Source organism: Impatiens glandulifera, chromosome 8, assembly GCF_907164915.1.
Source record: "Impatiens glandulifera chromosome 8, dImpGla2.1, whole genome shotgun sequence".
NCBI lineage: Eukaryota > Viridiplantae > Streptophyta > Magnoliopsida > Ericales > Balsaminaceae > Impatiens > Impatiens glandulifera.
Window position 1 is genome coordinate 7,934,117 of NC_061869.1, and position 72,089 is coordinate 8,006,205.

General features: G+C 27.4%; 3 protein-coding genes across 3 annotated transcripts; all 3 read right to left on the reverse strand.

The window, feature by feature from the left end:
* Positions 1-25,772: 25,772 nt before the first annotated feature.
* On the reverse strand, positions 25,773-29,235 carry LOC124911773 (protein PHR1-LIKE 2-like). The gene is made up of 6 exons (XM_047452287.1): positions 28,795-29,235; positions 28,191-28,267; positions 28,032-28,086; positions 27,051-27,111; positions 26,881-26,950; positions 25,773-26,244 (listed from the first exon to the last, which is right to left on the reverse strand). The coding sequence occupies exons 1-6, from the start codon at positions 28,991-28,993 to the stop codon at positions 25,876-25,878; spliced, it is 831 nt and encodes a 276-aa protein (XP_047308243.1). The 5' UTR covers positions 28,994-29,235; the 3' UTR covers positions 25,773-25,875.
* Positions 29,236-33,514: 4,279 nt separating this feature from the next.
* LOC124912088 (cyclin-dependent kinase inhibitor 5-like) lies at positions 33,515-35,429 on the reverse strand. The gene is made up of 3 exons (XM_047452647.1): positions 34,795-35,429; positions 33,939-34,127; positions 33,515-33,846 (listed from the first exon to the last, which is right to left on the reverse strand). Exons 1-3 carry the CDS (start codon positions 35,226-35,228, stop codon positions 33,777-33,779), a joined length of 693 nt encoding a protein of 230 aa, XP_047308603.1. The 5' UTR covers positions 35,229-35,429; the 3' UTR covers positions 33,515-33,776.
* Positions 35,430-37,123: 1,694 nt separating this feature from the next.
* LOC124911725 (WD repeat-containing protein 74) lies at positions 37,124-41,605 on the reverse strand. The gene is made up of 11 exons (XM_047452233.1): positions 41,304-41,605; positions 41,099-41,217; positions 40,852-41,003; positions 39,324-39,503; positions 39,179-39,242; positions 38,958-39,065; positions 38,596-38,749; positions 38,405-38,494; positions 38,246-38,301; positions 37,602-37,659; positions 37,124-37,459 (listed from the first exon to the last, which is right to left on the reverse strand). Exons 1-11 carry the CDS (start codon positions 41,383-41,385, stop codon positions 37,290-37,292), a joined length of 1,233 nt encoding a protein of 410 aa, XP_047308189.1. The 5' UTR covers positions 41,386-41,605; the 3' UTR covers positions 37,124-37,289.
* Between the last annotated feature and the right edge of the window lie 30,484 nt (positions 41,606-72,089).

Sequence of the window (72,089 nt, forward strand, 5' to 3'; positions counted from 1 at the left end):
TACACCTCTTATATCTCTTCAAACTCAACCACTAACCCCTCCAATTGATCATCATCTTGTGACTCACACTTTTTCATATCCTCGTTATCCCCTCGACAAACCACTCACTAACTCTAATTTTGTGACTCACACTTTTTCATATATATTTATCCCTCGACAAACCACTCACCAATCTTAGTCAACCTCTATTTTACTCCCACTTCAACAAATCAATCCAAATTGATCATAGACCTCTTATCCAATGTCAAATCAACCAATAACCACCACCCGACATTCATCTTGTGACCTCCCACTTTCAAATACTTGTCAAACCAACCATTAATTCTAACCTCACACTCGACAACTCACTCACCACCCGACCTTCATCTCGTGACCTCACACTTTTAAATGTTTGTCAAAGTAATCACTAATTCCGACTACACACTCGACAAACTACCCACCACCCGACCTTCATATCGTGACCTCACACTTTCAAATGCTCTTCATACCAACCACTAATTCCAACCTCACATTCAACAAACCACATGACCTTCATTTCGTGACATCACACTTTTAAATGCTCGTCATACCAATCACTAATTCCAACCTCATGCTCGACAAATCATCCATCAGACATTCATCTTGTATCCTCCCACTTTCAAATATTTTCCAAACCAACCATTAATTCTAACCTCGCACTCGACAACCCACTCACCACCCGACCTTCATCTCGTGACCTCACACTTTTAAATGCTTGTCAAAGTAATCACTAATTTTGACTTCACACTCGACAAACTACCCACCACTCGACCTTCATCTCGTGACCTTACACTTTTAAATGCTCTTCATACCAACCACTAATTCCAACCTCACATTCAACAAACCACCTGACCTTCATTTCGTGGCATCACATTTTTAAATGCTCGTCATACCAACCACTAATTCAAACCTCATGCTCGACAAATCATCCACCACCCGACATCCATCTTGTGACCTCAAACTTTCAAATGCTTGTCAAATAAACCACTATTTCCGACCTCACACTTTCAAATGTCTATCATTTGTTTAAAAGTTGCGCCACCATATATTATAGTCAAGATTACATTTTTAAAAATATAAATTTGTCTGTTTTGGGATTTAAACCTTGGTCTTAAACATAAAATGTGAACACTCAACCCGCTAGACCACTTATGATTATTGAAATTATTTTATTATTTTGTGTATGTATATATATTTTGTATTTAATATTTATTATCAATTAGTTAATTTTTATATTAATATAAAAATTATTTATACTCATAAAATAAATAATATATATATATATATATATATGATGAGAGAAATAATGTATGATAAAATATATTTAAATAAAATTAATAATAAAAAAATAATATAATACATATAAGGTGACAAATAAATATGAAATTATGAAGTTAGTTGCATTTAAAAAATATATATATATATATATATATATATATATATAAAATAATTATAAAGATAGATACATTTATAAAAAAAAAAATTGTTTATATCTTGAATTAAATATTAATATAGCTAATTTTTTAGATTGTATATGGTAAGAATATATATTATATAGTTATAGTTATAGTGATGAAAAATAAAATTTAATTAAAAAAGAGAGAGTGATGAAAAATAAAATTTAATTAAAAAAGAGAGAGTATGAGAGAGATAATACCTGATGACTTGATGACTGATGATGTATAGATTATATATTAATGTGGTGCTTGTTGACTTTAAGTATTATTATATATAAATCCCATAATACAACCCAAATATTTATTTACTCTCAAGTATATATCCAAATTAACCATTTTTCTCAATCCGACAATTCGAATACTTTTAAGTATGGTTATAATATATATAGATATAGATATGTCAAAATTATTAAGATTCAACAATTATAAACAAATATTATTCATTATTTCTTCGTTATCAAATTAGTCATAACATTATAATAATTTTTATTTTTATATATTTTACAAAAAATATGAATTCCTTATTGATTTATCATTAATTTCAATTTATTATTTTAAATTGATTTAATGATTTTAATTAAATATGAAAAATAATTAATTTTACTTTATTTATTTAATAGAAAATACTTAAATTCACAATAATAGATTAAAATAAACATAGTTCTTTTAATTTAATAATTTTTTCAACCGATAAATAATGGTAAAGTATATAATTTTATCAAACAATACATTATATAACCTTATCAAATCTTATGTGACACAAAATAAAATTATATGAAAAATCACAAACAAATAAAATAGTAAATAAACAATGTAATCAAAAATAAATATATTATATATACATAGTATGTCACTTATTATTTTCCAACTTATATATTATTAATATTTAATTGTAAGCTTTTATATAAAATGCCTAGTTATCTAATTAATCTTATTTTTTTTAAATAAATAAATTAAAAAATAGTACATGTATATTAAAAATAACTTTTTAAAATTTATTAATTAAAATATTTTTATCTTAATCATTAAAATTACATTTAAAATAATACTTAATATCTTTTTTTTATAATAAATAACATAATATTACAAAAATATTCTAAAATTAATATTTTACTTATTAAAAAATATATTATTATTCATACAAGTAAAAAGTGTAATAATATTTATTATTTTATTAGTAACTTTTTACCATATAAAGTAAAGATATATATTAAAAATAAATATTAATATGTATTCACCTAATTTCAATTAAGATTGTGTTAATTGTTGTTTATAATAAAAGAAAGATTAACATAATTTAAGTTCAAATTACATGAATATATAAATCATAACAAAATTATGTGAATATAAATATATAAAGGACTATAGTCTATAGTATTATTTTCTTAACAAAAACTAATTTTATAATCTAAATATTAAGTTTTTATGCTAATAATGATTTGTTTTTATTTTTCAATCAATAATATGTAATCGGCGTATAATTTAAAATTATAGAATTTTATTTTATAAGATATATGCCTTAAATAAAATTTTAGATGATAATATAAAAATAATATTTTCAATTATAAAAAAAATATGCCAGGTATTAATCATCTACTTTTTTTTAATATATATATATATATATTATTTTAATTTTTACTTAATTATTTTTATATTATATTTAAATAAAATTAAATATAAACAAAGTAAATTCAAAATATATACCTAATAGCATAATCAATCTTTTGTTAATACAAAATACATTCTAAATAAATTTTAAACACAAAATCATTAAGTATATCAAATGATATTCTTTAAACTAATAAAAATAGTAACATAATCAATAAACTTTAATCTTAAAGCACATATCAACAACGACGTAACATATATTCAAACTGCAATCAATTTAAAATTAATTACAAAATTTCTTATAGTACCTTCAATTAATAGCATAAAATATAAATAATATAAAATAAATAAATTGAACTTAAATTTTAAATTAACATGTTCCTACTATAATATATAACTTATGTGTATATGTTCATCCCAATTCAATGTAATCGAGTAGTAGTACATTTAAAAGAATGTAACTTAAACTTTATAATAATGCAACTAATTATCATGTACTAAAGCTATACTACTATTAATATATCTCAGTTATTGTGTAATTATTTCTCAATTGTTTTCCAGTTGAATGTTCAACAATAACATCTGAACTGATAGTATACAACCAGATTGAATCGAAATAGTAGTAGCAGTTAGCTGAAACGGGGCAGTGGGTAGGCAACTCAGAGGTATTTAGTGTCAAAAGAGTTTAGGTCAGACTTTAAAAATGACCCAGAATTCAGGTTAATTCAAGAAGAATCACAACAATTCCCAATCCTAAGTGGTAAGGAGTTAGGATTAATTTAGTTGATACCATTTAACCAAATTTAATTTTTTTACTTATTCAATAATCGAATTTTGAATTACAACTTAAAAAAAGAAAGGTCTAAACGATGATATATTTATAAAATGGCAACACGCATATAACATCTTCTCTTTTCCCGCCAATAGAATTATAAACCACAACATTGAATTATATTATTTCAGAAAAAAAAAATAGATTTATTAATGTGTTTTGTATTTGTTCTGTTATTCATTTTTTTCCAAAATAAAAAATTCAAATAAAGCCTAAATGCATTATCCTTCATATATATATATAAATGTGAATTTTACAAAGACAAGTCACCCAATGATTAAATATATAGAGTTTCTCTCAACTAACGTCGAAAATTACAACAGCTCCTAAATTTAATCCAAAATATATGGTGAATTATTTGACGAATTTTGTTACAGAAATTTACCTATTATTAGCTATGGTTGACCACGTGGGTACATTTATTTTGTTTATTTGTGACGAATTCATTAATATTTGTGATGGATAACATTTTCGTAGATCAAATCATCACAATATTCGTTGCAAATTTCTTCTTTAACTAACCTTCAATAATTATTCGTCGCTAATTCGACGTTTTTTTAGTGTCCATCTCCATTTTCAATGATAAATTTTGAACCATGACAAATTATTTCTTATGTGTCCAATTGTTATTTAAAGTTCCGAACTTCTTAAGTAATTTTTATTAAATGGGCTTGAACTTTAAATTATGTCATATAGAGTATGAATTAGTAAAAATTTAGTCATTTTATGTTTTTAAAATGGACAAATAGTTCGTTATTTTATTTTAATGTATCATTTTTTTATTTAATTAATTTATTACGTTTAAATAAGATGATATTTAAAAACGTTTTAAAAGTATTTTTTTTTAAATTGAATATTTTTTTGAATCATATAATACACTTGAGAAATATACTAATATAGAATGTTTGAAATTATACATCCTTATTACAATTCTTTAGTTTACAGTATATAAGGATAAGAAAAAAAGAAAGAAAAATAGTTTACAAATGTCTTTGGTAACATAATTGGTCGACTTAATTTTAATTTTTCTATTTATTTTATTTTAGGTTAAAAGTGATATATATTATAATAAAATAGAATAATAGTTCATAGTTAGAATACCAACAAAATGAATCAAAATTTTAAAACAAACAAGCCTACACACAGGGCGGAGCCACACATAGGCTAGGCTGGGCTCCAGCCCCACCTAAACTAAAATATTAAACTAAAACATTTTATATATGTGTTTGATATGGGACCTTGGCTCAGTTGGCTAAGTATTTAAACTATAAATGTGTATTATATTTTAAAATTAATTCTTAATTATTTTAATTTTATACTAACAATATTTATATAAATAAAGTATAAAAAATTATATATAAAATAATGTAAATCATATAATAATATTATTTATTTTAAAATTATATTTATATAATAATTATACATTATTTTTATTTATTTCAATATAATTAATAATATAAATTATTTATATGGGTAAAATATAAAAATTAAAATAATAATAGTGTTTTATATTTCTTAATTTTAAACTATTTCAAAATTTTATAAGAAAATATAAATTAATATTAATAAACAAGTTAAAATAGTTACATTGGTTTGGTTCGGTAATTAAATAAAGAATTTGATATACCTGCTCAAGAACTTAACAAATCTCCTAAAAGATGTTGATGTAAGTTCTCTTAAACTTGATATAGTATCACGTATTCCGATATAAAAATATCATTTTAATCAAAAGGATGAAATTAGACGAGCTTATATCAAGATGGGGTCATATCAACCTATTAAGGATGAGTACCCGTCGACCAAATTTGGAAATCAAAATCGACGGTTCCAAAGTCATTGGTTTAAGAAATTTACTTGGTTAGAATACTCTACTTTGAAAGATGCTACTTTTTGTTTCCCATGTTTCTTGTTTGAACATAAGCAACCCCAAAACCTACATTTACAATAAATGAATTCAAATATTGAAAGCGAGTTAATGATGGGGATAAATGCTCTTTTGTTATGCATATAGGATGTAATATTTCACCACATAATAGGACAGTTGAATATCTTGATAATCTAATGAATATCCTTGTCATATTGACAAAGTACTGAATGCACAGTCTTCAGATGAAAAACAAAATAACAAATTACGACTTACAGCAACTATTGAAAGCACTCGGTGACTCACTTTTCAAGCGTGTACATTGAGAGGGCATGACGAGTCTCCATTTTCTAATAATCGTGGAAATTTTATTGGAAAAAAACGGAGCATAAAAAGTTAAATCTGAGATGTAAGTTGGAATCAGCCCCAGGTAATTTTTTATCCTGGCTCCGCCCTTGCCTACACAGAACTGAATCGTATATGTGAAAAACAAAAAAGAACAATATTCATTTATAACAAATCTCTAAGGTATGTATGGTTGCACTGAAATTAAAATCCAATTTGAATTTTTAAATTTAGTAGACTCTTTAATATTAACCATTAAAATTGAAATTAGAATTTTAATAGAATTGAATATAGTTTAATTTTATAGTTTTTAATTTTTTTTTTTTTGCCGTAATCGTAATTCTAATTTTTTTTATATTTATTCATATAAATTAATTTATTATTTTATCATTTAAAATACTAATAAAGTTTTTAATTGATAATTTTTTATTTAATATATTAAAATATTGAACGATGTCTTTTTATTTTTATTTTATAAGTTAACATTTTGAATATATATATATTAATTTAATAAGTTAAACCGATATTTTATTTTTAATTTTAGAAAGTTAAAATATCGAATCGATATATTTTTTTTTAAATCTATAAAGTTAATATTTTGAACCGATAACCTTTATTTAATAAAAATCAAAACTTAAAAAAAAATTAACACTTCAATTATCTTAATTGGTTATGTCAAATCAATATTTTAATAAAATAGATAATATATATTAAAATATTTTTATTATATTTTTTTTTCAAACATAAAAATTGAGATTGAATTATAATTTTATAGTTTTCTCAAACATATGAATTATTTATAATTTAATGTTAATTCTCGTGAAAATGAAATTAAAATTTCAATTTAAATTTCAATTTCAAACGTACCCTAACTCTAATTCTTTAGGGTTTAAATCTCCTTTTAGAATTAATTTTGTCTCCCCTTATTTCCTGAATCTCTTTCGTTTGATCTTTATGGCTAACTTAAGTTTGATTATTTTAAATGAAGTATTCCAGGGTGGATGAAAAAAAAAATTATTTGATGAGAGAGGATTTAATTTATAATTTGTTAAAGGTTAAACTAACTTCAAATAAATGTGTGGTCATTTTCTTCACATTTGCAATCCAATTGGGTTACCTTGTTAAATTCTCTCTCAATCAATTTTATTTGAATTTTTTTTTTTTATTGATTTTAGATATTTAGGCTCGGTTATTATTCAGGTTTTTCAAATAATTCAACAAAATTAATTATCACATCACCCTCTCTCTTAGGGATGAGCAAACGGGTAAACTCAACTCGTATTATCCAACCCATATTCAACCCAAATTAAATTTACCTAACCCATATTATTTACTAATATGGGTTGGGTATGGGTTGGGTAACCCAAATTATTTTATTTTTATTTTTTCATTTAACATTTATTTGACTCATTTAACACAAAATCAATCAACTCATTAACCAAAATACTAAAATACCCTCTATTTTAAATTATTATTATTTATTTTATTTATATATGAATACCCTTTAGGTTTTTTTATCAAAAAAACATCATCATTTTCTCAAAATCACCACCCATAATCATTGTTTTCCCCCTTTAGGTCATTTAAATAACCTGAAACAAACAAAGCCTTAAAATGTACATTCTTGGTCTTGTCTATATGTGATGTTTCAAGACATTTAGAAAATATGATAACATTTGTTAATGTGTAGTACTCTCTCATTTTTATTGTCAATTTTAAAAACTATGTGGTAAAACTATCACCTTAAGAATAAAATTGAAATAATAGAAATCGCAGTGGAATACAGAACAATAACATAAAAGTAAGAAAGAACGAAATAACGATACAAGAATCTTACCTGGATTCGGAGAATCGATTCAATAGAGTTATAATAAAGATTACAAAATTTAATTTTCTCTATTTGTTCTAGGTTTTAGTCTCACACTCTCTTCTCGTTTATAATGTATATATATAAGCTTTTAAAATTCATAATTAAGGAAAGGTCATGTGATACCTTTGACATCTCTACCATGATATGATATCGTGACGATTTAGTTGACATTTTTATAATAATTCGATTTGAATGACATCTTCACCATTATGTGATTTCTATGTCTTTTAAATTCAAAAAATAATCGCACATATCTTTCTTCCCCTTTTTTTACCTAACATTGAGGTACACCAAATTGGGCCTCAAAACCCTAGGCACAATTCCATAATTCTCCATATTTCATCTATGTCTTTGTCAAACGAATGAGTCTCATCACCAAGAATACCCTAAAGCCGATCTTCCAACTTCTCTGATTACGTTCCAACCTTTGTGACATGAATCAAGTCGCAATATTTCCAAAACTTGATTCATGTCCCACCTTCGTGGCTATATCTACGAGATTTTCATATATGTGAACCTTCTCCACAACTACTACTCCACTCGCTATAACATCTCGAATGTAGTGAAGTCGAATGTCGATGTGTTTTGTGCGCTCGTGAAACATTGAGTTTTTGGACAAGTGTATGGTTCTTTGGTTATCACAAAGCAACTTAACTTTATCGGGCTTCACCCACGAGACCATTCAACAAAAGTGACTCCTTGATGCCCTCCTTCACAGCAATATAATCGGCCTTAGTTGTTGAAAGGGCAACTGCGGATTATAATTGAGCCTTCCAACTTATCGAGCATCCAAATAGGGTAAACACATATCCCATTAGATACCTTCTCTTGTTCAAGTCATCTGCAAAATCAGTATCAATATATCCTCTCAACTTATCATCACTGACACATGCCCATTAAAAACAAAGACCGACATCTAAGGATCCCTCAATGTAACGAAGAACCCACTTCAAAGTCTCCCAAAGTTCTTTCCCTGTGTTCTCCATAGAGTTACTAACAAGACTGATTGCATGAGCAAGATTGGGTCGCGTACATACCATGACATACATTAGACTCACGACGACACTCGCATATAGGGTGTTTGTCATTCTCACATTTTTCACCCCGATACTCAGTGATATCTTTGAGGAGAGCTTGAAATGAGTAACTAATGGCGTTTAAATCGCCTTAGCATTAGACATTCCGAACTTGGCAACCACTTTTCGAAGGTACGTAGTCGCTTTGATACACAAACATAGAGTCTTTCTTCCGTTTCCACTTAATCATTGTCCCCCAAATTTTCTTTGACGGTCCCATATCATCTCGAACTCACTCTTTAACAAACTCTTGACCTTGTGAACCTATTTTTTTGTTCCAGATGTGATCAACATATCATCCATGTATAACAAGAAAACCCCACAACCATCAACTCACTTGACAAAGGCACAATTATTAAAATTGTTCTTCAAGAAATCATTACGAACTATGAACTCATCAAAGCGCAAATACCATTGTCTTTGGGATTATTTCAAACCATAAAGCGAGCATTTATGGAGACATACATTGCCTTCATCAACTGGTTTCACGAACCCCTTAGATTGCATCATGAAGATCTTCTCCTCCAAGTTCCCATTAAAAAATGACATCTTCACGTCCATTTGCTCAAGCTCCAAGTCAAACTAATTCACTAGATCAAACAACACACGAATGGACGTGTGTTTCACTACCGACGAGTAGATATTGTTAAAGTCGACCCCTTCACATTGTGTGAAGTCCTTAGCTACCAATATCGCCTTAAACTTTGACTTGATACTATCCTTTACACCTTCTTTGCACTTGAACACCCACTTTGAACCAACCACCCACTAATTCTTGATCATCTTCCCGTCCTTGTAAAACACTTTCCAACCCCTTACTCCCTCAAGGTATCCAATGAACATACACTTTTTAACTCTCAGATCAAGCTTTCCATCTCATTGGTACATGTAAACCACACACCCAAATACCTTTAGGTTATCGAGTTTTAGAGGAGTGTCATTCTAAACTTCTTTTAGTCTCTTGCATTCCATTTTCATTTATGGACAACAATTGATAAGATAAGCCACGGTTTAACCGCCTCACCTCAAAACCAGTTCGGTAGACCGATCTCAAACAACATCACTAGACACGTTCAAGTAGTGTTCTGTTCATTCACTCTACCATGTTATTCTATTGCGGTGTCTGTCGGACAATTTTGTGACGAACCATCCATTCTTCCTTAATAAACTAATTGAACTTCTCGCCTAGGTACTCCAAACTGTTATATGTTCGAAGCTTTTTAACCATCTTCATCGTCCTTGAACTTAACAAATGTCTCATCTTTGTGCTTCAAGATGTAAATTTAATCCAAAATATAGGGTGAATTATTTGATGAATTTTGCAACAGATATTTACATATTATTAGTTATGATTGACCTCGTGGGTAAATTTATTCGTTTCTAGCGAAAAATTCATTACACTAGTAAAAAAGGATTTTTACCAACAGAATTTACCAAGAGTTTTAAAAAACTCTCAGTAATGGTATCAAGAGGAAGAAACATTTCGTTAATAAAATAGATTCCGAGAGTTGTGTAAAACTTTCAGTGATATGAGGGTTTACCGAAAGTTGTCTAATAAACCTTCGGTTTTGACCTTCTCAAAAAACAAAAAATAATTCTAAATGTTGGGAATGGGGTAATTGCGAAGGTTTATTAGAAAACATTCGGTTCAACTTTCCCCAAATTGTTAATTGTGAAGATTTTCTAATAAATCTTCGCAATTACCCCTTCCCAAAAAAATCAAAAATAATTTTAAGTATTGGGAAGGGGTATTGCAAATGTTTATTAGAAAACATTCGGTTTTAACTTCCCCCAAATTGGTAATTGCAAAGGTTTTTTAATAAACCTTCGGTTTTGACCCTTCCCAAAAAAATTAAAAATAATTCTAAGTGTTGGGAAGGGGTAATTGCGATAATTTATTAGAAAACCTTCAGGGTTAACTTTCCCCCAAATTGGTGATTTCGAAAGATTTATGAAAAACCTTCGGTTTTGACCCTTCCCAAAAAAATTAAAAATAATTCTAAGTGTTGGGAAGGGGTAATTGCGAAGATTTATTAGAAAACCTTTGGGTTTAACTTTCCCCCAAATTAATTCTGAAAGGTTTATGAAAACCTTCGGTAATGACCTATATAAATAAAATAAAAAACCTACTTTTCTTTTCTTCTTTTCGCCGCTTTCTTTCCCTTTCTCTCTCTCTCTCTCCCAGCTTCCTTCCGCCCACACCGTCGCTCGAAGATCTGCATCCGTCAAAACGCCACCACCGCTTGGAAGACTCCCGCCTCCGCCTATTTTAAGGTAAATTCTAAGTGTTGGTTAGATTTTATATATTTAGGGTTAATTAATCTTAGATTATTAGATATGTTATATATATTTAGGTTGATTTTTATTAGATTCATGTTAGATTAGGTATACATTTAGCTATGTTGTTTTATTTTGTTATGTTAGATTTTTCGTTTGGTTATATGGTTAGATTTAGGTTTATTATTGGTAAGCTTTAGGTTTTATTTAGGTTAGTTTAGATTATATTTTATTTGATATATGTATTATTAGGTTAGATTTTGTTAAAAATATGTATGATTTTGTTAAATTTTGTTTGATATATGTTTGGATTAGGTTATAATTTGTTTGATATATTATGTTATTGCGTTTGATTTAAGTTATATTACATTTGGATTAAGGTTATTTCGTTTGATTTATGTTTGATTAGTATGATTTATGTTAAATTTGGTTTGATATATATTATATTTTGATTAATGTTAGATTATGTTTATTAATGTTATATATATTGTGGTTAGATTCATAAATTTATTAATGAAATTTATTCAGGATGAAAAATTGGAAGCGTATATACCAGAAAAACTGTCCCAGTCATTCTAGAACTTGCTAGCACAATCAAATTATGACCCAGGGTCTGTTGCGGTGGACCTAATGACTACTGTTGATGTTAAACGTGAGGAGGATGCGAGACACATAGCGTTGACATTGGAGCAAATTAAATTGAGGGATGCGGAAAGAGCTCAATTGACTACTAAAATTAAAACGGATAGGGAGCAAATGGCGCAAAATTTGGAGAATCTTGAACAACAAGTTGCATCATTCATGAGCCAGAATCAACCACTCCCTCCTCCCCCCAACTACTAAGTAGATTAAAGTTTTTGAATAATTATTTGTAAACATTTTCGTTCGACTGATAACATGTTTTGGTGTGTTTTGACTTTGGTTTAGAATTATGAATTATAATTATCTTTTGGTTTAGAATTATGAATTATAATTATCTTTTGGTTTATGAATGTGGTTTATGAATGTATTGGTTTGTCTTTATTTGATAAATTCATTGCGAAGTGTTGGGAAGGGTAATTTCCCCAAAATTGTTAATTGCGAAGGATTTCTAATAAACATTCGGTTTTGACCCTTACCAAAAAAATTGGAAAATATTTTAAGTGTTGGGAAGGGGGTAATTGCGAAGGTTTATTGAAAAACATTCGCTTTTGACCCTTCCTAAAAAAAATGGAAAAAATTCTAAGTGTGGGGAAGGGGTAATTGCGAAGGTTTTCTAATAAACCTTTGGTTTTAAGCTTCCTAAAAAAATTGGAAAAAATTTTAAGTGCTGGGAATGGGGTGATTGCGAAGGTTTATTGGAAAACATTCGTTTTTGACCCTTCCTAAAAAAATATGAAAAAATTCTAAGTGTGGGGAAGGGGTAATTGTAAAGGTTTATTGGAAAACCTTCGATTTTGACCCTCCATAAAAAAATTGGAAAAATTCTAAGTGTTGGGAAGGGTAATTGCGAAGGTTTATTGGAAAACCTTCGCTTTTGACCCTTCCTAAAAAAATTAGAAAAAATTCTAAGTGTTGGGAAGAGGTAATTGCGAAAATTTATTGGAAAACCTTCGCTTTTGACCCTCCCTAAAAAATATTTGAAAAAATTCTAAGTGTTGGGAAGGGGTAATTGCGAAGGTTTATTGGAAAACATTCGCTTTTGACCCTCCCTAAAAAAATTGGAAAAAATTCTAATTGTTGGGAATGAGTAATTACGAAGGTTTATTGGAAAATCTTCGCTTTTGACCCTTCCTAAAAAAATTGGAAAAAATTTTAAGTGTTGGGAAGGAGTAATTGCGAAGGTTTATTAGAAAACCTTCGCTTTTGACCCTTCCCAAAAAACATTATGTTCAAGGTCAGGACCGAGAGATATTTGAAAATCTATCGGTTTTGAATGTAGGTACCGAAAGTTAATTAATCGTGCTCTCTTATTGGTGGTTAGACATTTGATTGCTGGAACAGAGTACTAAAATCATCGAGCAATCTCTGAAGATCTTCAGAAACCTCTTCATGGGCTTTTATGATAAGTGCAAAGAATTGGACTTCATTCTCTGTTTTTGTTTGTACCATGGAAGCCAGGCTGCCCTTCCTTAACAATTTCTCCAACTGGTGACCCTCTATAAGGTTAATTTGTGATTAAGGGTATCCCTTGCAAGGTAATGGTTATACCCTCCATTTCAAAAGAAAATGTAAGGTTTTCGAAATACCAAGATGAAGTGCCTAAAGTAATTAACCACTCTATACTCAACACCATATCATAACTTGTCATGGTAAGAACTTTCATATCCGCTAGGTAATCTTTACCTTCCATGGACCATTTCATGTTTTTGCAAACGCTGGAACAAAACAGGGTTGAACCGTCTACCACTTTTACCGACAACACTTGGGGTTTTCATGGCCTTGTGGCCTATATTCCTTAGTATCATGTTGTTAATGAAGTTGTGAGTGTTGTTTGTGTCGATAAGGATCACCACCGGAAGACTCTCAATCTTGTCCCGGATCTAGAGAGTTTGGAAATTCTTGGAACCGGTTAAAGCATGCAGAGAAATGGCAGGCTCCTCCACTGAACTGGGTTGCAACATTGAAGAATCGTCAACAACCGTTTCTTAAACCAATTGGACATCTGGTAAGGCTTCTTGATCATTAGCCGAGATCATGAACAATTTTGTTTTACACTTGTAGTTTAGTTCCCATTTCTAATCACATTTGTAACAAAGACCTTTCCTCTTTTTCTCGTCAAATACAATAGGATCTAATTGTTTCATCGAGCCCTGATTCGCGCAGGAAGAAGATGCATGAGGAATGCCCGAAAAAGAAGTTTGGTTGGTACTTGACCTGAATAGTTTGGACAGTAAAGGGACAGAGTTACTATACAAGTTCCCTCTACTCCACAGGGATCTGTATATTGATTCTTGGGCTTTGGCCATCAATATTGCCTCGTTCAAGGTTTCCGGATTTCTAAGTTTGACAGCATCTGCAATCTCCTCGTTCAAACCCGCCATGTAACATTCTGTCACGTACTCCTTGGAAAGGTTAAGCAATTTCTGGGAAATATTTATATATTGTTGATTGTAATACAAGACTGATTCCTCATTCTGTCATAGGTGCATAATCTGTCTCATGGGGGTGTCATACATAGAGGGACCAAAATGTGCTAGTAGGTCCCTTCTGAACACTTCTCACGTCAAGATTTCCCAATTATTGCATTGCTGCAAATAGGAATCGTACCACATTCTGGCGTTGCCCGTAAAGTGGATGGTAGCAATGTCTGTTTTGGTTTTAACCTTCGTCTTATCAACTCGAAAAAATTGTTCTGCAGATATGAGTCAACCTTCCACTTCGGTTCCATCAAATCGAGGAAAGTCGACTTTGGTGAGTCGGGTTGGGGGAATATTTCGAACGTTCTATCACGTAGATGGTTTTGACGGCCATTACCCTCGTGTCCCCTAGGACAGTTCTCTTGGCCAAGAATACGAACTTTTTTTTCAGTGGTCATCATATGAGTTTCAATAGTGTCAAATCTACGATCCATTCTGGTGTTCACATCGAGAAAGGAGGAAGTTAACGCTTCGATGGAAGCACGAAAAGCATCTATCTCTGACTGTTTTCGGGTTTCCACCATGATAGGATTGTATGGCTCTAATACCAAGATGTTACAGGTTAGGGTTTGACCAAGTACTGAATTATGTGATTTTATGATTTAGGGAAGTAGAAGTAAAGTTTTGAAGAAGAAGAAGAGATCTGAAAAAGAATGAGAAATTTGTCAATTGATTAACAGCCAAGAAGAAGGAAATGTACATAACAATCTTTTTGATTTTTCCATATCATTGATAAAGAGATTTGGGAATTTTATACCCAAACATTACAGTTACATAACTATCTTCAATAACTACCCACTACATAAACAGTTACTAACTTGCATAACTGTCTACTACCTATAACTAAACTTATCATAAACACAACACACACAAAACATAACTGTAATATAATTATACTGAAATGACTAGCATCTAATTTTAGCGACATGTAACACAGGTTAGCTACATCTTCAACTATAGTATCCGAAGTATCAATTCCCAACCTGCTGAAATCACTTTCCTCTGTTTCATTTGTCAATGCCTAGTCTAACAACAGCACATTGTGAACCTGTCCAACTATCAATGTCATTAAGGATAACCTGGTGAGAAATGAAAAAAAAACATTTATCAATCTAAAGTAAAATAGTGTAAAGAAAATCAATCTAAATAAAAATTATCACTTACATTGTTAGCAATACAGATTGTTTATATAAGCCATCATAGACATCAATGTAGCACTCATGCTTACATTAATTTTGATTTTAATTTCTCTTAGGAATTCTAAGATTTTCATTTTGTATTGAAACAATATTTGAATGTATTGAATATCGACTTTCATCTTAGATCACGCGGTTGTCTTACATATTGATCGAAGAATGGTTCTGGGTAGATTTTGAGGGATGGAATTAAGGCAAAAGACAGACAGGGAACAGAATTAGGGAAAAACGGCCAACAGGAAAACGGGATTAGGGCAAAAGACGATAGACAGAGAACATAATTAGGGACAAAAATGATCGACACGGAAACGAGATTAGGAGAAAATGCGGAGAGGAAACTGGATCAGGGATTAGGGCTAAAGACCGTGGACGCAGACAGGGTTACGGGATTAGGATTATGGAGAAAATGCGGAGAGGAAAACAGGTAGAAGACGGCGGACAGGGTCACGGGATTAGGGGGAAAACGGCTAATAGAAAACAGGATCAGGGCAGAAGACGGCAGACAAGGAAAACAGGATTAGGGCAAAAGACGGCGGACAAGGAAAACAGGATTAAGGCAAAAGACGGCGGACAAGGAAACGAGATTAGGAGAAAATGACGGCTGATAGAGAAAAGAAATTTGAGATAGGTTTCTCTTAGGACTCTTGTCTCAATTTATTGAGAAACTGTAAGGTATAAAATACACTACAGTCCCTAAATAACTTTTAAAATTTAGAATTATATCAATTATTTTTTATTTAGTTAAATTTAGTCTCAAACTTTTAATAAAAGAGTTGTGTGTTTTGAATGTAAAAGATGAAGCTGAAATTTATTTTTCTATATTAAAAATAAATAAATTAATTAATCATTTCAATCATCAAACCATTTTTTTTAGTTTAAGCCTAGTCTATTTTTATAGTCAAAGTTATCATTCAAGTGTGATATTTCTGTTCACATCTCTTCTGAATCATTTTTTTTATCAATTACATCTAAATATCTAAGAATGACCATTTGAAATAGAATGCGATAACGAATCGAATTGTTATGTTTGGGTCGGTTTTTCTCGGTTTGACCCGTAGTTGACCGGTAATAGGCAAGGATGATATTTGTGTCCCCAACTTTGAATCGTCCCGATTTCATCCCGATTATGCTCTGATTATGCCCCGAATACTAAAATCACAATTAAATATATAAAAGTATCAATATTTTTTTTAAGTTTAATTTTTTTTAATTTTTTAATATATTACCATATATATTATATTAAAAAAATTGTTTATATAATTTAATTATATAAAAAAAATTAAGAATATGATATAAACGGTGCCCCACGGTGAATCTCCGAAACCGAATGGATCTCCAAATAAAAATAGGATTGGAATGGTAAGTGTATTCTCGGTCCGAACCGCCTCATTGTCACCCTAATTATGCCTCATTGTCACCCTAATTATATCTCATACAAAACTGAACCCTAAATTAGATGAAAAATAAATAATTATTAAAAACAATGTTGCAGGACATATTATGCATGTCAAACAAGTTATTACATTTGAATGTAGACTTGTTGTGAGTCAAAAACATTATAAATATTTTATTATTATTCATGTGGAAGTAAAAAATATCTTATAACTAATTTTTTTTTTTAAAAAAACTTAAATTATAGTTCATAAACTCAATAAATATTACGGTTCAATTCTTATGTCAAACATCTTCAATTAAGTTGAATTGGTTGTAATGACTTCTGAAATAATATTAGCCTTCTAAGTTAAAAAATAAATATACAAATTACCTTAATTTCAATACTAAACACTAAGTTATATTATAAAGTAACAATGAAATATACATATTGGTATTAATTAAATCAGTCAAAATTATTAAAATTCAACCATGGTAAACAAAAATTATCCATTATTTCTTCGTTAATAAAATTAGTCATATCATTGATATAATTTTATTTTTATATATTTTACAAAAATATGAATTCATTATTAATTTATCATTAATTTCAATTTATTATTTCATATTAATATAATGATTTTAATTAAATATGAAAAATACTGAATTTATCTTTATTTAATAGTAAATACTTAAATTCACAAAATAGATTAAAATTAATCTAATTCTTTTAATCTATAATTTTTACAACCGATAAATAATGATAGAATATATAATTTTATCAAACAATACATTATATAACCTTATAAATCTTATGTGACACAAAATAAAATTATATGAAAATATACTTATATGTTCAACAATCATCATAAACAAATAAAATACTAAATAAACAATGCAATAAAAAATAAATTTATTATATATACATAAGTATGTCACTTATTATTTTCCAACTTAAATATTATTAATTATTAATTGTAAACTTTTTTATAAAATGCCTAGTTTTCTAATTAATATTATTATTTTATAAATAAATAAATTTAAAAATAGTACATGTATATTAAAAATGACTTTTTAAAATTTATTAATTTAAATATTTGTAATCTAATCATTAAAATTACATTTTAAATAATACTTAATATTTTTTATAATAAATAACATAATATTACAAAAATATTCTAAAATTAATATTTTACTTATTAAAAATATATATTATTATTCATACAAGAAAAAAGTTTAATAGTATTTATTATTTTATTAGTAACTTTTTGCAATAAAGTAAGGATATATATTAAAAATAAATATTGATAAATATTGACACAATTTCAATTAAGATTGTGTTAATTGTTCTTTATATTAAAAATAAAAATTAACATAATTTAAGTTCAAATTCGTGAATATATAAATCATAAAAAAAATTATGTGAATATATATATATGTATATATATTTATTATTTTATTAGTAACTTTTTATAATATAAAGTAAAGATATATATTAAAAATAATTATGGATAAATATTCACTCAATTTCAATTAAGATTGTGTTGATTGTTGTTTATATTAAAAAGAAAAATTAACATAATTTAAGTTCAAATTACGTGAATATATAAATCATAAAAAAATTATGTGAATATATATATTATTTTTATAAAAAAATCATAATTTAAGTTCAAATTACGTGAATAAAAAAATCATAAAAAGTACTATAGTATTATTATTTTTAACAAAAACTAATTTTATAATCTAAATATTAAGTTTTTATGCTAATAATGATTTGTTTTTAATTTTCAATCAATAATATTTAATCTGTAATTATATGCACGCAATTTCAATTATGATTTATTAATTGTTGTTTATATAATTTTCTTTAATGAGATATATGCCTTAAATAAAATTTTAGATAATAAAAATAATATTTTAATTATAAAAAGAATATGTCATGTATTAATCATTTATTTTTTAATATATATATATATCACTCATATTTTCTATTATGAAATAAATTCATGTTGTTATTATTGATTTTTAAATTATATCATTATTATTCACTTATAATTTTGATCCTTTTATAAAATATCAAAAATACTAATTTATTATTTATTATTTAACTTTATAGAATTTATTAATTTAATTATTTTATATATTTTTAAATAATATATATATAATGAAAAATAAATTTTAAAATTATATTATAAAGAATACTTAATATATTTTCTTATAACAAATAATATAATATCACAAAATACTCTAAAATTTATAATTTATATTTTATATTTTTAAAAAGAGTAATTTACATTAGTTATAAATAAATATATATACATAATAACAATCAATATAATCTAAGTTAGAATATTAAAAATATATTAAAAGAACTAAAAATACAACATTAAAGCGTAACATTAAAAAAAAATGCTACTCAATAAGTTATCGAACTCGTAAATCTTCGAGGAGAACGTTTAACTTCAATGACAGACTTGATTGATTTTCTGTAACGAATCTCAGAAAGCGTCATAATAATATCGTTATGAACAATACGCATCGGACGACTACGATCATTGAGAGTTCGACGATTTCTCTCAAACAAATAGTCCACCAAAAAATAATTGGGATGGTAACCCAAATATGTAAGTCTGTCATTTCAATCACATCAATCCAAATCTCTCAGCAACTATTTAAGGACTCAGGCATTATTTAATGAATCACAGTAATACTCCACAATATTTCAAATACTAGTCACTCATCGACAATGCAAAAGTAAGTGAGTTGTCGATTCAACATCTTTGTGACACATATGACTAACGATAATATAACATTTTTTCATTCACATATCATCTGTAATAATTTCACCGTGAATAACGCTCTAACCAAATAACGAGATCTTTGATGGAATCTTTGACTCTCAAAGTTTTTTCCAACAAAATTTATATAGAATCGTCTTAGTGAACATCTTGTAGAAATGCCCTGCATGGAAATTATTCATATATTGTCAATGCATAACGTCTTGTTCAGACAATAACACTTGTTTGCGTCTTACCAAAAGTAAAACTCTATTATAGGTCGAAGTCTCCATAATGATTAATTTTCTTCTATATCTAAGTCGACTATCAAAACTATAAATCGGGGATCAAACATGTCATTAACTATGACATATTTACATATAGCAATGTAAGCAAACTCATAATACGTCGTAGCTAGACTTTTGACACTACACCAAATGTCGTCCCAAAAACTAATCGAATAATCATTCCCACAATGAATCTAGACTGCTCACGAAACTTTTTCACATAAAATAAATTCTCATCCGAATACTACACCTCATTGGATAATTAAAAATTTGGTTAACAAACTAGACCAATCGATCATATTTACATCTGATTATCGATGTCCAAAGACTCTTTGGCTTTGTTGAAAATTTACTACGTCATTTTGATAAAAAGATCTTTATTAAATAAAATAAGATCTCGAATATTCAAACCTCCTTAATCTTTAAAATATTTAACGTTGTCATAACAAATTAAATAAAAAAACAATGAGTTAAAAGATCTCCATAAAAATTTACACACTATTCTCTCCATTTTAACCGCCACACTTTTGGGGAGAATGAATAAAGACATCATATATGTGGGCATATATGACAACACATTCTTAATGAGGATTAACTAACCCCATTTTGAAATTATTTTACTTTTCAATCTAGACATATTACATTTCATTTTAGTGATAATCGAATCTTAAGAGACATTGAATCGTAATTTAGCACCCAATGACATACCAAGATATGTTGGTGAAAGACCATCAATTCTAAACCCCCAACACATTTTCCAACCCCATCCTTCTTCTATTCGAAATAGAATTTTAGAAAAAGATATATGACTTATTAAGATTAAATCGATGATCAAAAATGCAATGAATAGCCATAAAATATCTCGAAGGTGCTTAAAATTCATGTAGGTATCATGAACCATGTAGAGCGTGTCATCAGCGAAAAACAAATGTAATATAAAAAAGGATATTTTTTACTCAAAACTCACTACACAGAGCTTCCATAACAATGACGAGAAAAAAAAGAGTGTATCGCACGTATGATCCCTATATAGCTCTCAAAAAATCCCTGAAAACTCTTAACAATGATAGAAAACTTAATCATTGACAGACAAAATCTAATTCAACCAATACATTTCGCACTCATTCTCATTTTGTTCAATACATCAAACAAAAACTCTAAATTGACATGATCATAAGATTTTTTGTGTTTAACTTGACAAAAGCATATTTTCACCTCTTGAATTAGCTAAGTCAATTCACTCATTGACTATTAATACGGTATCATAGATTTGACGATATTTGATGAATGTCATCTGATTACTAGATATGATCGTCTCTATCACCCTCCACAACTTGTTGGCCAAACATTTTACAACAATCTTATAGAAAGATGAAACGAGATTGATGTGCCTAAAGTTCTTCACATCAATAGTCCCTAGAGCTTTACGAATGAAACATATCAAAATAGAGTTCCAACTCTTGTCAAATGATGAAAATTGATAAAAAAAAATGATTAATTACTTTCATAATTTCAGTCTTAAGGAAAGGTCACCCCTACATACAAAAACTCAAAGTAAACTCGTCGCATCCCGACACTTTATCACTTTCACACTTCTTAATGACCTTCTCAGCCTCCTACAAGTAAAACGAGTCTCCAACATATCTTTTTGCGTTGTACAAATTGAATAAAAAATTATATCATTCAATTTAAGTCTAACCTTAAATGACTCTTTAAATAACCACTTATAGAATTTGACAATACTCGTAGAGATTTCAGGTTCACTATCATGAATTTCCTCCTCAATCGAGATCAAATTAATCACAATATTTCTTTTTGTGCGTTACAGATCCCATGGAAAACTTGTTCCATCTTTGACTCTTAACCATATAGGCTTGTAGCTCTACTTTGCTAGCGTGCCCAATTTCTTTATCTTTACATGTATCGAATAACTTACTAACAATGTGAATCCGAGAATTAACCTCCTTAGCGGAGAGTTCACGAATCTCCTCATCTCTGTCAATGACATTAATTTCATTACACAAATCATTAATTTTAGCACAAAATAAAACACGATCTTCCACGAACCAACTTTTGAGAAGTTTACACAAATTCCTTAGGTTCACTTACTCGATTGAGAATCAACCGATGTCTAATTCTCCACCATGATTGCACACGCGGTATAAAGTCTCTTTGATAAACCATTTATTTTCAAATATAAATGATCGACATGTTTTCTCCATCTTTCAGTGTTTCATCAAGATCAGTCGGTGATCTGAACAACTCCATGGAATATATTTGAAAACCCTTGAAAATTTTATTCATTGATTATAAATCTATGTTATGAGAATGAGCGTGACCATGTTGTCACTACCTCTCCTAAAGGTGAATTGATCACCTTATAAAGGCAAATTAATAAATTAAAGTTTTTCAATTGTCTCTGAAAACTCGCGCATTGGGCTATTATGTATACTGGCCCATTTTCTTTTAGACGGAAATCTAACTTTGATCATGTCGCCCGCAAAAATAATTGGTAAGACCTAGAGATTAGTCATGTTTTTCGTCTCATTAGAAAAATATGTTTTAAATTGTGAAAGAACGATCCATAGACCGTACAAATTACCCATCAAAAATTATCCTTTCGATTTTTTAATTGAACGTTAATCGATTATATACCCAAATTAACATCAATTTTCTCATACATGTCCACATTTCATGTAACAAGAATTCCACTCGACGCCCCTATATAATCAAACATCTCAACCATACAATCGTTAATTACATAGATTCTTAACGATCCAATGATCTATCTTCCGAATTTTATTCTCACTGAAATAGTATATACCACGACCAATGATTTTCATTAGTGACTTAATGATACCTCTTTTTACACCATCATTCAACTCATATGACCCAAAATCTTTCCAATCATAGATAAAATCTAGTCGAAATAAGCTACTTTATTAGTGAATTTTTAATCTTTCAAACACACTTTAATAATCAAATTAGAATCTATAATAATATCATTATTTTATTTTCACAAATATATACTTCATATAAATCTTATATGACCAAAAATCAAATTTTAATAATAAAATATCCACATGTTAATACAATTATAAAATGGTTTTCCTTTCACAAACATATATTTTAAATAAATTTTATATGATACAATATTCACAAAACTAGCCTGATACTCCCTACGGATCTTCATTTTCATTTAAAACGTTTACAAAAAATTGAACTTGTGAACTTTTGATCCCTTGAATCGATGTTTTTACTAGACAACTTGTTGGGTCATGTTTTTTAAATTATAGTTAAAGAATTGTGGAATAAAATAGTAGAATATATATATAATCACTATTTTCATACATGAATATTATATCATGTTTTGCATTATAAACCCAATGCTGAGCATTTTTAGTGAAAGAATTAGGTCTATCAACAAGGACGGATCTATGTAGGGGCTCGGGTAGGCTGAAGCTCACCTCGAATTTTTTTTTTGCGGTTCAAATTTGATTATACCGATTAATTTTTATTTTTTTAATATAGTTCCATGTTTTATCTAATTATTAAAAAAATGAAAAAACTTATCTTTATCTACTAATTTTATTTATCTACTAATTTTATTCAGAATTTTTTCGTTATTTTTTTAAGTTCATCCCAAATTTTTTTAAGTCCATTCCAACCTTAATTCCTGAGTTCGTCCAACCTTAATTCCTGAGTTCGTCCTGTCTCTGAAAAGCGAGTGTACAAGTTAGTTATGAAAACAAAATTGTATAACATATCACATCACATCAATAACTATGGAGGTAAATGAATAGACTTATTTACGAATTGAAATCTCAACTTATTAGAACATGTTTGTATAGAGACTAGTTTAAAACTTCATTTAATATTCATTAATGTTTAATAATCCTAAAAAAGTGAAGCTAATAGTATTTAATAACCAAAAAAATGAACCACAAAGGTCAAGCATTTTCTATGTTTTTCCAAATAGCAATGATAGGGAGAACGAAAAAATTGTAGCAAATGAGGCAGCGAATAATGAGGCATTGTACATGTCACTTAATAAATAAGATGCATATCAATTTTTCTCTCTCTTTCATTTTAAATTGTACATGTCACCAAAATGCATTTAATAATTTCTCTCTCTTAATTCTTTTTTATTTAAATAAATTATTTAATATTTTCCCTTCTTTAATTTTATTATAAAATTATTATAAATATTTACTTAATTTAAAATTTAAAAAAATAAATTTGTAATTTTAACTTAAAATACAAATTATTAATATTTATAATAATATATATACAAAGAAAAGTTATATAAAAATGAAAGTTATAATATTATTTAGAAAGTAAATTTTAATATATATCTTATAAGAAAATTAAATAAGAATAAAAAGAGACTTTTTATTTTTTAAGAGAAATAAGAATGATTTAAAAAGAGAAATAATAAGTTATAATATGAATATTGTAATTTGAATTATTTCTCTTAAAAAATATTCATATTAAATTATTATTTCTCTTCTTTAAATCATTTTTATTTCTCTTAAAAAAATAAAATATCTCTTTTTATTCTTATTTAATTTTCTTATAAAATATATATTAAAATTCACCTTCTAAATAATATTATAACTTTCATTTTTATCTTTATAGAACGTTTCTTTATATATATATATATATTATTATAAATATTAATAATTTGATATGTAAGTTAAAATTATAAATTTATTTTTTTCAATTTTAAATTAAATAAATATTTATAATAATTTTATAATAAAATTAAAGAAGGAAAAATATTAAATAATTTATTTAAATAAAAAAGAATTAAGAGAGAGAAATTATTAAATGCAGTTTGATGACATGTACAATTTAAAATGAAAGAGATGGAAAAATTGATACGTATCTTATTTATTAGGTGACATGTACAATGGCACATCATTCACTACAATTTTTTCGCTCCCTCTATCATTACTCTTCTTTTTTATATATATGTTTATTAATTTTTTACAGTTATTACTTTTAAATATATATATATATGTATATACATTAATTAATTTAAATATACAATTATAAATTAATAGATAAAAAGAGAAAAAATATAAATAAAGAAAAGATAGAGAAATTATTAATGAAAGAAGGAGAGATAAATAAATATATTAAAAAAGACCTAGTCATCGATCCTAATCATTTTCACACGTCGCTACACTTTCGTTACAATATTTTCGCTCCCCCTATCATTACTCTTTTCCAAATATATCTTAAATTCTAATTTTATATCAAATCACTCTTTTCATTCATCCAAATACTAAAATTCAGTTATTTTATTTTTATTAAATTAAATACAAAAATATATTTAATAATTAAACCAACTAAAAATCAATTTTTTTTCAAATTATCAAACAATTTGTTCTTTAAAAATCCCCCAAACAAAACCCAAAAAACTTGGATCAAACAAACTCTAAAATAGAGAATAAGGTATATTTGTAGTTGGGTAAGGTATTGATTTTATTTTGGACATTAGAGGAAAAACAGTAGCTTTCATAATAATGTATGAAACTAGTATATATAATATCATTTTGCCATTGGCACCATATATATACATTTTAATGAACACCAATGGAAGGCATCTCCAACTGCAAATTAATTGATTAATACTAGAAAATTGAAAATGATGATAAGGAGTTTAACTGAGGAAGAGGAAAAAAGTTGAGTGTAATAAAAGTAAGAGTTTAATGGTTATTTCCATAAATGCAAGCAATAGAAAGAAGAGATGAAGAAGAACAACAAAGATTTTTAACTAATATCAGTCATCATCCAACCCACTTGGGGCATGATGGAATGATTTCCAAGCAGGGTAGACCTCGGTCGCTTCTTAAATGATGGCGAAACGAGATTCTCGTTTGATGTCAAACAACTATCCATGGAAGAATCGCCAAAAGGTGTATTATTATTGTAAGAGGAAAGGTTTCTCCTGTTTTCTTCATCTAAAGCTATTATATTACCACCACCAAATTCAGGAAATCCATTACCCATCTTTGAACCAACCTGATTCTCCTCTTCTATTATTGTGGTTTGATCAGTTAGAGCTTTACAAGCTTTATCAAACATTGATTGCAGATACTTCCCCTGTGCTTCCATCCGAAGCTGGAGGTGTCGTTGAACCTGTCAATTTATTCAAGTCACCAACAAAAACTTCATTTTCCTCTTCTTTTATAAAACTTGTTAAAGGGTGTTTTGGTCTTTTCATCTATTTAATCAAAAAGATCTGCGGGTTGTACCCCCATGAGCCCCTTCCAGTACTCTAATCAACGTGATTTAAGGGTGAATCGAAAGTTAGACCTCCACCTCGAAAGTTAGGTGATTTTATTTTCTTATTCCAAACAATATTAACAAGAAAAACAAACAAGCTCTTACCGTGATTTGAATGAAAATAGATTCAGACTCAAGGGCCTTGTTTGGAAATACTGAAAACAATTGCAGTTTCAATGGTGTGTGAGCCAAACTACATAAAAATGCTTGGATTTGGGAACCCAATGGTGTGAAAAATCGGATACAGCTTTCCAAAGAAATTTAGTTTTGTACTATTAGAATATTTGCAAGCTCCAAAATGAATTTTGGATTTTGAGCTTTTGGGATTTTTTTGCCTACTTTTGATTTTATTTGGATGCTTCATCACTGACTGTTAGACTTTCGGGTTAATATGGATTATTGAAAATAGTTTCATCCTTTAAAACAAAAACATTTGCAAGCTCTTTTTTTATACCAAACAAAGACATGTAATGATATCAGAAAACTAACCTCCAATTGCTCATGCAATCTGCATTGAACTTCCATCTGAACTCGCAAAGCTTCAGTAACCTGGTAGCCTCTGCTACATGAGAATTAAGCAACAAAATGAAAAAGAGTGATATTTGAGAAAGAAAATGTTGAAGTGTTTAGAGTATTTTTGAGGGAGGATGATAACTCACTCATTCAAATCTTGACCTACTTTTGTGGATGTTGGTGTAGATGAACCTGTATCCTGACTCTCTGCGACACAACATACTGCAATCAATACTTAGGCAAGGGAGTCTGAACAAGATTCAGGGTTTAATTTACCCAGAACTCTAAGAGCTTGTTTGATCTAGGATTTTTGGAAGAAATCTTGTTTGACAAAAAAAGGATTATTTGGGTTAAATATCTAAAATATAGTTTGTATTTAGTATTTTAAAATGCTTCAGGCGATGATTTGATCGATGAAAAACGAGTGATGATGGATAAGGGATTATAACCCTTCATCAAACAAGCCCTAATCATTTGATCGATGAAAAACGAGTGATGATGTATAAGGGGTTATAACCCTTCCTCGTTCCAGCCCTAATAGAGACTAAAAGTCCTCTTTCTCCAGTAATAACATAAACTCGTAAACACACAAAAGTCTGAGTTGGCTCATATCGGGAGGAATGATAGTCAACAAAGAATGTAACACTAACACAATGTGATGATTTGATAAAAGTTAAAACTTTATGTTTAATAGAAATTTAGTTGAGAAACATCATATATTTAATATCTTTATCATTTTGGCCCTGCATAAATTTAGATGAGTGGTTCTTTTTACACACTAATTTCTTTTTCCTTGTAGGGTTCAATCAAAGTGCTTTCACTGAGAATGGGTGGGTAAATAAATGGGTTAACTTTTCTTGTAAGTAGATTACCCATTCAACAACTTTCAAACCTTAAGCCATTTTTTATAGATAATCTTTACAATTGCTTCCAAATTAGGTTAATGTATGTAATCCCTGAAAATCTCTAACATCATGTAAGAACCAAGAAGATGTTGACTTGTGTTGTGTGCATGTTTTAGTCAAATGAACATGTATCATGGGCATTAATTTATTATTTGGAACTCAAGCTACACATTTGAATCATAAAAGACACTTGACACATACTAATATAGAGAAAAAACATACCATCTTTGGAATTATCAGGTACTTCCTTACCAGCTTGCTTTCCCAGTCGGTATTTCTATAAGAAGAAGAAAAAACATACAAAAGAGAGTTTACAAATACCTTAAAAAGATTATTGCTTGAAAATTAAAGCAAACAGATTTCCAAATGCTTTCATTTAACCTGAAGGTGTGATTTCAAATGATAAAGCGTAAGGCCTTTCACTCCCATTGTTCTCAATATCGTTTTCGGAGTTGCTTCTGCAATACTTAAAGCATAGATAGTTAGCTTCTTAGACAAATTTATAAACTGAAATAAAACATTGGAGTCAAATTTCAGTTTGTTTATAATTTATCACAAATTTCAGACTAATCCTCTTGGAAATGGTTGACAATACCAAATGTTATATTTCTATCTACAAAGTACAAACATAGAACACTCTAACAGTTACAAAGATTATGTTCACATCTTTGTCCTGCTAAATTTTATGTTTTTCCCAATAGGATACAGCTTAATGGATAAGGCTATAAAACTTGTAATTGAGTTCCATTCATGAATACAAAAGCATTAAAATGAATCATTCTAGAGACAAATTAGATTTGGAAAGTTAATAAAGGGAACATGCAGATTCTCAGATTTGCTCAATCCTTACAAAGGTTAAAAGGGTATCAGATTTATCCACTCTATCATCCTCAAGATTCAAATTCAAAAGGAACAAAACAAAAACACAATTTAAGCATATAAAGTATCAAATCTATTAAAGAATGAAAGAGATTAGAGATCTCACTATCAGGACCACCGAGCTGAGTAACAGCATCGATGAATCTCTCATGCAGTTCAGATGTCCAACGAAGTCTAGGCTTCGGATCCGCTGTTAAAACAACACAAGCGTCACCGGAAAGGCTTGTAGCATCGAGTGGTACCTGATAATCGCCGTGTCTAACAATACCTCCGTCGAGAGCTAGAGAATGAATTGCAGAATACATTTTTTTTCAAATAAAGCTGAAGTGGAATAATGAATCAGAGGTTTTGAGTTGAGATTGCACATGGAAATGGAAGAAGATGAATTAGTACATGTTTTATAGGAAGAAGAGATGAGGCTTCTGCTACTGCTGCTGCATAGAGAGCAGACATCGATGTCTTGTCTTCTCTTCTCTCACTTCTTCACATTTCTCTTTCTCTCTCTTGATATTGATCTGACCACGCCTCAATCGTTCTGACACCATCCTGCACATTTCAAATTCAGCTTCTTTATTTTCTTTTTACAGTTCTGATATTGAAATTATCTCTTGCAATACAATGTAATTTGTAAAAAAAAATATATATTGAAATAATATTTATAAATTAAAAATAATTAAATTATAAATTTCAGTAAAATCAAATAATCCATCTAAACTTATTTATTTTTTAAAATAAATTTATTGCTAATTTAATTATAAAAAAATTATTTTTTTTATAATATATAAAAATATAATTAAATTTGAATATTTATCTATATGGGGTATAATATTGATATTGTATAGAAATGCAGTTGAAATTCCCATGTTTCCCTCTCAAAAAGAGACAAAATGTTGTATTTATCAAAAATAAAATAAAAGGTTATATTTAAGAAAAATACCATTTTGTCCTTATGAGGCGAAACATGTAAAACAGTGGAAATCTCGTAAGAAGGGATTCCGTATATCAAAACTGTGATATACGGTAAATATTCAGTATGATTGTTATGTGCGCGCTGTGGATGGTATTTTAGACTACGCTTATCGGTGTTATTTTGGTATACCGAAATAACGATACAATAACGGTATAATTTTTCATATATTAATTTAGTTTTGTAACACATACTGTATACCATAATATATTAATAAAAATTACTGACCTACTAACCTACTTTTGAGTCTTATGTAATAGTATTATTAGTTATTCTTTTCTTAAATAAAATATTTATATTTTAACGTGCATAAGAATATTATTACTTTTATAATTCAGAAAAATAAATTCTATTTTTTTTATTATTTTTACAACCTATATTTAAAATTATTCATTTTTTAAATTATCAACCACAATATAATCAAATTATTATTTATTTTCATGCTATTTTACTTTCTAACAATATAATCAAAATTTTATTATTACTAAACTATTTTCTCTTTAAATTAACCTAAATATTTTTAAAATATTGTGATAACATTTTGATTTGTTATTTTTTTATGATACATCATTTAAGGATGACTAGATAAACAAAAACTCATAAAGTTATGTCTACTATTTGACATTTTTTATAATATGATATTTATTCTGTATGATAGTGGCTGAACTAAACTATTCAACCATACATTCCAATAGTTTGTATTTAATATATGTGTTTTAACAATATAAAAATATGGACTATTATAATTTATTTATGTAATTTTTATTAGGCATTTATATACACGTGTTTTTAAGTTAAATCTAACCTGAGACTTTATAGAGTTAATGTAACATAATTTTATGTTATAATTTTATTAAGAATGCTATTTGTAAATGAAGTTATTTGATTTGAATTTTGAATATTAATACATTTAATAGTTTTAAGTGGAGATTGAATGGACCATACATACACAAATTGAATGAATAGAGTAGAGCATGGCCCAAATACAACCAAGATCATGGAGCACTCTACAAAGTATAAATTAGTTACATCCATTGAAAAATGGTACCATTTTCGCGCTCTAAGAGCTACGACCTATCGATGGGGCGAAGCTATTAAAAAATATGTTGACTTTGTATCATTGCACGAGATATAAATCGATTTGATAAACAAATAACTTTATAGAGTTCTCATATTTGTTCACCAATCTAAAATTCAGTAAAAAGTTCACATAAATAGGTAGAAGCTGATATTTGTGTTTAGATGAATTGTTTTTATAGAGAAAATGGTTAATTTCAAATAGATGGATGCATCACTATAATTAGGTATTTAATCTTATGGGTAATTTTCTCTATTTTTCTACATTAACATAAATGTGGTTTCTATTTGAGATGTTATTATGTTGACCTATTTGGCAATTTGATGGAACATGATTATTTAGAGTTTCATTACCTTTTGATATGATAGATATATTGATTTCAACAATAATTTGTTCAGCGGTTTTTATCTGAATTGTCACGTTATAGATAATTTTTTTCGGTTTGACTGATAGTTGACCTAAGATAGGACAAGGATGATATTCGTGTTTCCATCCCAACTCTATCAGATCTCATCCCGGTTCTTTCACAAACGCTTATAAATACAAATAAAATATATAAAATCATCAATATATTTATTTTTCATATTTTATAAAAATTTTAAATTTATTTCTCTATAATAATATATATATTCAATATATTAATATATATAATTTTATCAAATAATTTTTTTTATTTTTTTTGATAAAGGTGCCTGCGAAAATGATCTTGAAACCAAACAGAAATGGTAATAAAAAAAATTCTTCCTAGCCAGGTTAGAACTAGGGATGTAATTTTAAGCATGTGAATCTAGGTAGGATGGTAACAAGTAATTTCCCACAGTACTTTTAAGAAAAAATAAATTTGAGATTTTTCTCGGTTAGATAAATAAGAGCTTTGTATAAATTTTTTGAGTAAAATAATAACATTATATTCTTGCTTTTTCCTTTATTATTTAATTTTTTTAAATTAAAAAAAACTAACATGATACCTCATTCATAACTCCTTCAAATCAAAACATTTTCAGATAAAGTCTAATCATAATATTTTGGTCTATTAAATTTAAGTCTAATCTTACTAATATTGTTGAAAATTATTTATTGCTTAATTTTGCATTTAACTTTGCCAACTTGTTAAATAGTGATTTGTTTGTTAAAAATATTTTTATTAATCTTATTTCTTTTCAAACATTCAATTATAAATTTATCAAACTAAAATATTTTTATTTTATAAACTTTAAATACAATATATATATATATATTATAATAACTAATTAAAAATTAAATAAACTACTCATCACCAAACAACTCTTCTTTTAAAAAAAACTCCAATATTGTTCGATGGTGTGATATTTGGAGCCACAAAAGATGTAAATCTAATTAATATATAGAAAGGGATCAAAATTTTATCTTATTTTATTTGTAATAAGAAAAACAGTTAGGTAAATATAATCAATAAAGTAACTCTAATAATTCGACTTGCACAACCTTTCAGACCTGGTACTAAGTAATCAATAAAGTAACATCGATCTTATACTTTTTTTTGCTTTGTATTGAGGAGGAAAATTAATAACAAATAATACTCAAATTGTACTATGACAAATCATTTCAATTTGATTTTTGATAAATCTAAGCAGACAATTCATTGAAAATAGACTTTAATTCAAAATATTTAGTTAGAATTCATTTTATTGATAATAAAAAATGAGAGTTACATTTTATTACACTTGAAACTATCATAAATTTAATTATTTGAGATTTTTTTTCTAAATAGAGAAAAACGAATATAATTTTATTCTAATGTATCATTTAAATTTTTCTAATTAATTTATTACATTAATAAATAAAATAATATTTAAAAACGTTTTGAATATATTTTTTTCCTGAGATATAAAATTTTTAATTTGTTAAAGGTATTTTAGTAACTAAAAACAAATAAAATTTTAAAACGAGTTAACTTTATGTACCAGTTATTTTTCATGATATACACATATTAAATTAAATATCTTTTTTGAAATATACACTTTTGTATTTTAAATTAAGTATAATTAAAGGTTGATACTCGTGGTAAAAACGAACAAAATTCAAACCTCAAATAACATTTGAACCTTTCCTAACTTCCTAGTTTTCAAAATTCAAACAACCCTTTTTTTAAACAAAGTACAAATAAGTTGCACCAAAAAAAGTACAAATGGAGCCATTAATAACTTTGGCCTGTTGGTAATGTGGTCAAATGACAAGTGACAACAAACATTACTCATTCATTGTTCATGTCTTATTGCTATTATCTTTTTGGCCATATCATGGAGTGAGCGTTTGAACTCATATAACACAATTCAAAAACGACCAAAATTTAAGTCTCAAATAATATCAACCTTTCATAACTTACTAGTTTTCAAAATTCAAACAATTTTTTTTTAACCAAGTACAAATAAGTTACACCAAAAAGTACAAATGAAGCCATTAATAACTTTGGCCTGTCGGTAATGGGGTCAAATGACAACAAACATTACTCATTCATTGTTCATGTCTTATTGCCATTATCTTTTTGGCCATATTATGAAGTGAGCTAACGGATGATTTAAAAACAAAAAGCAAGTGGGTCTAAGGAACACAAATTTGTTTGAAGAAAATAGTAAGACATCATAACAAACTCAAAAAATGACAAAGAAAGAAACAAGCACCAAAGTGTCACTCTTTTTTTTTAACCTATGAGAAGTAAAAGATTCAAATTACACCATTAAAGTGTCCTTCTTCGGACATATGATTGAAATCACGCCCACTCCCCTAATTTCAACAAAGAACAAGAGGAGAAAATGGGTCGTGTTTATTTCAGGATTTCTTACAAAGTTGCATTAAAGTATTGACAATTGAGACTAAGAGAAAATAAAATCTAATAACTCCTAGAAACAAAGACTTGTCCAGCTAACACAACTAAGCCATAATTACCTTCTAGTGCTTGCTCTTTTTGTGGGTCACAAGATCTCTCTAATGTTACAAGCCATGCTTTCTTTACATAAAAAGGTGATGGGAAATGGAAATTACCACCACCACCATGGTTTTATCTCTACAGATTCAATTTCTCCCATTCATAACGTCCTGGAAGAGGCTTCTCATTCACAGGGTCAAAGTTGTACCTGCAAAAATAATGAGATGATGAAAACAATGATCACAAGTAAAGATGAGTTTCAAAAGCAAATGAGAACATAAGAAGAAGATATAAAATCACTTTTCAATGAATTCGCTTTGTTGATGTTGTTCGGGTCCAGCAAAGAGCTCCTCCATTTCATTCGCGGTTGGGATATTTTGCATTCGGGTGTTGTTGTTATCCTGCAATCTCACATCAGTAGAACAATGGGTCCTTTTTATGTTCTCAGTATCTCTAATCAAACTGCATGGAGTGCTTTCCCTTTCACTTCTGTAAAAATCAACAAAAAAACTCTTCTTTACAACTCAGATTCAAAACACAAGTTTTAAGATCTTAACACATACAAATAGCAACCTCATGGGTATTATTCAATGTTCTAACATGGGTATTAAGTTTGGTGAAGTTTTCACCTTTTAGATGATAAAGAAATCTAACAACTAGTTCTACCAAGAGCCAAAAATGTTTGATAAATTATGGGAATCAGAGAATCTGAATCTTTCTTTAAATCTTTTAAACAGGGGTTTCCAATCATTCATATGATTTATTTACTTTAAGAAACTTGTAGTGGGACCTAATAATCATTTTGGCAGACCAATACAAAAATGTACCTCTCATCATCATGGTGTTTCAAGTAAAGCTGAGTTAAAGAAAAAAAAAAGTAAGGACAATTAAAGTAAAAGGTATTCTCATCATCTCTGCCAATTCAAGGATGCACCGAATATAAAAGATGCTAAAAGACATAACCATTGATTCCTCACACAATCAAACAAGAACTAGAAGAAAGTACTGCATAATACTTTTGACAGATTTGAAGATTGACCAATTCCTAGAGCTGAAAATGTTATCTTTCTTAGATTCATAGTCTCAGAAATTGAAAATTCAATCTGAATTATATAAAAATGAATTAGAAAAATGAAACTGTAAACAGTAAACGCACCTATCACAGCAGCTTTCAGATTCCATCACGTTTTCACCAAAACAAGCTTCAAACCCTAAATCATCTCTGGCATCCGATTTCTGAATCTCCGGCTGGATTTCCTTCAAAGAATCAGGTGAATTCGTGGTGGAATTGTTGGGTTCAGTGCTAGGGTTAGGATTCGATAGACATGCATCTTTAAGAATATGTTTTTGTCTCTTCGAATCACCAACGAGAATTGGGGGTTTTTCAAGTCTCCGACTTCTGAGCTGCAAATACGATCTTCCAACAGACGCAGCAGCCGTCGTTGTTGTTGCAGAAGTAACAGAAGAAGATTTCTGAAGGCGTTGAAGAGCTAACTTTTTAGCTCGAGTCCAAACACCGAGAGATGAGTGTGCGACGTCCATTATAGCGACCTCACTTGTAGACTTGGACTTCCTTGTGTACTTTCCCATTGTTAAGAAGTCTTCTCAGGTCATGGGTGAAGCACTTTATACGAGAAAGATGACAGATTTATGAGAATAAAGAAATGAAAACAGGTTGAAAAGGAGATATGAAGTAGAGAAGGAAAGGGTCTGTAAAAGGGGGAAGAACAGAGGGGAGAGAAAGGAGAAATTGGAAATTTTGGGACGAGTCTGTAAATGGGATCAGAATCAATACCACCGCCTTTATGAGGAAGAAGAAGAAAGGAAATAGTAGGGTCTTTTTTTTTTTTTTTTTTTTTAATTATCCAATATAAATAATATATAATATATATATTTAATTATTTATAACCAATGAAAACAAACAAAATGTAATAACTCCTATTTCTAATTGGTCCCCTTTGGAAAACATCTAGATACTTCTTAATTCATAAATAAATGTCAGCAAAAAAATACATAAATAATGTTTTTATAACTTATTCAATCATTTTAAATAAAAAAACATGTGTAAAATAATTATATATATATATATATGGAGATTGGGCAGAAGAATAGTTAATTCGACCGACAAAAGTTAATCGTAGAACTTTAGTGTTCAATCGATGCGTTTACTCCATATAAAAGAAAAGGAGATCTCTTTTAGAAAATTGGTAGAGGTGAACTCATTCATATTTTTAAAAATTTTTGAGTTATTTAATGCTAAATTTATGTTAGGTTTGTTTTTTATGTTCTTAAATGATTAATTTTGTTGTGTTTAAGGTGGGATTGATTTGGTTACAAGATGAACGCTTACGTGTTTTTGTATTATTTTTGTTGTTAGGTTTAAAAAATTATTTATATCTTATTGGATAATAGTGTTAACAAAAAAAAATAAGAATAATACATAAGACAATGAAGTTGGGAACGAAAGTAATGTTACAAATAAAAAATCATACTAAAAAAACAATAAATTAAAAAAATGACAATGTTCAAGACATTTTTTCCAAACATGACAATTTTTCGAACAAGGTCATTTTTTAAATTTTAATATATTCATTTTTAGACTTAATTTCTTTTTTCTCTCTTATACACATGTAGCATACTATCAAATTCGTTGTCTTATTTTCGTTTCCTAAATTCTTTTGTGTTGCCTAAAATCATTTTCTTAAAAAGAAAATAAAAAATAACAATTTAGACATCAAAATTAGGCCACTTATTCAACTTCTTAATGTGTCATTTTCATCTAGTGTAGGGCTATGATGGTGACTATTAAGGTCAGATTAACTTGTTAAATAAGTATAAAAAAAATAGACAGTTTAGACTCTTAATTAACTATAAATTATAGTTCATAATTGATTTATTTTCTTAATAATAGACATAAGGGGATTAATTATGTGGAAAGTCATATTAATTTTCTTCAAATAATAAAATTTTGTTTTAAAAGAAAAAAAGGTTAACTATAAAAGTAAGCTTAGAGGAATGAGTGTTAAACACATAAAATTTCAATATCTAATAGGATTGTGAAGAAAGGGTGGTATTTGATTCATTTAGTTCAAAATTGTATGGAGTTGTTTTTTAATTTGATTTTATACACAAAATCTGAACCGAAATACATGTTTCTTACTTTATTTGATGACATTTTTAATGAAAATAATATAAAGAAATTCCAAAATTAAGAAAAATAAAATATAATAATACTTTACAAGATACGAAATTATTTAAAAAAATTAAGAAGTTAGCTGTGAAATGGAATATTCTGAAAATATTCTCTTCATTTTAAAATTGAGTGTTTAGGTTCAAGATAAATATTATTTTGAGGTTGAGAATTGGTTGGATATGGAGTTAACTCTTTTTTTTTTTGATCTTTGTTAACACTTGGGTTATGATTTAATTAAATGGTCAAAAGTTTATTATAAATAAATAGATTAAAATAAAAAACAAGAGGAATGGAGAACAAAGATAAAATGTTAATATGGATAAATTTTTGCCAGAAAAAGTCTATGGAAAATTTAATTTAGCACAAATAATACAAAATCAAAATTTAGTAAATAAACTGTCAAAATTTATAAATCTCTAATTTAATAAATAACATATAAATTTAGTTAACCACCAAAATCAGGCTTCTTCTAGTTTACTTTTCTTCTTGGATTTGTGTTCCTTGCTTGGTTTGTGTTCCTTGGAGGATTTCTTCCTTTTCACTACTACAGGCGATTCTTCATCCATATCGTCAACATTACCTTGTTCATCGTTTAAAAGAACCTCATCCGTCTTAGTCTGAGTGATATCTGTTATCAAGCAAACACGAGTGGGAAAGAAATGTAAACAAAGAAGAAAACTAAATGATGAAAGCCGACTCAAATGAAAAACTGATTCTGCATTCTTTAGATCAAAGCATCGAAGGTGGAGATCTAGATGATAGAAACAAACCTTCTAGGGTAAAGTTAGAATCAAATACAACGCTATTGAGGTGCTGCTTTAAGAAAACCTGCAATTTCAAGTCCGAATCAAATACAACACGACGTTAAGATACAATGCCAATATATAATTATAACATTACTATTAGTTAACCATCAATTTTAGAACTCTAAAAATAAAATATTAACATTTAAATATTGATATTGAACTTCTATGTTTGTCCTGTCAATATATTTCACATAACTAAATGAGAGAAAATGTGAAAATATACATGTAAATATAGGGTAATATCCAAATAACCGCCAACCAATCCGATTCAACTGATCTGTTGGATATAGGGTCGCACATCGGATATTAATAATGTATAAACCGATGAATTAGGAAGTGACAGATATTAAGGTTAAAAAAGGATGAATTAAGATCGGACAAATGTTTAGATAAAAATACATATGAACTAGGATCAGATAGATATTTAGATCTAAAACAGGTGAATTAAGATAGAATAGATATTTAGTTCAAATGCGGGTAAATTAGGATCAGATAGATATTTAGGTCAAAATCGAACTAACCCATCATCGATTCCCCCTAGACACTACATCATATTTGCATCATTTGCATTGAATTGTTCAAAAAGCAGTTAATGACAACACACTTACAGCAGATATCAATTGCCGTGAGTTTACATCCCAGAAGCGCACATAGCTATCGAGTCCTGTCAACAAAATCAAAACAGCGAAGCATGGATGAGATATACTCCAAACATAGACCAAACAAAGTCATTTATATATTTGATTCGAGAAATAGATAAAACTTACCGCATGATGCAATGACAGGGAGCTCTGGATGCCGAGCTATGGACCTTATGCTTCCAGAACATTTACCCAGAAAACATCCCAAGAGTTTTCCTGCAATTCACGCAAAAGTAATTCATTCTTCAATTGTTTGTTTAAAATCATTCACTAATGTACACTACAAACTTCCATAATGACAAAAGAACAACACATACCAGTGCGTGTATCAATAGAAGCTAGGTCACCCGAACCATTCCCTAAATAAATGGTGTTGCCATCCAGATCCTCAGTAAGGGCTTTAATGGGTGTTTCTCGAAACTTATATGTCAGAACAGGCCTTCTCTGTGCTGAAATATCATAGATATGAACCTGCCAAATATGATCAGTAGGTATCAAAAATATACTCAGTATTTAAAATGTTATAAAAAATAAAGGGTATTTAGATATTTTAGTAAATGATTTGATGGAAGTGATTGATGATTGTTAAATCAATAACCCACATCAAACAAGCCTTTAGGCATTAGTCATAGTTCAATTGATGCTTCCAACCCAAATAAGGCTTGTTAGGATGTGATACCTGACTGTTGTTAGTACCAGCAGCAAATTTACGATGATCGTCATTGCTTATAAACGTTGCAGAGGTAAACCACGTTGGAGTGAATATCCCAAGGCTGTCTTTAGGAGGCTGCACATGTTTTTACAACAAAAACCAAAAACCAAATTCCAATATCAATTTACTTTAAATAATCAACAACAACAAAATGCAAACAAGGATGGAGGGGGAAAGGAAAATCTAACCGGTTTTGATGCCCAAACTTTATCTTGCTTGTCTAGATCCCAAAGATTAACTTCAACTCTCTTCCTACAATATAAAAAAATGGAAATGTGATCTTATACATATCAAAGCTGTGTTAAAAAATTACTGAGCTTAATAAATATTTACCCGCCAAATAAAGCATAGTTTTCAGTCGGGTCAACCTTTGAGCATAAAATAGATCCTGAAGCACACACATCCCAAGATGCTGTTGAAGTGCAAGAAACAGTTTTTTTGGCTGATTTTGGAATTTTATAAGTGCTGATATTTGCATGCCCATTTGTTGTGCACCTAAGCAAAGTGCATGACCTGAATTCAACACATCAAACATAGAAACAGTTCAACTGGGCTGATATAGACTAAAAATACCCATCAAATTGTACAATTGAGCATTCTAAGCTAGTTTCAACAAGGACTCCCAAGGATTTCATATAAATGATAATTGAAGCATACAAAATGGTGAAATGAAGAAGTTTAAAGCAATAAGCAACTTAATATCGTTAGGATAATGCATGATGTAGGCCCTTGAAACCATAAAAGTTAGAACAAAGTGTTTTACAAACACATCAAACTTTTCTCCACTTATTCATAGTTAACCCTAGTTTGATTCATACAAAAAGTTAGAACAAAGTGTCTTACCAACAAATCAAAATTTTCTCCACTTATAGTTAACCCTAGTCCTGTTCATACAGAAAGTTATAACAAAGTGTTTTACTAACACATCAAAATTTTCTCTACTTATTCATAGTTAACCCTAGTTCTGATTCATACAAAAAGTTAGAACAATGTGTCTTACCAACAAATCAAAATTTTCTCCACTTATAGTTAACCCTAGTTCTGTTCATACAGAAAGTTATAACAAAGTGTTTTACTAACACATCAAACTTTTCTCTACTTATTCATAGTTAACCCTAGTTCTGATTCATACAAAAAGTTAGAACAAAGTGTTTTACTAACACATCAAACATTTCTCTACTTATTCATAGTTAGCCCTAGTTCTGATTCATACAGAAAGTTATAACAAAGTGTTGTACTAACACATCAAACATTTCTCCACTTATTCATAGTTAGCCCTGGTTCTGATTCATACAGAAAGTTATAACAAAGTGTTTTACTAACACATCAAACATTTCTCTACTTATTCATAGTTAGCCCTAGTTCTGATTCATACAGAAAGTTATAACAAAGTGTTGTACTAACACATCAAACATTTCTCCACTTATTCATAGTTAGCCCTGGTTCTGATTCATACAGAAAGTTATAACAAAGTGTTTTACTAACACATCAAACATTTCTCTACTTATTCATAGTTAGCCCTAGTTCTGATTCATACAGAAAGTTATAACAAAGTGTTGTACTAACACATCAAACATTTCTCCACTTATTCATAGTTAGCCCTGGTTCTGATTCATACAGAAAGTTATAACAAAGTGTTTTACTAACACATCAAACATTTCTCTACTTATTCATAGTTAGCCCTAGTTCTGATTCATACAGAAAGTTATAACAAAGTGTTGTACTAACACATCAAACATTTCTCCACTTATTCATAGTTAGCCCTGGTTCTGATTCATACAGAAAGTTATAACAAAGTGTTGTACTAACACATCAAACATTTCTCCACTTATTCATAGTTAGCCCTAGTTCTGATTCATACCTTTTCGAGGATTCTGTCTTCTTTTTGAACAAATGCAAACCAACAACTGCATCATCTTCGGGTGAACCATCATTAGGAATAGAAAAGAAAGGATCACCTGTGAGAGGACTAAGCACCTCTACCAGGCCATTTTTCCTTGCAACTGCCAATAGCTGAAGAAAGAAATTTCAAAGAAATATAAGTTTTTTTCTTTACAAAATACATTGTTTGAATATCAAAACTAAACAAGAACAGAGATTTAGCATACAGGGTTGAATTTTCTATCATTGATAGAGGCGGCAAGAACACACTTTGAGGAATCCGGCTCGCCCCACTTCTCAACCACCTTAGGAACTCCTCCACCTTCCTTATTGCGAGCTTCGACAACTGTTGAGAACTAACTTAGTAGGACAATAGGAATCCAGTTGGTCGAGAAACAGAAAGAAGAATGAATTTATGAATAAAGAAATCACCTTTGATAAGACCAAGTGAATCAAAAGTAAGGGTTCGAATCGGAGGACATCCCGGACACTCTATTGTTGTTGTGCGAGGCATATCTCTCTATTTTAAACACAAGGTCTAACAGACAATATCAATTGTTAATGCTCAGGTTGTGGGCATGAAGAAGATGAAGAATGTCGCGGCTCAAGGGGTTTAGAAATTTCACGGGTTAGCGGGTCGAGTGAATACGGGTCTTGCGATTTTACCTTCTTCCCGGTCTCTTCTTTCTGGGTATAGGAGGAGAGCGGCGGCTAGAAAAAGTTATGGGAAGATCATGTCTAATTAGGGTTTAATATAATATTATATATATTATGGAAAAAATATTAAATTTATCCTTTAGATACTGCCATTTTTTTAAATATATACATTATCTAAAAATATCTTATTTATATACTTAGCTTCTCAAATTTAATAAATTGAATAGTAAGACTTACTTTTATTTTTTTATACAATTACTAATGAAATTAATTAACCAAACATAATTTTAACTATTCGTCTCCCCAACTCTTCGACTCCATAATTTCTCATCCAATTTCTTTACGTTAAGTTACCCTATTTCATCACTCATTTTTACTACGTTAAAATTTTCATGTGACAAAGACTTCGTTGTTTACACGCTTTATCTACACCAATATGGACGAAGATGAAAGATTTGTCTTATTCATTGTCAGTATATATCATAAAAATACTGTATTATTTATTGTTGTTAGGATAATATGGAGATTTATATGATTTGTATGCAAGTTGAAAATTTTAAGGTTTTTGATTAGATTTGTACCCTATATCCATGTCTTACTTTTTTTTAGCAGGTCTTTTAATTTGGTGAAATTTTTAATCTTTCGAATGAACTTTCACATATGGCCATTGAATTTCCTTCCTTAATTTTCTGTCATATCTGTAATTAATCTTTCATTCTGTGAGAAGTTAATGAGCTCTTTAATCATATGAAAAAATGTGCTGAGAATCCTCATATTATCCAAAAAAAAAATCTTGAATCTCCTATAAAATATGACATTTTCATGTAATCATTCCATCGTTTTCATCATAATTTTGTGTTGTCTCCATTTTTGTTATATGCAACAAAACACCCATACATTTTATGGCCAAAGGCATGTTTATTTTCTGCATTTTGATTTTAAATGTATTTCTTTTACATATGAGGCCCTAATCTATTTAAAAAAAAAATAGAGAACAATTTAAAAATACTTTTAAAATATTTTCATATAAAATATTCTATAAACGGTTTGTTTAATTTTATTTTTAAATTTTAATACTTTTAATTGATATTTTCAGGTATCATTTTCTATAATTTTCGACATCAATGACATGTATCAATGTTTATTTAATATTTTAAAATTTTAAATATTAAATTTAAATACATATCTAAATTATGAAAAATAATTGAATAAATAAAAACGTAATAATTCAACTTTCAAAATAAAAAGTCAATATTTTGTTAAATAGATACTTTTTTTTTTCCTTTAATGGGTACGGATGACATAACGCGGAAGTCATTTCTTGAGTATCACCAAATATGAACCCAACAAAAATCTTTAATATTTTTTTTGGGAAAATCTTTAATATCGCCACTTCATTAAAAAGCCCAAAAATGGAAGAAATTGACAAAATTTAAGTTAGACAATCCCTAGCTTTGATTAAAGAATGACAAACAACGGCCTTATAATATCTAATTAGAAACAAACAAACAAACAAAAATTACAGTAACAAACAACAAAAACATACAAGACCTATAGTTTTAAAATTCCGACTCTATTGTGAGCTTCCTCTTTGACTACTCTTACTCTGCTTTAGAATCTCAATTTGCATTCCTTAAACCCAATCTACATTCCTCGAATTCCAGCGATTATATTCACGTCACATCCTCACTTATTTGGCTCTAGGCTTTACTATTGGTGATTGAACCGTTACATATGATGATGCTTGTTTGTGAACTATGTTTACGTCCCTCCATTGGGTTAGATTTGTTTTAGTTGAGCCAACACTTATCTGATGAAATAAGTTTTTGTTTCAGTATTTCAGAAACTTTACAATTACCAACGCATTCAATGACTTCAACTTTGCCTGAGTTGCTTCGATCTACATTCATAGTCTCCTCTTCACTTTTTTCTACTGTTTTTTTATCACTTTCATCTTCTAATTTTACATCGCTTTCATCCCCTAGTTCCTCACTTTTTTCTTTCTCTAATTAGTCTTCATTTTCATCCTCTGATTCTCCATCTTTTCCTTCTTGTGAATCTTCAACATTTTGAAATCTCTAATAAAATTACGTTTATATACATACAATATTCTTGATTTTTTCGAGTGACGACTCTTAGAACTAAATTGACCACTAATTATTAAAATTATCATTTTGATTCATCGTCTCTTTTGAAATTTGAAAAGAGGTAAGTTAAAAAATTCAATGGTCAATCCAAAACTAAACATTTTAATAAAAAAAAGACGTGGGCTTCACAGACTGCACATCACACGCCAACCTCGAATACTTACATGTAGTCAAAATTCTTAATTCGTTGAAAATTAATAGTTAAATTAGTGACATGATTTATTTATTTATTTATAAATGACACACAAATAATATTTTAATGATGTTTGAAACCGTCTAGTTAAAACATTAATTTGTATATAATTTTAACAATAAAGAGTTTTAAATAGTGATTTTTAAAATAAGAGGTCTGAAATATCAATTGTCCTAATAAGAAACTTCAATTTGACAATTTGATCTTTAATTATTAGAATTAAAATACTTAAATTATTAATTAGCAACCAAATTTTTATGAGAGGTTTATTCCTAGCTATAAATAAATGCACTCACTAAGCACCTATTAAAATACTTAAATTATTAATTAGCAACCAAATTTTTATGATATGTTTATTCCTAGGATAAATAAATGCACTCACTAAGCACCTTTTATTGACAAAGAAATTTAAATTTTTTTCAAAAGATTATCACACTCAACTCAAGCACAGACAATGTTTGGACATGATTTGCTTGTCATTTGAATGTTTTACATTTGTAACACGTTAAATCTGAATACAAAATATCAAAAGAATATATTACAATTATTAGAAATTAAAGTGATAATAATAATAAATGTGTCTTTTCATTATTTAAGAGTCTCTTGGATTGTCCAAGTCTATTAAAATTATCTTTAGTAAATAAGACTCTTAAAGTCTCTTATTTTAATGTCTAAGTTTTATTTAAGTATATATAAATTGTAATTGTGTTCTTATTTCAACAAGTTCAATTGAAAGAATTCCATTCAAGTTTGTTTCTCTCTAAAGTTCTTATTCATTTTTTTAATAAGCTTCTTCATAGTTCGATAATCGAAGTTCTGATTGTGACTTTGTTACATGGTATTATAGTTTTAGTTATATTCGTGAAGAAGATATTGTTGTTATTCGATATGGAAATGGTGGTCGTGTAGCTGGACTCGGTTCAGAGTTGTTAAACTAGTCAAACTACCGGATATGGAAGAACTGTATAGAATCGTACTTGGTCAGGAAAGATGTAGCTCTTGAGGATGTCGCTGAAAATGCAAAAGAATCGAAGAAGTGGAAGAAACTCAACGCGAATGCATAATTTGTGTTGAAGAGGTCAATCTCCCATAATCTGTTCGAGCACATCATCGATTGTGAATCTACTCGTGAGATCTAAGAAACGCTTGATCGTATTTTCAATTATAAGAACGAGTCTCGTCTCCGGATACTTGAAAACGAGTTGGCAACCGCAAAAAAATTGGAACTGTCTCGGAGTTATTTCTTAAGGTAAAGAATATATATGTTCTGAAATTTCATAGAACCCAGATGAGAAAATTTCAGAGGCTCGAACAAAGTTGTATATTGTCCGAGGAATTCGACCTTAGTATATGCCATTTATCACCTCGATTCAAGGTTGGGCACAACAACCTTCGCTCGAGAAGTTCGAAAATCTCTTGTCACCTCAAAAGTCGTTGGCCGCACCAATGGCTAGAATGAGTATAAAGGAGGATTCGAACAATGCGTTGTTGATGAAGAAATTGAGCTAGAAAAAGGGAAAGTCAAAGAAGGAAGAAACATGTCAGGATTATTCTAATATTCCTAAGAAGCCTCTTAAGTATTTCAGGTGCGGCAAAACTGGACACTTTAGAAAAAAATGTTGAGTAAATTTGGATGGAAATTTTGCTAGTGCAAATCTCGATGAAAAGTTTGATCGGCGTATTGAGGAGGACTGGGACAAGGTTTTTCAAGTCGATGTGATGATTTTGAAGGAAAAATAAATAGAGGCGTCTCATAATAAACATGAGATCGATCAAAGGTGGATCGTTGATTCAGGGTGCGGACATCACATTACTAGAGATGATTTTGTGTTCTCATCAAGTTAAATTCATAATGGGGAGGTGGCATTGTCACGGTAGATAACTCGATTCATGAAGTTAAAAAGGAATGATTGATTGTCATTAATAGCGACAAGAGATAACCTATTACTCTAATGAATGTGTACCATATTCCAAAAATTCGGAAGAATCTTTTCTCAGTCGCAATTGTTGTAAACGCCAGAAATCTTGTGATATTCGGTCCACATGATGTGAAGTTTTTAAGCTACGTGAAAAAAATCAAGGAAGATGTGGTTCACACTAGAACTCAGGTAAATGATCTATTGTCCTTTCAATATCAAATTCGTACATCGAAAATGTGAACAACAAAAGCACCTCTTTTCAATGGCATTCAAGGCCGGGGCATCTCAATATGACTAAACTTAGTGTTATGTATCGAAAGAAACTTGTCGAAGGTCTACCTAAAGATCTGAGGATCGAGGAGGGCAGTGTGTGTGAATGATATTTGTGTGGGAAGGCTCATCGACTTTCATTCGAAAACTCTATATCAGGAAGCAAGGATCGGTATCATTGTCTATGACAAAAGCATAATATGAAGCATCAGCTCACGCAGCACAATAGTTCATATGGCTTCGTAGACTTTTGGAGGATCTTCATGTCAAGTTTGATCAGCCGGTTCCTATCCATGTAGATAATTTGAGTGCTATTAAATTGACTTCAAATCTTGTATTTCATGCATGGACAAAACACATTGAGTTGGAGCTTCACTTTATCTGTGAAAAAGTACTTGAGATAATCATTGAGATGGTTTCAGTAAAGAGTGAAGACAATGTTGCTGATATCTTCACAAAAACACTTCCTAAATGTCCTTTCGAAGATCTACGATCTAAGTTGGGACTAGTTCATCAGACATCATTTTAAGGGAGAGTGTTATAAACTAATTTGATAATAATAATAAATGTGTCTTTTCATTATTCAAGAGTTTTTTGGATTGTCCAAGTCTCTTAGAATTATATATAGTAAATTAGACTATTCAAGTATCTTATTTTAATGTCTAAGTATTGTTTAACTATATATAAGTTGTAATAGTGTTCTTATTTCAACAAGTTCAATAGAAATAATTTCATTCATGTTTATTTCTCTTTAAAGTCTTTATTCACTTTTCTAATAATCTTCGTAGTAACTATATAGTCGAAGTCCTGACTGTGACTTAATTTGTTTGGCGTCATGATTTTATTGTCATTTAATTTAATTGAATGTTTTATATTTTTAACACATTAAATCTGAATACAAAATATCAGAAAAATATATTACAGCAACCTTCAAATAAATCACATGGGCTAGTTACCCTAAACTCAAAACTAAAAAATCATCGTAAAAGTATTTATATCTAATTAGACATACTCTTATAAATTGTGATTTCTCAAGTAAAAAAAACACAACTATAGACTTCTTATAAGGGGAGAGTTATAAAGTATATATATAGATATGAGATACATTCATTATATTTTTTTTGTCTGGATTGTAGTAGCTCAATGATTTGATCGTGCCAGAGTTCAGGGCCTTACAAATAATAGAAAATAGAAGAGTCGACTTAATTTTAAAAATAAAATGGCACAAGGACGTCATTTCTTAAATCTTGTGGAAATAAAGTGTAATGTTGATAATTTATATGCGATGCTATGAATAGAGCTTAACTAACCTTATAGAAATGTGCTACTTCACACATGTAAACTCAAGGTTAGAAGTGTTGTTATATTGAGAGCTCTCATAAACCTTTTGAGGTCGGTCTCATAGTCTGGATCAAACGACAATACTTCATATGCCGAGAGAACCAATATACAGCTATGAGAGCATGTCTAGTTAATGTCCACGATGGTGAATGACTCGGAGGACATATATAAGACTGATTGTTCAAGCCAAAAAGAGTGCCGACTGTCACAGAGAATTTGCTCTTTCTATTTTTTAGTAATGAAAGGTCAAAATTTGACAAATTCGAAGGCACCACTCCCAAAGCATGCTCATTCATTCACTTGCTCATTCGTAATTTCGGCGTAAGTTGAATCCTCGACCATCTATGCGTGTGACTATCTTTTATAGAGTTCTAACTGAAAAGGACTATGAAATTAATAAGAATGTGAAGGTACAAGTTGCATGACTAAGTTTTGTAGATCATGATATCCCATAAAGAATTAATAATAAATATGAACATTTTATAAGCCTTTTAACAGTTCCCTAACTTTGTCTCCAATTGGTTTTATTAGTTTTAAAGTAAACTTTTCTTTTTTTATTCATATATATACACTATTATTATATAAGTTTTTTTAACTTTCATGTTTTTTGGTCTTCATTCATTATTAAAATGAGTTATTACATTAAATTTATTGTTTAAATATTTGTTATTCAGATTTGATAATCAAATAAATATGTCTCAAATTTCTTTTAATAGAAATGAGATATTTAATATTTAATTTTGATGTCCCTAGTAGATAAAACATTATGAATATCTCTCTGAATATAGTTTGTAACTTTTATATCAACAAATATGACATAGATTCTTACATAAGATAGGTTCATCCAAATTTACCTTTAAATTGTTTTGGATGATTTTCTAGATTGGGATAAGTATGTTTATTTTATGATTAATGATAGAGGAGGAAAGATTTGTAGGAATGAGATAGCAAATGAAAATGAAATGATGTGAAGAAACCTTATAAATATGTATCATTTTCTCATTTAATTTTTAAATCTTAATGATTTCTCTTTTTAATTTTTTATTATTAAAAATAATATTTAATAATTTTTATCTCTTTAATTTTTTTTTATTATAAATAGCTTTTTAAAATTATCAATATATTAATATGTTTTTAAAATTATATATATATATATATATATATATTTGTCACACACATATATATATATATATATATATATATATATATATATATAATTTTTTTAATAATTAAAAATTAAAATTTTAATATATATGTATATAAAGAAAGTGAAAAAAAAATATTTTTTTAATTATTTATTTTTGTTGGACTCAATAATTTGTTCTCCTCTTTATTGAAAAAGAAAATTGATTTCACTACAAAATAAATATATAAAAAGAAATTTAAATCATGTAGATATTTCAAACTTACCCATCACCCTGTAATTCTAATAAATGGGTCATAATGTATTTTATCATAAGTTTGGGACTAATTAATAATAATTAATCTATTTGTAATGTCTAACGTTATTTATGGACTAAAGTTTAATTATACCTAGGGTTTCTTAATAAAATGAGATTGTCCCAAGAGAAACCTGTCTCAAATCCCCTTCCAATGCCGCTGTCTCTCAAAATACAGCTTCTTCCATCAATAGTTGAAATCATGTGCACAACTAATACAATAGTTGATGTTTATGATTGTTTATATAGCATAACTAAAACCCGATTCTGGTTTAAAACCAGGTCGTATTCAGTGTTTTCCATAGTATTGTATTTTCAATACCCTATCAGCAAGGTCAGTTATATTATTATTATTTTATTGTTACTATCACACACGTATTTTTAGAACTTTTTCATCCTGTAATTTGAAACTTGAAACTGTAGGAGCAAGAAGTGTGAGTGAGAAGATGTATGCATCCTCAAAAATGCTCAGACATATTCTAAAGTGAGTGGTTTTTGGGTGGTAAATCTAAATCTTCCTCTTTCTTTAAAATTGTTATGCTAATTTCTTCTTGTTCTCGATGCAGAATTTCACCGCAGAATCTTCAAAGTAATACTTGTCAAAGCGTGAAGAAAATAATAGAATATTTAGGAACTAATATCTCTATGTATCTATTATTTTAATTTAGTCGTTTTTAAATAATTGAGAATGTGTAATCCATTAAATGAAATAAAATGAGTTTTTGTTCAATTGAATATGTTATTTTAGTCATTTGAATGGGGCTCAATTTTGATTAAATTATTGGTGAATTGGTTCAAGTTTAATTGAGTATGAGTTTTAGTTTTAAAAACAGTTTGTATTTTTATTTCAATGTATAAAAAGAACTTTTGTTTTTTTTGAATTTGATAGTTTTGAAACTTATGTAACAATTTGACTTGTGTATTTTTGGATGAAACTCTATTACAGTTATGTATGTTTTGTTTTAATCTGCTTTCATACTTTGTAGTTGTTCCCAACTTAACAACTAAGACTAAAATCATTTTTAGATAAACTTAATATAAATATTTTGGAACATAAACAATCATTTTGGGTGTGAAAAATCACTCTACTAAAACAAGACTAAGATATGACCATAATCTTTACAATTGTTCATGTGTTTTATGATTGTAGATAGAAATAATTTATTTATATAGGCAAATCATTTTACTATTGTGAAATTTGCGAATCCTACAATATAAACATATTTTTTTCTTCTTATTTCCAAATCATCACATTTTTAGTGGTACGATATTTTGTTGTCCACTACTCATCTTGACATTAATTAATCCAGATTTAGACTTTTGTGTATTTACAAGTTTATGTTCTTACGTGAGAAAGAGTAATCTAACTAATGATTTTTTGGCCGACCTCTCATGCCCGAGTTTGGTCTCTCTAACTCTACCTTAGTGTATCTATAGTTCTGCTTAAAAAAAGTTTTGATAAATAGATGAATGCTATGAATCAAATAATTTTTCATTGTAAAGAAAATTATGTTATAAGATTCAACTACAATGTAATAAGCATAAGTGCTAGAGTTGTTGTCTTGTCTAGGATTGCTTATATAAAATAACCCTATTATACTATTAATCATTCCCAACAAAGATTAGTCTGGAGTTTGAGATAAAATGTAAACAAACTGAAATATGATTACAAAGTTAACAATTAAATTTATTTGTATCTACATAAATTGGACTAGGAAGTTAACTATTTATGTTTTAAGCATTCTAGAAACAACCTCAAAAACAATACTAAAAAAACCGCGAGTGAGAGTCCTTAATATTTATCATTTGAAATTACACTATATCTTGGAATCTCTATTTTAATTTCCTAGTGATAATCTCTATTCTACATGTTTTTGCAGAAATACTCTTTTGGGAAGAAAACTAGTAAAAAAAATGACACAATTTAATTAGTAAGGTTGAACATGTTGAGAAAGTGTAAGAACATCCAAACAAGGAGCAATGACAGTTGTCCAACAAATCATAAATTTTCATTTTAAAAGTTTCATTTTTTTTTATTATTACATCAAACTTTTTTCAATGTTATAGTGGTCTCAACTTTATTTTAGACATTAAATCAGACTCTACCCAGTAACTTCAATCTATCTTTATCATAAGGGTGAGTTATATTATTATTATTTTATGATTATAAGTTATAACCATCACACATAATTGGCTAGAAAATCAAATTTTGATAAAACTTTCTTCATCTTTTAATCTGAAATTTTAGGAGCATAAAAACAGAGATTTGTACAATTTATACACTATTTGCATGAAAAGGTCATAAATATTAGAGCCGAAAACATTATATCAGTGATGTCTGAATATGTGTCCAGTTTTTGGATGATAAACTGAATATTTCTCTCTCTTCTTTTATTAGGACGTAGAAAAAATCTACATGAATTCGTGAATTATAGCAAAAATAAAACTTTGCTCTAATTTTTTTAAAAACCGGAATAACAAACCACATAAATAAACACAAACAAAACATTCAAACAAATGAATTACAACTTTTCAAACCAACCAATTTATAATCTCCTTTATGTTAATTCCTTCTTCTTCCTGATGTAGAATTTTACTATTGGATTTTGGAAGCCATTGCCAAAACATGATGCATAATAGAATAAACTTTAGGAACTAATTTTATAAAATAGTATTAAGTTTTAGGAACTAATTTTATAGATCTATTAATGTAATTTAATTTATTTGAAATGATCGAGGACGTGTAATAGCATGAAAAGAAATTAAATAAACTGATGTTGAGATGAAATGCATTCTTTAGTTGTTGTTTTTATATTTTGAATGCATGTTAGATGTAATATTTACTATTAGTTTTAGGTTCAAGTATAATTTAGTTTAAATTAAAAAAATTAAAATTTATAGAATTTTTTATTGCATTTTGTTTGTAGAAAAAATCTGAAACAAGGCATAGTTGGTATTGTTAATCATGCTCATATAGTAGGAAATTTGTGGACAATTGATATTTTTGATCATGCTTCACAGAGTTTATAATTTGTGGATAGAACAATATAGGGATATTTTCAAATCATCACATTGTTTCAGTGTTACTATATTTATTTGCTCTCATTATTCTCCATATGAACCAACTTAGACGTTTGTGGGTTAAAAAGCCCGAAAAAATAAAAAAGTTCGAACACATCTTTAATTGAGAATTAGCCTCGTGATTCGAAGTCCGAACACATCTTTAATTGAAAATTATTCTCATGTAGAAAGGTTGCGGTGTATGTCGTATAATTCGAAGTTACACAAGTCCTTTTGTGGGAGCTAGCGAGAACTGCAGTTGACGTGATAATCATTTTTTTGCAACAACATTGAATAATGACATTCCGAACAGGATTTGGAGAGAAAATGTCTCTTTCAAGCATTTGAGGTTCTTTAGTTGCAAAATGTTCGTTAATATCCCAAAAGGTGAATGATCGAAGCTTGACGATAAGATGAAACTGTGTCTTAATAAGGTACAGTCACGAAGAGTTCGGGTACATGTTATGTTATCCGATGAAGAAAAAGATCGCGAGATGTAGAGACTTTGTATTTCTTGAAGACCAAGTTACAAGTGATAGTGACAATATTGAAAAAGTTAGTTCCTTTGCTAAAATTTTGTTAGTTTGGAGACACTTAGGAAGGCAAAGATAAAAATGCTAATGACGACGAGTCAACTGAAGAAATTGATGATGCAACTACACCGACACCAGAGAAACAACATTTGAGAAGATTTAATAGGAGAGTCAACCCTCTGTTAGATATCTTTTCAATTAGTATCTATTGTTCACGGATGGAGGAAAATAAAAAATTTACTAAGAACTAGTTGAAGTTAATGACAATAACAATTTGTTGAAAACCATGAAAGAAGAGATGCAACCTTACATGATAATCTAATTTACAACTTGGTAAGACCACATCAAGGAAAGAAAGTACTCAAAAATAAATGAGTGTATAGTTTCATACACATATGCACTTTGGAGCTTGATGTATGCTATTGTCTGTATCAGACCGGACATCGCTTATACAATTGACATTGTTAATATAATCCCCTCAAATCCAAGAAAAGAACACTAGGAATAGACAAGTGAATACTAAGGTATCTGAAATGTACTTTATGTGTGTTTAAGTTTTGACAATGACGAGCCAATTCTAGTTAGGTACACGAACTCATATATATGACTAGTGGTGTTGATTTAAAGAAAAACTATTTTAGGATTTCTAATGACCATAGGAAGAGATGTCTCTTGGTAGTCCAAGTTGCAGAAGTGTATAACTTTATCAATCAAATATGTAGATATCACAATCAGTGAGGGTTATAATTAGGTAGCACTGAATTTGAGATTTTCTCGAGACAAAACAATTGAATTTAGAGAAAGTTTATACCAATAAAAAATAATCTAATATGATGACCAAACCTTTGTCGAATTAAAAAGTTTGAAACTTGTCGCAAAGAAAAGAAATGTTAGATCCCACCCAATGATATGGATGAGAAGTTTGTTGGGTTGATGGGTGCTTAGTGGCCTGACCATTGTGCTTGAATTAATAATATGTTATTTATAATATATAATAAAGGTTTCAAATTAATAATATGTTATTTATAATATATAATAAAGGTTTCAAAAAGTGAGAGAGATAACATAAATAAAAATAAGGTTAGATATTCAGAGTTTCGGCGAGGCAACCGAGTAATCGAACAATATTAGTTTTGGCTCGATCACAGGTGATAAATTATCTCGACGTTCTCTACAATCTAATTAGTCTAGATTTTGTTTGGACTTCTCTCAGATACTCGTTTTAGTATTTCACTTCGATGGGAACATTATTTGTTATTGTTTTTACTTTTGTAATCCATCATTAACAATGAAAACATTGTATTAGTGAAATTTTAGGAGCTAGAGAAGACTTTGGTGTAACTCACTATAATATAATGAATGTGTTTTAAAAGGTCTAAAAATCTCGTATTTTTTTTATCTTTGTTTAATTTTTTACACTAAAATTAATGTGTCTATGTGCTTGATATTTAATTTAGTTCTTTTGATTATCTCAATATTGTGGTATACAAACAACTCTCTCTAGGGAAATCGACAAAATAAAAAAGGAAAAAATAATTATTCTGCAATTATTTTAAGTGTTTTTCCCAACAAAATATTCTATTTAAATATACTTAACTTTTCAACCAAACATTTTGTGGGTGAGAAATGTAATTTGTAAAGTACAAAATTTATCTAATAATTTAAGAGTCTCATTCTAATCATACCAATCATGCATGCATGGATTTAACTGAAAGTTGTATGAAGGGTAGGATGAGATGGGTACCCGTATATCCGATATCTGTAGATATTCGATGATCGGGTTCGAGTATTTAAAATTGGAGTCGGGGAGTAAAAATGATTGCCCGATCGGGTTCGAGATCGAGAATGGGGAGTGTGTGAAACCCAAACTCGACACCCGAAATATTAATATATATATATATATATTATCAATATATATATATATATATATATAATATTATTATTAATATATATATATATATATTTTTTTTTGTTAAAGTTTAAAATGTATTTTTAAATTCAACATCATTATAATCATTATAAATTTACAATAAATATATTATTTATTACCCATACCCACATTTCACGCCTACATCATTTCAATTTCGCTTCCGTGTGACTTTTAATCTTTAATTTATTTAATAACAAAATATTTTATCTCTTTACTCCCTCTTCATTTTTTATTTTCAAGTTTAACATTCATTCAATTTTTTTCAACTCGACTCTAGTTTTTGTTTACAAGTTTAACATTGATTCAACTTTCTTCAACTTCTCTCTAGTTTTTGTTTTCAAGTTTAATATTCATTCAACTTTCTTCAAATTCTCTCTAATTTTTGTTAAACTTCAAAAATAATAACAACAAAGTTGTTATATTTTGTTGAATTTCTATAATATAATGATGCAAGTAAGTAATATTTTCATTTGTGTTTTTAATATTTAGAAAACAATAAATATAAATTCATATTTTTATCGGGTAATGGGGTACTCGTCGGGAATCAGATACCCGACGAATCTGGGATGGGGATACAACTAGAGATACCCGTTGAGTTTAGGGTTGAAGTCGAGTAATAAAATAAAATTCGGGTTTGGGAATGAGTACTTCACTAGCCGACAGATAGAGTACCCGTTGCCATCACTAATCAAGGGTGAATCGTGTTAGCTTATTTTAACGAATAAACTCTAATTCTAAAAAAAATTTAACAAAAATTGTAGGATTACAAGTTATAACATGAGTTCCCATATATTTATCATAGTGTTCGAGTCAAAAGTTGAAATTAAGGTAGAAAGCTAATTTTGTTGAATTCATATATATATATTTTTGTCAATGTTTTCCATCTTAAAACTTCACTTTAGGCCATTAATGATGACAAACTCCCAAGACAATTTTATAGACAAACATATGAAATTGTTTTTATAACATTGTTTTTTATAATTAATGTTTGTACACAAATGGTCACTTAAATATAATAAGTATTATCTACTATAACTTGAACAACACCAATCCATGTAAAAAGATCAAAATCAAGCTAGGTTGATTTAAAAATCAAAAAGATTATTTGACAATTTTAAAATCTCAAAATTAAATTAAAGCATCCGATCACTTCCAACTATTCAAGAATCATCATATATTATACTAATCAATTAGAAAGATTAATTACAACCTAGTCAAGATACACAATTCAATTCAAATAATTTCAAAAAAAAAAATCAAAATTATGCATTTCTATATTAGGTTGTTTCATTCCATATCAATATACTTTAGAATTCACAAATTATGTATATAGAATAGATTCATAGTCTCAATTAATCCAAACATTGATTTCATTACCAAGAATCTCATATCATTGTAAAAAAGAAAATTTTCAAAATTACATAATTTAACCTTTGAATGATGAACTATATCTTCTAACAGTTTATTGAATCTCAACAAACAATAATTAAACAGCCATACAATCTTAATCAATTTAGAACAGAAATTCAAATTTTGAAAAAAGTTTAAAGTAAAAAAATCATAAAATCTGATTCTCTCGATTTCTCTCTACAACAACCACTTGTTTCTCTTAAAATGATCTAGAGATCAATATGTACTAGCCCCGAGCTTACAATCCTTCAAATTGTCTCAATTTGTAATTTCTCCGAAACTTTCGTAATGATTTTTAGTTGGTAATTGTATTCAGTGACGGCCCTGAGATTTGGGCTGCCCCACCCTTGAGTATAAAAAAAGATCGAAAATAATGTTGCCCCTAGGTCTATTTTAAAAATGGATTAAAAAAATAGCTTTTAATGTGATTTGAATCCACAATCAACTAAATATTTTAAATACTTATCTTTTACCACTAAGTTACAACACTTTTTTTCGTAAAATTATAACATATTTAATAAAAATATCTTACTAATTTTAATAATTAGGCTTACTCTAACCCAAGGGCTTGCTGGACTAAGCTTGATTGTATTATACTTAATTAAATACATTCACTCATTAATTTACTAACTTATAATAAATCTAACTAAAGAGTATAATGAAATATAGTTACAAAAAATTATATATTCAAATGTTGTTTAAAAGTATATCCTTTTAACATATATTTTTATAAAATCAAACAACTGAATCTAATTCCAAATTCTCTTTAAACATCACTCAATATTAGTTTTTACAATAAATAAAATATTATTTAAAGTAAAATAATATTTGATTCAAAATATATTTATAATGCTTAACAAATTATTTCAATTATGTTTTGTTTAATTTATTTATATTTTATATGTTATTACTTACAAAAATATATACAAATAAAAAAAATAAGTTAACAAAAAAAATATATAAAAAATAAATAAATTAATATATCTAGAGAAAGAAAATATAAATTATTAATGTAAAGAAATAAGGAGAAATCAACATTTTAAATTATTCTCACTATCATTACTCTTATTTTATACCATGTATATATTTAATTAAGTTTTATCTAATTTTCTATTCATAATTTTGTTTAAAATGTTCCATTATATTTATTTTTGTTTAAATAGTTAGAATTTGTTAATCCCTACAAAATGAAAATTATTACTCTAATTTTGAACAATTCTTAATTCTATAGTTGAAATCGGACTCTCTTGATAACTAATTTAAAAATAATTAATTGTTTAAAATTTTAGTTACGTTGTGTTTTTTAGATTTGAATTATAACTTATTTTGACTAATAAATTCATTTTGTCTTCAAATCAAATTATATATCTTCATTCTCAATTTATTGTTATTAAAATTTTAGTTCACTATTTTTTGTGCAAGTCTTGTCTAACTTATCAATTTCAAGATATCATATTTTATATTTTGTCTATTATATTATTATATTTTAATTATATGAATATCATACACATTATTCTCACTTAACATCAATATTCTTTATTGGTTATAGATGATTTTGAAAACGCAATAAAAACGTACAATATTTAAACATAGAGGAGACAAACGATTATCAATTTCGTAGTCGCCTTATTCCGCAACATTTCTGTTTATAAATGAAATAAAGTAGTTGTGTCATCGTTGAGAATAAAATTGAAGAAGTCATCTCAAAACATCTCAAGACGAAGGTGAAGGTTTTGTCCGTAGTAGGACTTAAAAAATGAACAACTCATCTAAAAGAGGAATTTGTGTATATTTTCAACACAAATTAACAATTTTATAATATTTTAGATGGTTTAGATATATATTATGAAAATTCAAATAAAAATAAATTTATAAAGAATAATTTAAAAAAAAAAATTAAATCACGTAGATATCAAACTTACCCATCGCCCTTTATTTTAATATATGGGTCATAATGCATTTTATTATAAGTTTGAGATTAATTAATAATAATTAATCTATTGGTAATGTCTAACGTTATTTAGTTATTTAGGGACTAAAGTTTAATTTATACCGGTCTGGCTGAAGGATAGTGGGACTTATGCATTATCTCCCACTTTTTAGGATAACTTTTTTTATTAAATAATATTATTAATTATATATTACAAAATATTTATTTCATTTTTTATTTATTTTCGTATAATAAGTTAACTTTTTCTCTCTCCATATTATATATAATAATTTTTTTTTTTCTTCTTCATATTATATAATAATATTTTACTTATTTCTCTAATCTATTGTTTAGATTGTATTTACCTTTTTATTTTTAATATTTTTATTTTTAATATTATAAGATCAATTTTTTTTATAAAAAATAAAAATTATTTTCAATTTTATAAAGATGGTGAAAATCATCTTTGAGGTTACATTTTAAAACCCTTAAATTTATTTATTTGAGCAATTTGAACTAAATGAATAACTCTATTTTGAATTTTTATTCAATGAAAAATTAAAAAATATTAGTGAAGTGATAAATTATTTAAAAAGCTTATGATGAATTGAACAGTACTAGTTAATTTATAATTTATTATATTAATATTTTAAATATATATTTTGAAATATTGTTATATATTTAAATTGTATATTTAATATGTTTTTAATAAAATATATAATTATTATATTTTTTTAATTTTGTAGAGTCACAAAATTTGAATTTGTATTAAGTCTCATTACTGGAGGAAGACTTTTTAATACCTAGTTAATACCCAGGGTTTCTTAATAAAATGGGAGCGTCCAAGTCCGCTTCAAATGCTGCCGTCTCTCAAAATACAGGTTCTTCCATCAATAGTTGAAATCATCTGCACAACTAATACAATTTTTTTTTTTAATTTTATTCTGTGTCCCGCAGGGTTACTTCCAAGCACTTTTTTCATGTATTGAAGGTCTCCTAGCATCTTTGAAAGTTAAAGTACTGGTACTGCCGGCTGCTACAGAAGCCAAATCAATTTCGACGAACATATTTGGTTTTGTTGAGATGTCTGACATTGAGGTTTTTTTTCATTTCTTCTATCATTCAAATCATATTCAACAACTCTTTCTAATTTTTTGGATTTTTTTTACTATATGATGTGCAGGAAGAACAGTACAGGAAACAATAAGTTGTTGTTCTTCTAAGGGACTAGTATATATATGCTTCACAAGCCCGTTATGGAGGAGAATGTAGTATAAGGGTGCGTGTTTGAATTAGTACATAATGTAAGCTCCGAGATAAGTGTCGCTGATAGATTTATTATTATAATATGTTGTTTTTAAATAATTAAGAAAGTGTAACCCATTAAATGAAATGAGTTTTTGATCAATTTCAAATGCCCATGCCCAGTGGCTGAATTTATTTTCGACTCCGCTTAGAAGAGAGTTTTGCCCTCTCCCAGATTGAATTGTAGAGAACAAAGTTGTCGGAATGAGACATGGAGGCGAAGGCCGAAGAAGAAGAAGTATCCATGATCAATTTATTTTGTAAAACAATGACACAATTTGATTAGTAAAAGTTGATCATATTGAAGAAGTGTAAGACATAATATCAAACTTTAAGCAAGGATAGTTGTCCAACCAATCTGAAAATTTCATTTTAAGTATAAGTTTTCTTTATTATATTCAATGTTGTAATGATCTCAACTTTGTTCTAGATATATTAAATCTGGCTCAATAACCTTAAATTTGTCTTTATCCTATAGGAAGAGCAAAATATTTATAGTAAAAGGTGAATAGATTGCTTACTAAGTATAATATTTAATTTTTAATTTTATCTTTTTTTAATATTTACATAATCATTTAATATATATATATATATTTTCAATTATTATTATTATTATTAAAAAACACTTAATAACTTCTCTCGTATTATTATAAATATTCTATTTTAAATTATTATATATATATATATTATATTACATTACGCATTTTAATTATTTATGTTCCTAAATAATTTATTCTTTTTTGTTTATTAATTAATTTAAAAAAAAAATCAATATTAAAATTGAGAAAAATTATTAAGTATTTTATAATAATAAAAATTTAAAGAGAGAAGTTATTTAGTGAATTAAAATTTATTTTTAATATTATAAATGAGTCAAGTTAAAATTAAAATAAATAATAGTTAATTGTATTATATTTAATTAAAAATATTTACTTGGTTAATTTACTAATTTATAGTCTAATTAGATATTACCAATTAAATAAATTTATAAAAAAAATATTGTCAAAAATGTATCATAATATCTACTTTTACAAAATTAATCAAACAATATAATATAATCAAGAAATTAACTTTCTCTATAAATAATTTTTTTTTAACTCAATTAATTATTGAAGTGAACCTATCGAATAGCTAGAAAATAATCTCTTATTGTAAAGAAAAAAGTTTGATTTATTATTTTAGATAATTATTTTTAATATTAAATTATATTATTTTTATTCTAAATTATATATTGTTTTTAATTTATCTGGTAGATATGAAATTTTTGATGCAATTTATTAATATAAAATAGTAAATTAACACAAGTAAATATTATTTTATTTAATTTAACTCATTTTTAATATTAATAATAAAATTTAAATTTATTAATAAATAAAAGAGAATAAATGATTAGGAAAAATAAATAATTAAAATGTGTAGTATGTAACATAATTTTAAAAAATATATTTATAATAAAATTTTTTTTAGAGAGAAGTTATTAAGCTGGGTGTTTGATAACTTGACTTATCACGAATATATTAAATATATTAAGGACTTATTTAAAATAAGTAGGTTTGATAATATATTTATAATCACTTATTACTACTTAAATGAAAACACGGTAAAAATAAAAGCTCAAGTTTATTTTAAAAGAGAGAAAAAGTTTAAGACTCTACTCTAAAAATAAAATCATAAATACAAGTATATCCTTTTAAATTTAATAAAATTACTATTATATATTATATATTATAAATTCGTACTACTTTTTCATTTTATTTTATTTTATTTATCATAATTCATATTACATTTTCAAATAGATTATATCTAAACTAATTATAAAATAAAAAATAAGAGAAATATATATATATATATATATATATATATATATTATCTCTTATATTTATTTATATATATAAATATAAAGTCGAATTAATTTTCCAATTTTTTCTCATTAATAAACAAACTTTCTTTTTCTTCTTGGATACATATTTTTTTATTATCTCTTATATACATATATTCGTTAGTCTCTTTTATATATATATATATATATATATATATATATATATATATATATATATATTATCGAATAAAAATATGATTATATCTAAACTAATTATAAAATAAAAATAAGAGAAATATATATATATATATATATTTATATATATATATATATATATATATATATATATATATATATATATATTATCCCTTATATTTATTTATATATATGAATATGAAGTCGTATTAATTTTTTATTATCTCTTATACACATATATTCGTTAGTCTCTTAATATATATATATATATATATATATATATATATATATATATATATATATTACGTTAATCAATTATAATTTAATATATACTAGTTAATAAAGTATAATATTTATTTTAATTTTTTTATTTAATATATTAAATTATATACTTCTAATATGTTTATTAACTAATATAAATAATATATAAAGGTATAATAGTCTAGAAGTATTTGTTCAGAAGATATTAGTTTTAAATATTATCAAACCAACATAAATATTGAATACTTAAATTTTAGATTTGTTATTTGTTAATTTAATTTTTTATCTGTTAATATTTAAGTTATTAAGTACTTAAAATTCAGTAATATTCAGATCTTAATTTTAAGTTTGATAAAAAAGTGTTTTTTTAATAATATTAATTGAATATATATATATATATATATTAAATACTAGTTGAATAAAGAGAGAAAATATAAATATATTAAGAAGAGAGATAATAAAGAAAATAAATGTTATACTTAGAGCAATCTACCCACCTTTTCATGAGGTACCTTTTTTTCTTTTGTTACAAATATTTTGCTTCCCATATTACTCATACTTTAAATTAATATAATTTGTTGAAAATAAAACTATTTTTTAAAAAAATTATTAATATAAGATGCTAAGTTACTAACATACATTCAAAGTTTTTTTTTTCTTTTGTTTAGATATTTATAACATCTTAATTTAAATTATTTAAATTATTATTAAAAAATAAAAATATCAAAACATTATAGTTAGAAATATTTAAATTTCATCTAAAAAACTTAAAGAATTATCTAATTACATAAAAAATATTCATATTAAATTCAACTAATTAATTATTTATGTAATTTAAAACCAGTTAGGATTAGAATAGGTTAATTAATTAGCTATAGAATAGGAAAACATTGTGTTTAAGTTATTAGTTAGTTATGAGATAATTATGCCAAAATTAAGGCATAATATTCAAATTTTGAAAATAGGCATGCATACAAACGTCTATATATACAAAGTAGGGAGATCGATCTTTATTTGATTATTATCTCCTCCTTGCTACAATAATTTTCCTCTCCTTATTTCTCAATAAATAAGCTACATTTTCCGATGGCCACCAATGATTTTCCCAACAGTGATTACGAAGATTTTTTTATTTGTTTGGGTGAAGATTTTTATAATTCATTTTGTATAGACAAATTAGATGATTATCAACTCTTTGGAAAAGATTCGTCGGATAAAATATCCTTAGAGAGACGGCAACCACCCGAACCACTCTCGGTTCCATCCGAACCACTCTCGGTCCCATCCGAATCACCCAATGATTTCTTCAACAGCGATTACGAAGATCTTTTTACTTTTTTGGCGGAAGATTTTTATAATTTATTTTGTATAGACAAATTAGATTATTATCAACTCTTCGAAGAAGATTCGTCCTATAAAACATCTTTAGAGACACAACAACCACGCGAACCACCGCTCTCGGTCCCAGATAGGACAACACCGCTCTCGGTCCCAGATAGAACAGCACCGCTCTCGGTCCCAGATAGAACAACACCGCTCTCCGTCCCAGATAGAACAACATCGCTCTCCGTCCCAGATAGGACAGCACTGCTCTCGCTCCTAGATAGGTCAGCGAGGAGTAATAATTTATTCTCCTTTGTACAACTCCTCGATCCGAGTACCGACTTTTTAAATTATAAAAAATCAATCTGGTCGTTTGATAAAAACAAAGATATTCGCTCTACAGGTTGGTTTGTAAATTTAAATTTATGTTGTTTTCTTTTGTATTCCATTGCACATTCATTAATCAAACTTGAATAATCATGGTTCAGGAATAACTCCTTTACAAATATACGAAGAACCAACAATGATGGCTGCACCGGCTCCTCCGACAACGCCATCTGCTCTAGAAATATGTCTTCCGCAAAATACAACCATTGAAGTTGAGGATCCAATCTCGTCTGAATAACTACACAACCTTCTTGATAATAATCCTATTGTTATAACAAAAACAATGTTGGATTGAATTTCTTATTTAAGAGGAATGATAGGAGAAGAAAAAAATTTGGTGACTAAACATAATTTTAATTATTTATCTATCTTTCTTATTTACATTAATAATTTATTTTTTATTTCTTCATTACTCTTAATTATTTATTAATTTATAAATATATGTTTATATATATTTGTTAATTAACTTTTTTTATTTATATAATTTTAAAAGTAATAATAGGGACAATAATAAATTAATTAAATATATATATATGTTTTAAAATATATATTATATTTAATAAATAATAATTAAATATAAAATTCTTATTTATTTTTTAGTTCATTATTTCTCTCCTCTATTAATATATATATATATACTATGTTGTTAATAATTTATTTATTTTTAAAATGAATAATAATAGGGAAAATAAATAAATCAAATTAATATATATATATATATATATTCAAATTCTCTATTAAGTTGTTTCTCTTTTTTTTTTTCTCTTAATTTTTTTTTCATATTTTATTTCCTTATGAAATGCATTATAAAATCTATAAATTATTGTTAACTAATTCACCATGTTATATATTTTTCATACTATCATATTATGTTAATTCTTATCTAAGTATTTTTTTTTTTATCAATGTTGAATTTTAATTGTTCATGAATTATATATATCTTGAATACCAGTATTTTATGATTTGAGTTGAATAATCATAATAATTAAGAATTTTTCTTGTTTAATTTCAAATAAAATTAATAATAAAAAATAATTTGATAATATATTTAAAATTATAAAAAATTATATATATATATATATTAATAGTTTTAAAATATTATTTATAAAAGTTTAATAATAAAAGATTAAAAAATATAGATAAATTACTAAATAATTTTTTAAATATTAAATAATTGAAGAGGGAAAAATATTAAATACAAATATTAAATACTTTAATTGTAACATTTACCTACTATAGGTGACATGTAAAATAACACATCTCATCCCTTATCATTACTTTAAAATTAAATATTTGTTAAATTGGTTTTAGCATATTATTTTTATTTGAAATATAGTTATTACTTTGGAGACATAATAAACTAGTTAAGAATTATGATTTTTCCAAGTTCATCACTCTTGCTCTATTCAAAAGGTTGGTCAACTTGAAGACTCATTCGATGGAAAAATGGTTGTTCACGTGTGTTTCTCCCATTTTTATGATCAATCAAACGAGGTACTTTCTCTGTCGGGTTCTTTTGCGACTATGTGTTGAATAATAATGTTTCTTATAATCCAAAACTTTATGATTGTTATTATAGGTTTTTGTTCAAAGCTATAATAAATCATTTTGCTTGAATTGCAACTACTCGGGGCAAATCAATAAATAATTGTCTTGGGATTATCAGAAACCTCTTTAAAAACATTATTCTTAATCGAATCATTGAATTGATTCAACTTTCCTTACCCATGATTTTATGGGTAAGTGACATTTTTTTATATTTGTGTTAAAGTATAAAATTATCATTTTAAAATAAACAAATAAAGGATTCCTCTTTATTTTTTTTGTTTTGTTTTAATTGTAGGTACATTATTTTACAGCATGTTATACAATTTGAATACAAAGTAGTCATCTCGTAGTGAAATGCATTAAATTCAATTCTCAACAGTTTCACTTTCACGTTAAATATTTTTTTGCAAGATCTTAAGAAGCTCATGATAGTTGTGCAACAAGAATTTGGAATCTTTGTAGTCCAAAGTGTCAAATTTGTGTTTTTTCACTTTTATTATATATTGTTATTTTAATCATTTTATTAAACAATTGAAATTGTAGAATCGAAGAAATGATCTTCATATACTTCTCAATGCGGGTTTGGAATCAATACTAAAGTGACGATGAAATTCCTCTTAATGAATTTTTTTTAGTCAACTTCATTTTTGTAAGTTTTTGTAATGCGAGCTGTCTATTTCTCGACACATTTATTATATATAATTTTGGCTTATACTCCAATGAAAGTGTATGGTTACATTGCAAACAAAATATATGTTAGACGCGAAATTAATAAATGATTGATTAGTTTAATGAAATGATGTTCTGATATAAGATTAAATAATCTAAAATCACATGAAATTATCTACATTCAAATAATTTATTAATCATTTTATTTTATTCCTATATATATTTGAATTGTATGTTGATATTTGTTGGGTTTAACTTGTTTTAATTTAGAGTCATTATATAGTATTTTCTTTTAAAGTAAATCTTAATTTGTTAAAAAAAAAAAAACTGACTTAGATTACACATCCTATAAAATTGTTCGATTTGTTTTGGTATACATTAAACTCACAAAAGTTTATAATATTTTACTTATAATGACATATGTTAAAAAAATAAATTAATTACAACCTTGTCAACTTTTCTTTTGAACTCCGAAATTTACTGAACACAAAACCTATAAATCCATACACTAAATTTCTCATTTAAAATAATATATAGGTGCCTTTTAAAATAAAATTAAAATACCTCAAAATCTTTCTCTATGCATCTTTTAATGTCAATGACATAAGACCCATCACCAATATCTTTCATATACAAGAAGTCTTGAGAACAATTATTTCACATCATATAATTATAAACTCTTATCACTAGTTCCTAGTAATAAGTCATTTACAACAATAACTAGAAATTAAACTATTCTTCAATTAAGTTTCGGGTATATCATATATGCACTAATTAATGATATTTTTTCCAAAATCAAAAGAAGTGATTATATCATTATATTAAAAATAAGACTAGCTAGATGTTTATTTCAAGTTTTATAATCTATATTTATCCTATAATTTTTTTATTATGTTTACAAACTAAATGCTTCACATTTACCAAAGATAATCTTTATGGTTGTTTCAGATAAACCTCTCCCTCTCCCTCAATAATGTGGTTTTCTCATCTATATTTATTTTAAACTCTATATCATAGTTATTTAAAAATTATATTTATTGCATAAGGGAGAAAATATCTCTATTTGAGGAGCACTTTTGGTGACGAGTTTTGTCTCATGTCTCTTAATATTTCTTAGCAAGTTTTTATTTATTTTAAAGTCTCGTTAATATTTCTTAGCAAGTTTTTATTTATTTTAAAGTCTCGTTACATCCAATTATTTCATATCATTAGCCAACTCAACCTATAATTGTTAGTTTCTTTAGTCTAAATCTTTAATCCTTAAGTCTATAATCTGTATACTATATGTCGATAAATCAAGATAAACTGTAATTGCGGAAACGTACCTGGATCTTGAATGCAGAACGGTTCATTAAGCCGTTCTTCGTTATTTTCTTCTTCTTGATCTTGAATCTGGACCTGGATCTGAATGTGGATCTTCTTGTTGTGGATCTGGACCTGGATCGGAATGTCAGATGTGAGTGGGGTTTAAGTCTTCCAACACTATATCGATAGCCTTCTTCTTTAGTGTTCTTGAGAGATGAACGTAAACCTTATTGTCTGATGAGAGAAACAAATAGGCTGACTATCTATATGGGTTGGGGACCTAGCCCTAATATACCCATTTATTATTCGGCCCATCAACGAAATAATGAATGGTATTTCTGCTTCTACACAAATATGTCCCCATATTTATTATAGATGTCCAAATAAGCCCATAACCTTTATACTTTAATAGATCACTTTATTTGAGCTTTAATCTTTATTATGATAACAACTAATATACAATTATTAAATTATATATGTACCCAAATATTGGAAATAATTCCAACAATCTCCCACTTGGGTCATATAATATTTCCTTCAATTGTATATTATAACCTTAAGAGCTCAAAATATTGTTATCATTACAAATACATCTATATCAATCTCGTCCATCAATTATAAAAACATAGGATTAAAGCGGTTTTTGTCACATTAATTCGTAACTAAACCCTCAATAGTCACATATGTCAATACAATCAAATGACATAGATTAAACATGGGTGTGTAGTGTGGATTAACATGTAGTGTGATCTTTAACATGTCTAATACCAACTGGTCCTCCTTTATTCCTTATAGAGATCAATCTGAATAACTTTAAAATCTTGATTTTCTTTAAAAACTAAATCTTTAATTTCTTTAGAAACTAATTCTTTAATGTGCTCATAAAAATCCAAATTGTATCTATACAAGCATCACAATACAAACTCCCACTAAAACTGTATATCATCTAAATATGTAATATCCATATGAACAATATGTTCATGAAAGACCTCGGATAGCAAATATTTAGAGAACGGATCCGTAATTTTAGAGTTTGTCCAAATATGCTCAATAGATAAATAAACATTCTGAATTCTTTATTTTCCAAATAGTTCGACTTAGTCAAACTCATATTACTATTAAAGTAAAAGAACTGCAAATTATTGTCACGTAATAACTTTAGTGGTCTTTCTATATCATTCATAATTTGCAACCTCGTGACAAAATTTTGCAGTCAGATTCTTTAATTGGATACCACAAAACACCTAATAAATTCTGCCATCAACTTGAAATAATTCGAGTGTCTACTTAACACTCTTCCAAAAATTAATTCTTTAAACTAAAATGATGTGGCACGAATTTTCGACTGTTTTAGTATCCAACAAAATTCGAATCAATATACCAAATGATCTCTATCCGATTCGATTTCACTATATGAGTATGCAATGTTTTGTTCTTAAAATATCACATTAGTTGTTTGGTTGCTTTCTTAATGATCCAAACCAGGATCCTTCAAGTATTTGTCCAACATCATAAATATTCTTAATTTCTTGATTCATATAATCTAGAGCATACATTAAACTCTTGTTTAAGGAGTACTATGTATATATATTTATTTTCAAGGCTAATCTTGAAGTACTTATGAGACTAAATTTATCTCTAGATCTTTCAAAATATCCAATAATTAATATCTAGAAATTCTTTAGTCTAGTTTATTTTCTTTAGACCTATAAGGTCTGACCTTAACTGGACAACCCCAAAAGAATTTACTAGTTGTTTTAGTTGAATCTTTATTCCATATATAAGTTGTAATTCTTAACTCTTCCTTCCAAATGAATCAATTACATGAAGATATTCCATAAATGTTTGTTTCCAAATAAAAAAAAAATATATCTAAAGTAATTCTTTATTTCTTCATCTTTAATATGAATTGTCAATGCCCACGCCGATGTTTCTTTCACCATCAATTGACTTTTGACAATTAACTCAATCGTACATCAACACATTTACTTTAGTAATACTGAAGTTACCATTAAATGTGTATGAGTACTGAAGTTAAATTACTCTTAGAACAAACAAAACAAACTATAATATGTATTCTTTTATGCACCACTTTCTTTAGTAATTTTCTTTTAGGTGCAATATCTGCAATTCTTACAACTTCATTTCTTTATTATGTATTAAGGTATTTGCTAAGTGAACACTATTTATGTTATTTTTGTTTCAATCTTTTATTTTTCTTACACACAATTGATGTGAGTTCATATAGAGATTATGTCTCCCTTTAGACAACTACAATTCACATCAATTAACTTAAGTGTAAATAAGAAAATCCAAATTAGATGCATGAGAATACATTATTGTAACTCTGACTTTAATGCATTACTTTTGAAACAAAATAAAACATATATTATTTATGAAATCTTTATTCTAATAATACCCTTAGCAATTTTAACCATTTTAGATATAATTCTTAAAAATACAACAAATTCTAAATATGTCTTAAAAATTATATCATATAAAATGAACTTAAGATGTTGACAAAAAAATAATACGTATAAGCAGAAGTGTTAACTTGATTAGATAACAAAACAAATGAACAACCATACTCACAAAATTTTAATAATCACATAAATTCAAAATAATGGTACGTCTCATCATAAGATACCAAACGCAACATTAATATTTAGTCTTTGGACATTAAATATTAACTTGCAAACGGTACTCTTTTGTAGTAATCAAATATTAACAATAAGTCCTGTCAAACAATTGGTTATCTTTGGATATTCCAATTATTCACATGGCCCACCGAATAATTGTTACATATTTATTACCACATGTGCATAATGTTATTCTGACCAATTATTTATCTTCCTTTGGACCGATTAAATAACCGCATGAAATAATACACACTACCTTCTTAATTTATAAAACATATTAACTTTCACAAGAGAGCCTACTTTAGTAGGATGTTGCTTCAATTAATTGATTTAATAAATTAATAAATTATGTACATACTTTAAGTGTGTAACTCGACCAATTATTAAACTTCCTTTTGTCCGATTAATAATCGCATAGTTACAAACACAACCGTCTTAATCTTATAAAACAAATATGTTCTATAAATTAATAATTTGTACATTATTTAAATTTGCAATCCGACCAATTATTAATCTTCCTTTGGGCCGATTAACAACCGCATAATTACAAATTTAAGTGGGCCTAAAATTGTACCAAATTTTTGAATGTGTTATTAATACCGAAAATCCGAATGTTGTTTTATGTATCAAAAATTGCATAAATTCCATATGTGTTACATAAAACAAATAATTGTGATTTTACTAATCACTCAATTATTTCTTAATATCAATCAACACAATATATACATAAAGACCGAAATATGTATATATATTCGAATGTGTAATATAACATGATTGATTATTCATCCAAATATAATAATAACAATAAACAATTAAATAATCAATTACACAGATTACCCAAAATTCTAAATTTATCAATTATTAGGTTAATTGATTTCTTTAATTCTTGATAAATAACTTAATTCTTGATAAATAAGTTATTGATATTTATTTATTCATTAATTATAAATTATTATTATTAATAAAAATAATAATCTCTTTATTCTTGTCTTTTTTTAATTTCTGAATATATTTATATATATTTCATAAATTAAATGGATGATACATCTGTTTTATACTAATTCATTAAATATATTACAAACTTAATGTAATCAATATTTATAAAAAGATTATAAACATGATAAGTAACTATTTTTCTTTACTTAATTCTCAAAAATCATAACATATATCATAGATATATATTAAAGTTTTAAAATTCTAGAATTTCATAATATATTTTACTTTATTCTTAATTGTATATAAATGTATTAATACATTCACAATTATTTTCAGGAATAAATATTTCTTCAATCTTTAACTAATTAAAATATTATTATTATTATTTTAATTCCTAAAATTAATTATAATAATTCCTTAATTCCTTATATATATTATTATTATTATTTTAATTCCTTAAATTAATTATAATAATTAATTATTATTCCAAAAAAAAGTGAATTCCTTAATTCCTTATATATATTATTATTATTATTATTTTAATTCTTTAAATTAATTATAATAATTAATTATTATTCCAAAACTGAATTCCTTAATTCCTTATATATATTATTATTATTTTAATTCCTTAAATTAATTATAATTAACCAACTCAACCTATAACTGTTAGTTTCTTTAGTCTAAATCTTTAATCCTTAAGTCTATAATCTGTATACTCTATGTCGATAAATCGAGATAAACTGTAATTGCGGAAACGTACCTGGATCTTGAATGCAGAACGGTTCATTAAGCCGTTCTTCGTTATTTTCTTCTTCTTGATCTTCTCTTGATCTTGAATCTGGACCTGGATCTGAATGTGGATCTTCTTGTTCTGGATCTGGACCTGGATCGGAATGTCAGATGTGGGTGGGGTTTAAGTCTTCCAACCCTATATCGATAGCCTTCTTCTTTAGTGTTCTTGAGAGATGAACGTAAACCTTATTGTCTGATGAGAGAAACAAATAGGATGGCTATCTATATGGGTTGGGGACCTAGCCCTAATATACCCATTTATTATTCGGCCATCAACGAAATAATGAATGGTATTTCTGCTTCTACACAAATATGTCCCCATATTTATTATAGAAGTCCAAATAAGCCCATAACCTTTATACTTTAATAGATCACTTTATTTGGGCTTTAATCTTTATTATGATAACAACTAATATACAATTATTAAATTATATATGTACCCAAATATTGGAAATAATTCCAACAATAATACCATTAGATGATGTCATAAAGTGCAACAATTTCCTTATAGAATATAAATTGTGGCTCTAATATTAAAATCTAATTTTGTAAATGATCATTTTATTTTTGATTCCACTGCAACTGATTGAACATTCTAATTGCATGGGAAAGACAATAGAGTCCATAATCATTAGGCCTGTTGACATAATAATTGAGTTGGTCTATTTTCATTTTTATTGGTGGATTGTGAAATTTTTATTTGAAATGGACTGTCACAAACTTCTATATGTCATAAACTCGATTTTCATCATTCATTATTATAATTGTCGACAAAATGACTAATACTAACCTATATTTTAATCTTTATTTACATAATAGAGAAGATTAGACCACTACTATTCATAAGAGAAATATTACATTAATGTGAATGTGATCTAAATTTCAGAATTACTATTCGTTTCCACACTTTATACGTATCCGATGTATTCTCAAATTGAATAATTTGGAAATAGGAATGCTCATTACATGAATCGAGTCCCCCAAAACATAATATCATGTTTTACAATGTAAATTGTGTTTTAATAATAAATTCATCAACAAAATGGCTCTGGGTAGGATTTATTCAGTAAGATTTATTTCACAGAATCACGCGTTAAAACTAGAAAAATTATTTTAGTGTGATTTTTAAACTCAATTTACAATAAAATATTAGAAATGTTACTGCATTCTAATAAATTAAAATGATCGCACAACGTTAACAAGGAGCTTC

Excerpts from the sequence above, each read along its gene's own strand:
- LOC124911773 (XM_047452287.1), bottom strand. The coding sequence starts at position 28,993 with ATGTATTCTGCAATTCATTCTCTAGCTCTCGACGGAGGTATTGTTAGA. Across the intron at positions 28,268-28,794 it reads TCAGCTCGGTGGTCCTGATA|AAGCAACTCCGAAAACGATA; the intron begins GTGAGATCTCTA and ends TAAGTATTGCAG. Across the intron at positions 28,087-28,190 it reads ATTTGAAATCACACCTTCAG|AAATACCGACTGGGAAAGCA; the intron begins GTTAAATGAAAG and ends TTCTTCTTATAG.
- LOC124912088 (XM_047452647.1), bottom strand. The coding sequence starts at position 35,228 with ATGGGAAAGTACACAAGGAAGTCCAAGTCTACAAGTGAGGTCGCTATA. Across the intron at positions 34,128-34,794 it reads TCTGAAAGCTGCTGTGATAG|AAGTGAAAGGGAAAGCACTC; the intron begins GTGCGTTTACTG and ends TGATTTTTACAG. Across the intron at positions 33,847-33,938 it reads CAAAGCGAATTCATTGAAAA|GTACAACTTTGACCCTGTGA; the intron begins GTGATTTTATAT and ends TTATTTTTGCAG.
- LOC124911725 (XM_047452233.1), bottom strand. The coding sequence starts at position 41,385 with ATGCCTCGCACAACAACAATAGAGTGTCCGGGATGTCCTCCGATTCGA. Across the intron at positions 41,004-41,098 it reads ATGATAGAAAATTCAACCCT|CTATTGGCAGTTGCAAGGAA; the intron begins GTATGCTAAATC and ends TTCTTTCTTCAG. Across the intron at positions 39,504-40,851 it reads AAGACAGAATCCTCGAAAAG|GTCATGCACTTTGCTTAGGT; the intron begins GTATGAATCAGA and ends TGTTGAATTCAG.